This window comes from Oncorhynchus tshawytscha, linkage group LG23 (assembly GCF_018296145.1).
Source record: "Oncorhynchus tshawytscha isolate Ot180627B linkage group LG23, Otsh_v2.0, whole genome shotgun sequence".
Taxonomy (NCBI): domain Eukaryota; kingdom Metazoa; phylum Chordata; class Actinopteri; order Salmoniformes; family Salmonidae; genus Oncorhynchus; species Oncorhynchus tshawytscha.
The window spans coordinates 10,713,614-10,785,702 of record NC_056451.1 but is presented as its reverse complement, the minus strand read 5'-3'; positions in this window follow the sequence as shown (position 1 = coordinate 10,785,702).

Sequence of the window (72,089 nt, the reverse complement as noted above, 5' to 3'; positions counted from 1 at the left end):
TTTGTTTCTGAGAATATGTGCAGGAAATACAAACTTGTAATGTATTCCAGTTTTAAAAAGGCTTCTAAAGTTTGTAATTTCCACTTTAAAATGTCAGACTTGATTTGCACGAATGAAAATTGTATCAATCCCAACACAAAATGTCCATTAACTAGAATCCACATAATAATTCACATTTCCTCTTGCTTCTGGACTATTTTCCTGCTGTAGCAAACTGGCTCAAATTAAGATCCTACATCTGTACATAAAGATCAATCTGTTATTTATTGAAGAAAACAGGGGTATTTACTGTAACATGTCTAGTAATCCCTGATTAACACAAACACTACGAGTGTGACCAGTAGCACTGAGCAAGACTTCCCATCATTCCTGAAGGAGAACGCAGAACAGCTTGAGTGGGCACCAACGTGGGACTGGGACTTTTTGGCAAGTCCAACTTTATCAGCATAAACACACGTTAACGAAAACAAACACAACCCAGACTGCTAATTACCACTTGGTTGGACTGCTGTCCCTATTCCTCATCATCACAGTCAAAATGGCCACTCTCCACCACCCTCTCACCATCCAGGAACCTGTAGGAAACCTGTACCCCGAGATACAACCCTTGTTGCACAGAATAATACGTTGACAGATCTCTACCAGCAGTGATTTTTCAAACCCATTATTTCCCATGCAAAGTTACAAATTACACAAGTGACACCAGGCTGGTATCTTCCGGGCCATGTGTCCTGAACCAACGCCAAATCCGACACCGCTAATTGTACTAATTGCCTAAGCCCGGCCAACACTTTTCATTGGTCCAGAGCCTGCAATGTCACAGGAAGCTAATGAGAGCTAAATAATGTATGTGAACCCCTCTAATTGCACCATTTCTCATTTTGGTTACCAATTCTGGAATCAGAGGTGGGATGCCAAAATATTGTTGGTAATCATTGTTGTGCTAAATATCAACACCAAGGCAAATCTTTCAGGTAGACAAAATATGTATAGAGTTGGAGCTGAATCAGGTCTTGAAGCATTGCCTTTTCTTTCCCTGGACAGTATGATCATCACACTGCATGTTATGGTCTAAAAAAGGTGGATGTTTTACTATCATATGATTAATACAAAATAAAACAATTCCTGTATTGTGAGACTGAAAGCGATCAATTCAGTGAATAATCTCAATTTAAACATGCCCACCATGGGTTAATATAGTATTGCATTTATTCTAGATGTGCCAACTGATGCATACAGTATCATCAGGTAACCAGTCTATTCTGGCATATGCCACCCGGATGGTGGGCGTATGCATGTGTGTGTGTGTGTGTGTGTATGTGTGTGTGTGAGAGAGAGAGAGAGAGAGAGAGAGAGAGAGAGAGAGAGAGAGAGAGAGAGAGAGAGTGTGTGCGCGCGCGTATGTGCGGGTGCCTGCGTGTGTGTGCATTACTTCACTTCTGGCCAGTTTCCCATCCCAGCACACACCGACCACCTCTCCGCCTAGTCCTATCAACAGGGAAGCTGTAATTTAGCAGTGAATTTAATCATCCAAATAGCTGAATATTTAATGGTATTAAAGCACAGCCTAAAAGAGATGTATTATTTATTTACTTCATATAGTGTAACCTCTATTCAGGCAACATCAGGTGGTCTTGTAAATATAGTCCATCTAACACACATGTTAAATTATTGAACAATAATCTATCATAATTCATGTCACCGAAAACATAATAATGCTCACCAGGCCAGCACGGTTCTCTCACCCATGTGACCCAAACCTGCACAGGCGGAGCCCAATGACCTACAGTACCAAAGTGTTGCCAAGGTTGATATACTGGGAAACATATCAAGCCTGAGATCAGTTCTAAAGTACCGTACATACTAAAGGATATGGTGCTGTGTTCATGTGTAGTGTTTACAATAATGTGAGGCTTCACTGTTGCCTCAACGCACAACACCATCAAAGCACATCTGCAGTTTCACCCTCTCACGTTCAGTGGAAGATACGGTCTAAGATATAGCATGTGCATTCAGGAAAATATGTATGTAATCCCCCCCCCCAAGTGATACTTTGCTTCTTGAAAGTACAATATCTTGAAAACTTGACTTCTTAATATCCAAAAACATTTTGGGACTATATCAACAGTGACCTAATGAAAATAAATACCAACAGATCGCTTTTAAGGACACAGTGACACATTTTTCATATGGTTGGCCAGCAACCTTTTGGTTACTAGCACAACGCGCCTACCTTGTGGCTACATTTATATACAGTGTTTTATTCAAGCATCTTGATAAAAGCACTGTACTGTATACATTGGTTTACTGTGTTGCAGTACTATCAAATGGACTGCCCTTGTTGATTGACCTCTCTGTGAGGATATGACCTCATGTACAGTCTGACTTCAGTGTTCTCAAATACTAAATGAATGGGACATTGGATCTACAATATAAATTGGCCTGTACAATGATCACACAATCGTGTTGTATCAATACAATATCAAATCGCATAATCATCTTAATCAAAACAATAGTTGTCAATACAACGCAATAATACCAAATAGGCTAAAGAACGTTACAGACAGAAAACATTTAAGAATTTTAATCACATTATGAGATTTAAGCCATATTGTAATTCGTCAGGGATAAATATTCAGTAGCCTATTTCCAAGACAAATATAGACAAGTACGAGAAAAAAAAAATCACAAAAATATTCAATAGGATTAACAAGAGCATAACCTAAATGCTCTGTGAGGTGTCAATGATAAAAGGATTTGAAATGATTCATCTCCATGAAACAAACATCAAGATTGTCATACCATCACTGTATTATACTGTATCAGCTTTATCTGCACGTCAATCTGACAAAATCAAAATTGGAGCTGTATTTTTCCGTCTTGTTGTATATTAACACACTGTCTGCATTTAGAGTGTAACAACCATATTACTTAGTCCCCCCCAGGTTACTGCTCTTTTAATAACAGCTGCCACTAAAGTGACAAACTTCCATTGTGCTTCAACCAAAGACAATGTCATCTTCAATGAATTCATCTGCAATCAATTGGTTGGATTTGTCACGAAATTAATCGACATGGGATTCATTTTTATTTTCAATCAATAGGCTGATACAATCCCAATAGACTGTCACTGAGCATCTAATAAAAACATACATTAGTTTCATTCTTACATTTATTGTTGGGTATTTTATGTACGGGGAGTTGTAGCATTTCTTTCTCCTCGCATGTTAAACGTTTGAGGGTTGAAGACTATATATGGATCCACATTCTATTTGATGTCATATTTGCCTAAGCCTATCCCAGAGCATCTATGTCATGCAATTTGACAATGTTCTGCACAAGCTACTAGTAGTACATTGTTTCTAGTATGTTTTGTGTCGTATAATATGTGAAACCCTTATCCGAAGGCACTTGCTCTGGCAAACCAAAGTGTTATTACATACATCAGAGGAGGCCGTGGAATTGGCAATACTTAAAGAGAGTTGCTTCCGATACTGTGCCTGCCTTGGATGATCATTGGACATTCACACGGTTTACATCCATATTGTAGTTGAAGATGTTTTACAATCCTTTCCTAATGACTATATTATCTGGAAGTAACTGCTACAGTATGACACAATGGATCTAACAAATCAAATAATTTGACTACAGACAAAAAAGATCACTTAAAGGGAACACTTAAAGGGGAATAAACCCATGCATACACTCATCTGTAAGTGAAACACAGCGAAGTTCTTTGCCGTTGATTGCTAAATCGTACATTAAAACAACAATTTGATCTAAACCCCTGACAAGTGAAATAAATGTTCAGAATAATTTCACCAAAGAAAACATGTCTTGTTAATTTGGGGCTAATTATAGTCATGGTAGTACAGGGAGTTGGTAATTTAAGCTCTTGGGCGCTGCTTGTCACAACGACTCGTTGAAGCTTCAGCGACTGCCACCAATAGTGGCACACTTACTTAATAAAAATTAGCCCACAATCAGCAGAGTTCAAAGGGAATCCTGAGCGCCACTGGATTAAGGAACCTCCGTCATAGTACAATGACTCAGGCTTTTGTGGTAAGAAACTGCAACGTCCCAAATCACATTGGTCAAATTATACTCTTTGTACATTATAAAATCATAACACCAGGGGTTTCCCTGACGATACTCTTGTCGTTTTCCTCTGCAGGCTGAACACTGACAATATTAAGAGCATGAAACTGTGTGTTGAAAGAGCATAAATTACAGACAAGAGTGCAGAACTTAATGAGCCAACACAAAGACCCTCATGGGCACTTACTGTGGCTGAGCTCAACGCTATCGAGAGGATGCAGGTGAGAGCAAGTGGAGGCGAACATAGGAGGGTTGAGAATACGCTGTGTGTGTATATGACCACATGTATCAGCAGGTGAGAAGGTGCGTGTACTATACAGTACCTGAGGTCACACCAGCACCTTTGGAGGCAAAAACAATCACCTTCTCAACCGCTAAATAACTATTTCTTTAGCGGTCCCAAATAGGGAACGGAGCTCTTTACAGCTTTAAGAGAGGATACAAACGCAGTCTCATGAAATGAACAGCTCTTGTAAGAGACCCTAAAGGTAGCACTTTGGCACGCAACAGGCAAACAAATGGAGCTCTTGGGAGCTGTGGAGGGAGAGGTGTACCGTGTTTTGTCTTTCAATCCAACACTACATTGGAGCATCGCATTGAAGGGCTGACAGGGGCAATATGTTCACACACAGAGTGCCATAATACATATAATGCCTTTCAATGCTTCCAAATATATTCCTTTTGGATTCAAAGAGGGCACAACAGTTTGGTGTATCTATACCAACATGCATGAATACTTCTTCATTTGTCCATATTTGAGGTAAAAAGGTAGACTCTTCCACTACGCCAGGCATGGCATATAATTAATGAAATCTGAATTCATTCATTCATTCATTTTTGCAAGTCCAGTCATTTTTCTGGAGCATCTGCTTCAGTAAGAGTAAGTGTGACAGCTGTTTGTCTGATTGGACACTGAGCAAGTGTTCCATTTGCAGTTTGCATGCCATGTTGCGAACATGATTTTGACACATTTCAGTGCTGAAGAATTTCTAGTTAACGGCACATATTGTGCTTTGGCCTTTAAATTCAAGAGCTAAAAAATAAGATAAGAGGAAAACTCCAAACTGACGAGCTTATTCAATGTAGATGTATCAATATGAGTGGGGGGGGGGTATTTTGAACTTTTGCATGAACGTGACACATTTTCTCATCTTTTGACTCAATTTCTGAAAACTGGCGACAAATTCAACTCGTGGTTTAAAACAAAAGATAAACCAGGTCAACTGAAAATTCCTTGCGGCTTTTTATGTGTCTCTGTGTACAGTACGCATGTGTGCGTGCATGTGCTCAATTGCACCAGATGTGGTCATTTTGAGACGGTTTGAATGACCACAGTCCAACTAAATGGAAAATGTGCTTGTCCTGTAGCAGACATACTTTCCACAATGCTCATCCTGTCAGTGGCTTTTCATTTACTTCATGTTCACGTCTGCAGGTAGTGTTTCTGTACAATATTTAAAGGAGTCACACATGCTAACCCCCCCACCCTACTACCCCCCAAGTGGGACCCTGCCTGGTGTTTCAGCTCTGAATAGCATTACCATCAGTCCAGTGTAAATAACATGAAGTGGCAACTCATAAATAGTTAATGATGCAAAAAATCCATGAAGCCGGTCCCTTGGCTTCTGCAAACACTGCACCGCAGACGGTTGCTGCTTTCCTGGAGGGACTTTGTGGGCGCCCACTGTTGGTTTGAATCATGAGTCGAACGGTGACGATTCACAGAGCGATTAGTAACAGGTGGTAAAACGCCACTGCAGGTTATTCAAGGAGGGCTGACATCATAGAGATAAAGATACCATTAAGTGTTTGCACTGAATATCAATAAGACAGCCATAAAGATAAGAGCGTGCAAGTGTAGCACATGGGGATGTGTGAAACATATCCCTCAGCCTGAAGTGTCCCCACTTGCATTGCCACCAAATTGCTAGCTTTTTGTGTGGTGCCAACTGGTAAGACGCTACAGGAGGGTGGTCAAGTGTGCTAGCAAGACAGAGGTCCTGGGTTCAAGCCTCTGTGTTAGCCGAATCAGGAGGAAGTGGTACTCGCTAAGCAGTGGTGTAAAGTAACTAAGTAAAAATACTTTGAAGTACTACTTAAGTCATTTTTGGGGGTTTTGTACTTTAGTTTACTATTTATATTAATATAAACGTTAACTTTTACTCCACTACATTCCTAAAGAAAATGTACTTTTTACTTCCATATATGTCCCCCTTCATCCAAAAGTACTTGTTATATTTTGAATGCTTCACAGAACAGGAAATTGGTCCAATTAACGCACTTATCATGAGAACACATGGTCATCCCTACTGCCTCTTATCTGGCAGACTAACTAAACACAAATGCTTCGTTTGTAAGTTATGTATGAGTGTTGGAGTGTACCCCTGGCTATTCGTAAATTAAAAAACATGAAAATCGTGCCGTCTGGTTTGATTCAAATAAGGAATTTGAAATAATTTATAGCATTTACTTTTACTTTTGATACTGAAGTATATTTTAGCAATTACATTTACTTTTTATACTTAAGTATATTTAAAACCAAATACTTGTAGACTTTTACTCAAGTAGTATTTTACTGGGTGACTCATTTTCTATTAAGGTATCTTTACTTTTACTCATGTTTGACAATTGTGTACTTTTTACACCACTGTAGCTTAGCAAGCAGCGTGACATCCTTTACAATGATGCTGTGACCCGGATCTACAGTTGCACTCAGCTCAATGCTGGGGTCGCTGTGCTAATGGGGTTGTGTGAAACTTACTCCTCAGCCTGAAGTGTCGCCACCGAATTGCTAGCTTTTCACGTGGCACCGTCTGGCAAGAAACTTCAGGAGGTTGGTCACGTGTGCTAGCAAGGCAGAGGTCAAATCAGGAGGAAGAGGTACTCGCTAAGCAAGCATCCTTTACACGAGGACAGGGCTGATGAGCACTTCTTTGGTTTTCAGTGATGTAAGCAAATGCAGTGATTCGCTTTGAAATAATATGTTCCCTACTGTAGGAAGAGTATTCCTTGGTGTTACCCTTATAGAAGTAGACGTTGTTTGACCAACACTATCTCATGAGTTTGTGCATAGTTAAATTATTTTATATGTGTGTATTGAGCATGCTAGCGATTGGTTAGTGTTAGGGGTTACTGTAAGGTTAAGTTTAGCCATGGTAGCGAGTGGTTAAAGTTTGGGTCCAAACAAAAAACATGTTTAGATTCACACCTCTGCCACTCACTGATTACCTGCCAATTCAATTACACAAACAAGAGAAAACTATTCCCCAAAAGTAATGTGAATAAGTGTCTGTATTTCAATATCTCATTTCCATCCAAGGCAATACACTTTAGGGAGTTACAGACTGCCAGGTCTTATTTTGTACACTAAATCAGATTATGGAGTGGAAGGACCAGCAAACTCCGATCAAAGTCCACAAACCATGGCGAACAAGAGGCAACCTGCTTTCCATATTAACCCAGACCACCCCTTGGTCTTCACAAAGACTGGGTTTCAACCCAATGAAGCCTAAGCTGGACCTTCAGCCCATCCTCTAGGACAGCCAGTCAGACACAACATTATTTCCATGGCTCAATTGGATTTCCTCATGCACACAGTCTCCCCATCAGCTGCCTGCCTGTCTGTCAGTGTGAGGAGGGTAATTCGGAAGGGAAGGGGCTGTGGAACAGCTGCTCTCGCAACAGCCAATAGTAATGCAAAAAAAAAGACTAACCTTAAAACTGGGGAGTAAATTGGGAATGTACACAGCTTTGGCGGCCCCTCTCCTGTGAATTGTTTCTCTCCTGACAAGCAGCTCATTGCATTTCATGCATCTGATCGGTCATTCAGAAACACAAAACACTAATAAGTCAAGTCGACCATCTGCTTGTTAGCGGCAACTATAAAAAACTTTATTTTTATTTTTATAAATAATACATTTACTTTGACGGGCAAGAGACCACCTGAATGGAAAATCTAATATTTTATGTTATTTAAGTTGTTTTTCTGCCGGCTATTAAAAAAAGCATCATCTTTAATTTATGACAGCAACACACAATACTCATGTCATCCTCATTTTCTAAATCAATAATCAGCACAGTATGCTTCATTAACAGTGACCAATCACAGACAAGCTGGGGATCTCATTTTACAACATGAGCATTACGAAGACATAAACCATCTGCTACTTGTAGAAACAGAAAAATCAAATTAATCCATTCTTATCATGCATTCAGATTTTAAAGCAATTAAAGATGTTCTCCGTCTAATCGCAGATGCAGAAGTAGCTTGGTAATGAGGAAGGCATACTCTTCGGTGAACTTTCCAGGGTTCTCAACGACGGGTTTTGGAAACTTTACAACACTCGCACACTCCAGTGAGCCGTTAGTCCTACAATACAGATGTTGGCAACAACAATTAATTTTTTATTAAGCATTTAATCATTGTGCAAACCAAGAATTCCCATAATATGGAGCTAAGACACAAAATCCGGAGATGCCAAATCATCCAGTGTAATGTTTTCTTTTTTAATATAAGAAATAAACAGCTGCCACAATAAACACAACTTGTTTTAAAATTATATAAAATAATTGATGAACTGCAATTTAGAATGTACCTTAATTAAGCTTGGGGAGAAATCAACTCCACCAGAATACAAATTTGGCTTTGGTTCTAACCTCTGAGGATATGTATGAAATCCATGGAACAACAGCTTATTGCAAGGTCTGCTCCAGTGTCTGTCTTTATAACATTATACCATGGAGACTGATGTTCCATCCTTGAATGGGATCTCAGGCTCCAACTCCGTCTTGACTTTATCTTGGGAACTGGTCATTGACTGTATCAGATGTTTGTATGATTTTTACGTAACAAACTACAATCTTGTGTCTTTCAACAGACGGATGAGTAAGGAGAGTAGTTGAAGAGCGAGTAGTTCTTTCCCAGCACAGTAGTCGCCATGTGTGCTCACTGCTCACGCTTGTGGCCCCAGTTGAAATTCATGAGGTGCCCCTCTGCCGGGGCTTCTCAGCTGGCGCCCAAACCAGGCCCAGAGAGCAATGAGCTCATTGTTACGCTCCGACTGCTGCTCTCCATTTCAGAGCTATCAACAGCTGTCGATCGAGATGTCCTGGACCTTGTCCATCAATCACAGAACCATCGTCAAGAGACACAACAATAACAGTCAGCCAGATCCAGATATACAGCCCCAGAGTTAAAGCAGATGCAACAACAACAACCAGACACCAACATGATTCAACTCCTGATGCTTTACAGACACAGGTCCCATTCTTATCATACTATTGTCAAACGGTTACTTCCGTCATAGGTAAAGACGTGAATGGTAAAGCACTTGGACAAACTAGATGGAAATCTGAATTCATAATTTGACTGAACAAATGGCTCTATAAAGTAGTTTGTATTTGCATGCACGTTTATCTTTCCTGGAGCAAACTGTAACCTTCAACCTTCATTGAAAGAAAAAAAAAAGATTATCCCATGAACTCAAGGAGGCCTTCATGCATCTAATAGGGATGTCATGTCACATTATGAAGAATGAGGATTGTTAGCAAATAAATTGCTAGGAAGCCATTGTTAAGGGTTCAAAGCTATCCATCCCTCAAGCCCTATTACACTGTCAAGTCAGAGAGAAACATGGACGGGAATAACTGAAGTATAAAGAAAAATGGCATTTACAAAAACATGCAGTTAGTTAAGCCATTCAAATGATCTATGAAATCAATAAAATACATATTTCTCTGAAGGACAAAGTGAGTCAAGAAACTTGATTCAATCACTCAATGCTCCCTATGGCAGGGACAACTAGGTTTATAGAACGCACTTTCAGTAGCCAGACAGATGCGGTTGGTTGCGACTGAAGGCCCACCTCAGAGTAGAGCGGCAGGTTACCTAGAGGTTAGGAGCATTGGGTAAGTAACCGAAAAGGTCGCTTGTTCGAATCCCCGAGCCGACTAGGTGAAAATCTGTTGAACAAGGCACTTAACACTAAATGCTCCAGGGTTGCTGGCTGTGAGCCCACTCTCCGAGGGTGTCTCAAGGCGAGTTGGGATATGCAAAAAAACACATTTCAATTTCACACTTGTACAAGTTACCCACTTGCACATGGAGTGAAAAATGACAAATATAAGCACCCCCTATTTGACCTTTTGAGAGCAAAACAAAGACCAAGGAAATACACTTAGAACGTTGAGATGTCACAAATATAAACATGATTGGAGACTCCTTATTAGTTTTGGAGGCATCGCAATATTATTTTAGACTATATTATATTGATACTTATAAACTGGGTTGTTCGAGCCCTGAATGCTGACTGGCTGACAGCCGTGGTCTATCAGACCGTATACCACGGGTATGACAAAACATTTATATTAGTAAACAGTTTATAATTGCAATAAGGCATCTTGGAGGTTGCGTTGTGCCTTGTTGGCCATATACCTCACCCCCTCGTGCCTTATTGCTTTTTTTGACTCCAAGTTGGTAGAGTCAGTTAACGCTAGTCGGCTGTACCTGCGCCAAAATTCCAGTATTTTTCATATTATACTGTAGCTTGTTCTCTTCATCTTAAAAAAAAATAGGGAGATGTTAAGTCAAAAACTTTTGTCTCCATAAATGTCAAGGTGTCTCAGTTGTGTTCACATTTTACCGATTGTGACATAGCCTAATCCACTTTCCAAGCGTATTGTTTTATAGTGAGGAAGTTGAGATTGGGAGTGGATTAGAGCAGGGATGGCTCTCACTAATAAATTACAGCACATTGCCAGGTCCTAACCTGCTTCTAACCCTTGCTAGCTCTGTGCGCCATCTGTTAGCGTCAAAACTATATGACAAGATATTATATATAATTAATAAGTAAACAACAACCTAATTAAAATGGACAAACTGGATGCTCTCGCCATTAGGGAGCTCTAATTATGGTCCACGTTTTAAGCTAGAATTACCTATTTAAAGAGAAATCTTATCTTTCATTCTCCGGTCTTGAATGCATTAATGTGAAGATGTGAAGTGCCTTTGTGGTGGGACCTCCAAGATGCAATTTGCTTTCATCAAAACAGTTGTGTTACTGTCTCATATTTACACAGTTGCTGTACAGACAGGTCACTGACCATCTCGAATCCCACCGTACCTTCTCCGCTGTGCAATCTGGTTTCCGAGCCGGTCACGGGTGCACCTCAGCCACGCTCAAGGTACTAAACGATATCATAACCGCCATCGATAAAAGACAGTACTGTGCAGCCGTCTTCATCGACCTTGCCAAGGCTTTCGACTCTGTCAATCACCATATTCTTATCGGCAGACTCAGTAGCCTCGGTTTTTCGGATGACTGCCTTGCCTGGTTCACCAATTACTTTGTAGACAGATTTCAGTGTGTCAAATCGGAGGGCATGCTGTCCGGTCCTTGGGCCGACTCTTTTCTCTGTATATATCAATGATGTTGCTCTTGCTGCGGGCGATTCCCTGATCCACCTCTACGCAGACGACACCATTCTATATACTTCCGGCCCGTCCTTGGACACTGTGCTATCTAACCTCCAAACAAGCTTCAATGCCATACAACACTCCTTCCGTGGCATCCAACTGCTCTTAAACGCTAGTAAAACCAAATGCATGCTTTTCAACCGTTCGCTGCCTGCACCCGCACGCCTGACCAGCATCACCACCCTGGATGGTTCCGACCTTGAATATGTGGACATCTATAAGTACCTAGGTGTCTGGCTAGACTGTAAACTCTCCTTCCAGACTCATATCAAACATCTCCAATCGAAAATCAAATCAAGAATCGGCTTTCTATTCCGCAACAAAGTCTCCTTCCCTCACGCCGCCAAACTTACCCTAGTAAAACTGACTATCCTACCGATCCTCGACTTCGGCGATGTCATCTACAAAATTGCTTCCAACACTCTACTCAGCAAACTGGATGCAGTTTATCACAGTGCCATCCGTTTTGTCACTAAAGCACCTTATACCACCCACCACTGCGACTTGTATGCTCTAGTCGGCTGGCCCTCGCTACATATTCGTCGCCAGACCCACTGGCTCCAGGTCATCTACAAGTCCATGCTAGGTAAAGCTCCACCTTATCTCAGTTCACTGGTCACGATGTCAACACCCATCCGTAGCACGCGCTCCAGCAGGTGAATCTCACTGATCATCCCTAAAGCCAACACCTCATTTGGCCGCCTTTCGTTCCAGTTCTCTGCTGCCTGTGACTGGAACGAATTGCAAAAATCTCTGAAGTTGGAGACTTTTATCTCCCTCACCAACTTCAAACATCAGCTATCTGAGCAGCTAACCGATCGCTGCAGCTGTACATAGTCTATCGGTAAATAGCCCACCCAATTTTACCTACCTCATCCCCATACTGTTTTTATTTATTTACTTTTCTGCTCTTTTGCACACCAATATCTCTACCTGTACACGACCATCTGATCATTTATCACTCCAGTGTTATTAATCTGCAAAATTGTAATTATTCGCCTACCTCCTCATGCCTTTTGCACACAATGTATATAGACTCCCCTTTTTTTCCTACTGTGTTATTGACTTGTTAATTGTTTACTCCATGTGTAACTCTGTTGTCTGTTCACACTGCTATGCTTTATCTTGGCCAGGTCACAGTTGCAAATGAGAACTTGTTCTCAACTAGCCTACCTGGTTAAATAAAGGTGAAATAAAAAAATAAAAAAATAAAAGACTGTAAATTAGCCCCTTTGCATTCCTGTCAATAGAATACTTCATCAGATGGGGGTATTTCTCAGGAAAGTCAAAAGTTAGAACAGTCATTGGATCTCTTAGACTGAGACTAAAGGCCTCATTTACTCTGTTATAACACCGGTGATGTTGGTAAGGAACACTTCTGTGGCTGTGGCCCTCTCATCGTCCATTATCCTGCACTGTAGGCTACACATGAAAGCAGCATGGATGACATACAGTACACTACTCCAGCACTCAAGACCCCTGTTCAGGACACACTAAAAGTCTGTACATGTAGTATACTATGTACGTGCACATACCTTCTTGCTCTGTATACAGTATTTTTCAACATCAAACACACACGCACACACGCACACGCACACACACACACACACTCTGTTAGAGTAACATGATGTTTCCCAGCAGACCTAACAATTCCTTTGTGTTGCAACTAGCGATTCCGAGCTGCCATCAAAATCCAAACAAGATCCGTCAGCAATTAAGGGAATACGGGGGGACATTAGGAAGACGAGCTGCAATCCAGCCTACTGCTCCATTCCCTGCACAGTGGGTAGTGGGATGAACCTGGCATGAAGGCACTCATGGAAGACCCACGCATACCCTGGGTCATCTATATTCCACCCATGCTATGGCAATATTGATATTGGCAGGCAGGCAGCTGATATTGGGTATGTAATGATGCAATTAAAACAGGAGCCATTTTACTGTTATTGGCACCCATGTCTATTTCCCACCCCCCATTTTAAGAGGAAAATTTGATTTTGGAAGCTAAGCACAGAGACCCAGAAAGAGGCACACTTGTAATAAAGGAATTTATCTCTTCATATCAGTGTCGTTTTAGATTCGTCTGTCAATGCACTTTATTAAAGGAGTAACTAGCTTTGTGATGTTTGATGTATTTATCCACAGGGTACTATACGATCAGATTTTGTAACATTTAAGTGAAAATGTATTGTACAGTATATTAATTAATCTTAAAACAGATATGGATATGTCTTGTGTTTAACATAACTGCACTCAAGTTGTGAATAAAATATATAATGACGGAGAAGATATGTTTTCTTAATCCACTATTGAAGTCATCGGTGAGGATAGGAGATAGGGGGAAAAAATCCCAGAATTAAAGAAAAATGCAAATCAATAAATGAATGTTGGATTTACACACAGGTTATATACCTTGGGGGGAAAAAGGCCTGACTTCTTTTTGAGCCATATGTTGTTCCTTTGTTTCAAACAGGGGAGATGGCTCCACGTCACTTATGTTTCTGATTAGCAAAATGATTTATGCCACAATCACTAAAAAATTCAGCCAACGAATGCGAAAATGCATTGTGACTCCACCAGATGTGCACAATAAAACAAGATTCCCATTGTAATCTAGGGTACTTCGTTTATATGAAGCTAATATAAGGCACACTTGGATGTGCCAAAGTCACTCTTTTAAAAAAAAAATTGGACTATAAATGATTTGGAAATAAATGGTGTGTTTTATGCCGGATGGCATGAGTGGGTTGATGAATTAGGAACAGTTTTGTACCCTGACTTATCTACAAGACAAACCTGGAGGAGATCACAGGGATTAATTGCTTCCGAGTGTGTGGAATGGTGCTTTCCCATTCTTCCCGGCGCATTCCGCACCTAAACAATGATTAATCACCCTTTAACTATTCTCCAGAGAATCCTGGCGTTTGCCAAGACCGGGCCTTATCCACAGAAATCCGCCTGTGCAGGTTTGGAAGGTACTTGCCAGGTACAGGGAAGGCAACCTGTCCTCATCCGTTATCAGATTAGAGAGGTGTCAGGGAGCAGGCGCACAGGAGCAACGCTGTTGTTCCTCGCAGATCCCAGATAACTGCCTGCCGACCCCCCTCCCTCCCCTTCACCGCCACTCACTCCAAATCATCAGCACATCCAGCTTCCCTGGCAAGCTGTGAAGCGCTGACGTCCTGCGCCAGAGAAGCACTTGCTCAGAATCAGTTCACGTGCTTTTTACTTTTGTGCTTCAGTGTATACATTTATGATAGTGCTGTAACAGGTTTGTTTTCTGTGGGTCTATTATGCACTTTACTATCTGCTCCACTAGGAGCCAACAGGGAACAATATGACAAAAAATTCAATGATTATCAGGGCGTCAGCTATTATCTACCCGTTGGTTGACCCATCTACTTTTGACTCAAAACTCTGTTCAATAATCAAACACGTGACACACTGCCATTGTCAGAACTACACAATTATCTCTTCTATTAGATTGTGTTATGCCTCTAAAAGACAGAATACATGTAGTTTTAGTAGCCCTTCAGAACTCCTCTTTGGGTTGATTGTTCAAAGTACAATTGGGGCTATTCTTAAGGGGGTTTTCACATGTGAAATTCGGTACCCTGGTTCAGTTTCCTGGAGCGTTTCAGGGCGCGATTAGTAAGATGCACATTCTACATGACGTTAGGAGCTAGCTTGTTTACAATGGGCAAAAAAAAGTGTCACACGACTCGCGCCACGATATCTGGTACTCTGGTTCTGGATATTGGACCTCGTACTCACGCAGGTCCAGGATTTGTTTCAGCCAGGGTTCCTTTACACACATACTTTATAGTGCGGATCAGGGTACCAAACGCTCCAGGATCCAGATCATAAGGGGATATGTGAAAGCGTCCTAAATGAGCTTTAAAAAGTGGATGATCCCCCAATGATGTCATAACGTGGGGTGGCAGGTAGCCTAGTGCTTAGAGAGTTGGACTAGTAACCAAGAGGTTGCAAGATCAAATCCCAGAGCTGACAAGGTAAAAATCTGTCGTTCTGAACAAGGCAGTTAACCCACTGTTCCCAGGCTGTCATTGAAAATAAGATTTTGTTTTAACTGACTTGCCTAGTAAAATAAAGGTAAATAATGAAAAAAACAAAACAAGGTCAAAGCTCCAATCTCAGGAAGAGCACAGAGAGGAATGAGAATCAGAGACCTTCACACTGTAAACAGGGGACAGGCACCCCGTTTGTTAAAAAACAACATCAATAAATCATTCACTTTGCCCGACCCAGGACACACACAAGTGGAATGTTTGCTCTGGTCAGTTAGCGAAACGAGGTTACACTTTAATATTTGATGCCACCTGCAGCGAGGCTTGCACTAATGCGGGTGACAGATAAACAGACGGCCGGTCCCTTGTTGATTATTCTCATGTCCGGGGTGCGTAAGCGCGTGTTTTATCTCTATACCAACTCGATATCTCAAATGGATAACTTGTGTTGCCTCTCATTTGCATTGGAGGAGGAGTGAAGCGTGAAAGCTGTGGTGAAGGCAGGGACACCTCTCGCTAATGCTGTTGGAGTCTGCTCCTTTTCCTCTGGGGTTCCCACCACGTTCTGTGTTTCCATCTCCGGCTCAGCCTCACAGATGGACTGCACTGCACTACTGTCTATTTAACGCTCTCCTACTCTCCATCTATCACCTGTCAAACACAATGTTAGCATTGTACATTACAACCAAAGAGACAACATTACTTGACTCATAGGAGTAATGTGGCACACATGATGTGTATTCTGGTCAAACTGTTCCATTATATCAAATAATTGTCTTCATATTTAATTAAATAGCAGATCTTCTTCTATCATCCACAGACAGCAATAATAGTGTTTTGCTTCTGGTACAGTATACTGAAATTAGGTTTGATCGCAAAGGAAAAAACATATTTATAAATCTTATAAAAGAGAATGTAAGAGCTCTACAATGTCTTCTTCAAACATCCAACGATGCAACACAGTGTCTTCCTATAGAAGCACTTTAATTATCCACTTGACATGCTATCCATTGTTTTACATTGTGCATTAGTTTCATTTGAACGTGTGACAAAACATGAGCATTTTTGACACATCTCAGATATGTTAACAATGGCAAAGTGTTGCTGTTGCACAGAATTAACCATATGTTATTACACCTAGACACATTCTCACATTGCTACAAAACGCAATCTGTTGTACTGAAGTAAAGTGAAAATAAATGTGAATGTACAAGTGTTAATCAGTGGGGGGGTGATAGACCTGTTTTTAAGAAGGAATGATTATGAGATTTGGCTTAATAATTTCAGATACATAAGGTATTTTTCTCTCATCAGATAACAGGTTGAAAGAAAATTCTTCAGGGCAACTGCAAACAAAAGAAATTAAGACCAACATAAGATCCATCACAGTACCCGAAAAAATAAATCCAGCTTTCAATTTAGATATATATTCATATTTGAATTTTTAAAAGAATCAGCTACTCAATTCCAGTGGTTCCTTTTGTCCCCTTTCGGAAGAACAACAATCTCAACTTGATTACCTCCTACTCTGCCATTACCTAATAAGATCCCATACACGGCTCCCACACGGATATTTCCCAACCAGAGACCCTTTCCCGGAGTGTTGATTGCACCTGGTGCGGAGGACTGTTTGCGCAACACTTCCCGACTTCAAGGGCCATTCCGCCTCGCTCTAGCACAGGTGGCAAATGCGTCGGAGGTCGCCTTCTTTAAGGACTAGTTCATTAACATTTGAATCACTCTCTCTCTTTATATCTGGAATGTGGAATACTATTCCGTGAGCCACGCTATGGCAAGATGTCCTCCGGGGGACTGAATGCTCCTAGGTTGTCGAGGGCGCTTGAGGGTTCATTATTGTAGGTGGATCATCAAGTGGGAAAAAGTAGAACCTTTCTCAGAAAACTTCACAGTGTCATCCCTGGCTGACTGAATAGGTACATATTTTCCACAAAAAAATGGTACATTTTATATCCCTCAGACATATTAGACTGGCTCAGCAGTTTTCCAAACTGAGTGTGGCATGCAATATGAGTACCCAAATTCATACTACTGTACCAAATGAAGCCGTTTCTAAACTAACTGTAGGAATCGCAGATGACTTATCCTGGATAAGGTGTAACGTGCATCTTTCTTTTGAACAACATTACCAAGCTGACACAAGCTCCTAGAAGTTCAAGAGCAATAGCCTGGGGAGACCTGTGGCAAGGCAAGGGTGCAACGTTTGGGCAAAGTTGTCCCTTTCTGCTCCAAGGGATGGCAGGTCCAGCAGCTGGCAGGTGCGGCAGTTTATCACAAACCCAGAAATAATCGGAAGTGACAACTGGCAGCACCACAAATGATTTATTAGTCTTTTACTCAGCTCCCAACCATCCTCAGGGCTAGAATCAATTATTTACCAACTATGTGCCTTCAAATCATTAATTCTACTGTGTGAAGCCAAACTTCATTCTACTTCACATGGCATTTGGGTGTACCAAAAACTATGAGAACTGTTTCCCCAAGTTCTTTCTGGAAGAGTTTTTGTGACTCTGTCTCTACAGAATGGTTATTGCAGTACCTCATATCTTTGACCCCACACCGATGAGGTGATGACCTTAAGTACTACCAGAACATCAGCCACTTTCTCTACTCTTCTAGGCAAACTGACTCACACTCTCATAAGTACCTGACAGATTACCCACTTTGCCCCATGATCTTACCACTAAAGCTATTGCAGGGATTTCTGTCAAATTTAACATGATTGTACATAGTCTCTTAATCACATTCGGAAATGGAGAACGAACCTTGAAAAGCAGGAAGCAAAGCCAAAACAACACCATTTCCAAAACTAGGCATTTTTTCAGTCAGAATGGTTTAGGTTTTATGTATAATTAACTTGGTATGTTTTTTAAGTTTAGCGAGCAGCATTTTATTTTTTATAGCTAAAGTGTTCTCATCCTTATAAATACAAAGCATATATAATGTTATGCTTCCCTATTATTAATTATGGAAATAACACAACAAAAGCATATCCTAAATCCATTACTGTTGTAAGCTAGACTTGTCTCAATAAATCAGCATCTACAATCAAAATTGAAATAATTTTTTATGCATAATGTATGTGCTTGTTGCCACAACATCTGTTCATTATGCAGAGTAATGCATTCTTGTAGTTTTAAAAAACTTCAGTCCTATAAAATAATCATAATGACTGCTTCATTATAGAGCGCGGGAAGACAGAAGTACATTTTACAATATGTTGCATGATTTACGGTTTCATCTACTTTTTATTGTCAATCTCAAGTTTCAAATGAGAAGAGTTGAGGAATTGTCATTAGGCAGATGTTTTTCAAGACATTTTATTTGTTATTTTGGATATTCTACAGTATTTTACATACCACACCTTAAGTGAACTCGTCAACTCACACAAATACACAGTATGTAGATACTCATTCTATCTTTTGAACATACTGTATAATATATTTCTTTTATATAATATATAAGTATTGATTTCACAATGCTTAACATACTGAACTTAATCAATTCCAGTAATGACTACCAATTTAGATTGAGAAAGAAGAAAAGTTTTTTTTAAACATATTGCGCTCTAGACAAATGAGTGAGCCATTACAGTATATTACAAGGAATTATGTCTCTATAGAGAATTAATCTGTAACACGACAACATATTCAACCAAAAGTAAGCAGTTACAAATGGTTAAGACAGTTTTACGATGTTAACATCAAGTGGCATTTTATACTTCATGTATGCACAACAGTCCCAGCAATGGAGTAGAAGTGATGAACGGGAACATCCTGTTGCTACTGTGTTGTCAGGGGACTCTTATCTCTGCTACACATAAATCAGTCTGGGATGATGCACCTCTTCCCTCTCAATAGAACATGACAGCTCTCTTTCATTTTGTACTTTGCTAGCTAGCTAGTGATGATCCCGCGTGTCATGTACAGAGATGTCAATGGATATGAAGCAAAATGTCATCAGGGAACCTGACAGTTTGGGACTAACATGTCATATTTAGAATCAAGCTCTATGCATCGAGAATTAATGCATGCCCAACATTCTGTCTATCTGACAGCTGTCTTGATCACAAAACTTAGCTTTCGTCGTTTTGTTGTGAGCCATCTAAATGCAGGAAGCAACAGGACACAGGCCTTCAACAAAATGGCACCCAATACCACACGCAACCAGCTGATTATCATATTCATTTTCCTCAGGTGTTTAAAAAGGTAAGCACATTCTGCATTAAAATTACATTCTACACTTCCTGCATTTCTATATTAGATTCACAAACTTTGATTAGTCAGGAAATTAAGAAAATAGTGACCTAAAAGAAGGACATAACAACATGTACATAAGACAAATGTGCCCATTCTTTCCAGTGTGACCACAGATTGTATGTAGTAAATAGCATCCTTACAGGATCATTTCTCTACTTCTCCTCAATTCAAAACAAAATAGCCTCAGAGGTGGATTTAATTTCCTTGTCTGACTTGATGTGAAAAGGCGATCCTACACTACAACAATGTGGCATGTAGATGCAATAATCTCAAATGAAGTCATGAATAATGTAAGGCATGTCATGAAGATGAATGAATAATTCAATAGATAAATAATTTACAAAATAATCAAATAAATAAATAATCACACACCATAAATAACGCATCAGATTAAATCATTCCACCAGGCAACCTCATGCAAGAACCAACACAAACAAATAGCATAGCTATAGTCCTGCTTTTGTATTGTTTAAGAAAGTAGCTTTGTGTTGCAGCAAAGATGTTAAACAGAGAAATTCACAGTTTTTAACTCCCAATATGACCGTTTTTGTCAAGAACTGCAACGCTGCTGGGTTGTTCACGCGGAACATTTTCTTTGTGTATCAAGAATGGTACACCGCCCAAAGGACATCCAGCCAACTTCACACAACTATGGGACAACCATTGGAGTCAATTTGGGCCAGAATCCCTGTGGAACGCTTTCGACACATTGTATGTAGAGTCCATGCCCTGACGAGTTGAGGCTGTACTGAGGGCAGGGGGAGGGGGGTCAATTCAATATTAGGAAGATGTTCTCAGTGTTTTGTACACTTTGTACACCCAGTGTAGACTAGATTATTATTGTGGTACAATGCTCATTATTAACAATGGTGCCAATAATTCTCAATGGTCCCTTTTAACAATGTCTCAAGAAATATTCGGCATTTACTTATGTCACAGTAAATGGAATTTAAAATCTGAAATCTTTTTATACTGTATATACTATCAAATCATACTTTTCCTCATACCTTTGGTCCTTTCAGAACTCCCCTTTGGGTTGCAGTATGTTTTCAGTGTGCATATGCTCTTCACCCTGACCTTTGAGAGGAAGGTCATGGAATGGTTACTGGTGCCAGTGGTAGAGTGGTACCCAAGTCTCTTCCCCTCTTTAGGATGTCCCACTCCCAGTGTCATCTGCCTGTCATCCTTAGTCTATCAAGAAACAGAACTACAATCTACAGAGCCATCAGTGGTTTCAATTTTGTCACCAGTCCATTAATTACATCACCACCACCCTAACCCTACAGCGATTTAACAGCAGTGACAGTGCAGTGTACCATTGGTTCTGTAATTTTTTTTACAAACAAGTGAATTCAAGATGTAAGTAGGTCTCAATGATCTAACAAAATCGATTGATGGAAATTGTAGTTTTCTTAGATAATGGAGATAGGGTGGGGAACAGGATGAATAATTGAGTATATTTAATGTGGGCAATGAGGTGGCGTTAATGTATTAGCCTCAGGCAAAGCTAGTGGTTTGCAGACCAGACTGTCTAGTCCAAAACATTTGTAGGTTTCAATTTTGTAGTTGTAAATGTCACAACTGACATCACACAAGCACTGTGATTATAATAGTTCAGAAATCACATGTTATATTACTCTTGCTTGAACAAGGAATCGACATCATAACAGGTACTGCTTTGAATTTGAACGTTCTTTCAAATTGGTGCAGACAAATCCACCAACTCAACCCATTAAAATCCATTAAAATCCATCCATTCACTCCCGATGATTGCAAACAATGCGGATCCCAAAAAAGGTGCCGGACACAAAGATTAATTTAAAAAACAAACTGTACAATGGACACATGAATTGTTTCATTAGAAGCCAGTGTGCGGATGCAGAAACGCCAAGAAAATATGAATGAGGTCCGGGATGGACAGCGCTTAAGATAAAACAGTCAAAAAATGTGCAACAGACAAAACAGACGATCTGGAATGGAGGAGGCCCCTAATGAAGCCAGCTGGTCCCAGTCCAGACATGTAGAGGAGGGGGAAGGATTGATAGAGGGAGAGACCCAGGGGGGGTGGGTGGAGAGAGAGAAAGCAAGGGGGAGAGAGAGAGGAAGACATGCAGGATGTATGACCGCTGAAGCAGCTCTATTGTATCAGTAGGCACCAGTAGGTGTATTTCTTCCAAACTCAGGAAAAACCTCGAACCATGCCAAATACACCACGTCTGCTAATCGTGCTGCAATTACTAGCCTAATAGATGTTTTTTGGTTCACTTTCTCCCTACACACAGCCGCCATGTTGTGAAAAAAATGGGATAATTATGGGATAGGAAGGCAAATTTCACAGGCCATGGCTACAGCAAAATGTTTTCCCATCTACACAGCCTATTTTAAACATTTATTTCAATGTTAACTTTCTCTAAAATGCGGAATTAGTTTTTATTTTACATTGTGAAACATTAATAACGCGTTAATTAAGTTAATAACCTATATAACGTCTTTCTCAAAAAAACATTCAGAATGTCCTTAGGTTTTAAGTACAGTTGTAAATTGCTAAATGCTTCAAAACCTTAAAATAACTGTCCAGTGTTTCCAGATTTCTATGAAAAATGACCTGTAATTAATTATAATATAAGTGAAATATCTTTCCTTGCAAAAATGTTTTATTAAGTATGTAACATTTTTGACTTTTCTGTATTTGAATGGTGTGGGTGAACCACAATAACAGAACGGTGTGGTGGCCATACACCAGTCATTACAAAAAGTAATGCAAGCAGACAGCTGATGACTTCATGAGGAAATAGCAAGCATTTATGAAATGTCTGTTTGAGATACATTTTGAGGTGGGGTTTTGGAAGTGAGTTTTCTCCAATTTATGATTTGGTCATAAATATGAGTATAGGATGAGTTGACAATATTGTTTTGGTATGAGGTAACAGATTATGAACTTTTAGATATGAGATTTTCACTGGACAGTTACTTTAAAATAATCACTACCTATGTCCTCAGGTAACCTATGTTTCCTCTGTTCCAAGGACAGAATACACACTGAGTTGCAACTCACAGGAAGGTGTGTGTGTGTGTGTGTGTGTGTGTGTGTGTGTGTGTGTGTGTGTGTGTGTGTGTGTGTGTGTGTGTGTGTGTGTGTGTGTGTCTGTGTGTGTGTCTGTGTGTGTGTGCCTGTGTGTGTGTATGACAAAAATAACCAATCTACAGTCCTGTACCTTACTAACATTGCTAACACAAGTTTTATCCTCTCTCTTTGGGACATCTACTGTTGCATACAGTATCCAATTACGAGACATTTAACTTTGTGAGACTGCAGTTAACATAATTGCTGTGTCTAAAAATATCCTAAATTAAACGACTGATCATTACTATCAAACTCTTTTTAGCCTACATCAGCCTGATTGCATTATGATCTAACTGAAGTGCATGATAGACCATTTTTTTAAAGGATGTGCGCATGACTACAAACTTTTCCACGAAAGACAATTTTTCATGCAATAAAACAATAAGCTCAAAAAATGTTAAGCAATAAAATAGTATCACAGGTTATCAAGTACATTGGCAATGTTGGATTGAATAGGACATTCCCTTACATAAATGGTGCCCCGTCTGAGAGTACCTTACAATGGTGTGTTCTTATTCTTTATCAATGTACTTATTTTGTCTGAATAAAATATTTTTGCTGTTAAGACTTAAGTCCAAATTGAAATGGTATTCCCCTCAGCTACAGTATGTCTCTCACTGCACTATTTGAACCATTATGCACTCGCATTTACCCGTACAGTTCAAGGACACAGACGCATTCAATCAGCTCAATAGCAGAAAACAAAAATGTATGTACTGCAATCTAGTACATATCCATTAACCCTTTACTGTGGTTGTAGAAAATGAAGAATGCGTCAAAGATTCAAATTGGTATTCTCTGTGTTTTGAATTTGTGGACAGTCACAGGCTGAATTGTAATTAAACACAAGATACAAAATCATTTCAGCACACCAAGTTTATTTCTTCTTTTTTTTGTTCGAGCCACAGAGCAGCGTATTCACATATGCTGCTTGTTCCAAAGTGGTTCTTACCCAATTTGCTGCAGCAAACCGGATCCTTCATTCTCACATTATTATGTATTTTCGTCTTCAAACAAACCTCCCCCTTTAAACCCCCTGCATTACAAAACATTAACATATGGGCCTATGTTTTTAAAAATGAGTTTGTAAATCATGGGCTGTCTATTACAGAACTATTTTCTAAATGTATGAATGCTTTTATTTAGTAAAGAGCGTTTCCCCTGGGTTTTCCATAGTTAACATTTGGAACTCATTATTAAATGTTCATTTTACATGGATATAAAAACACAAACTTTTATTTTTCCCCTTCATTTCCTCAGGTCACTAACATGCTAAGCAGCTAATTTGAAATCGACAATCTATAGCATAGTAAGGTGACCAATGTGACCAATGTCCTTTCACCATTGTAAGCTACACTCAGACGGGGCACCATTTATGTAAGGGAATGTCCTATTCAATCCAACATGTTCACATTTTTCAACATATGGCATTACGACACATCACTACACTGTCTTCTTAGTCATAGATTCGTGCGAGACCTATGATTACTGGAAGTGGTTTCGAGTTAGGGTCTCTCATGCGTACACACCACAGCATCTTGGACTTTAATGACACTCCGTCTATAGTTGGAACGTTGTAAATTATACAAGACTGACTGACACCCCCTTCATTTAATTCCAAACATTTCTTGACCTCCATGACAACACGTGTGAATTGTTATCCCAGTATCAAGGAGAGACATTTCACCTCTTCAACTATGGCAAATGGCCTATGACAGAGAATGAACACTGGTGAGCCAGGAAGAATTCTTCCTCTTTCCTGTAGGAAACACATTTGACCAAGTTTCATTAATTATAAAATGATGTGGTTACATGCTTGGTTGTAACAACATGGAGTGACCCCTTACAGCTATTACTGAGCTCAAAAACATATTGTTCAGGTGATGGAGAGTGTTTCATGGCAAGAAATTGAGAAGCTTTTCTCTCTCAACAGCAGCCATGAAACGATACTGCTTTGCAAACAAAACTTATGGATGACACCTTTGACACAGAGTTATCATAGGTATAAGTATTTCAGTGATGGAACCTCAAAAGAAACTGTACAAACATTGTAATTATCATCACTACAATTATATTCATTATAACTCATTCCAAAACAACAATATACAGTTGAAGTCGGAGGTTTACATACACCTTAGCCAAATACATTTAAACTCAGTTTATCAACTCCTGACATTTAATCCGAGTAAAAATTCCCTGTCTTAGGTCAGTTAGGACCACCACTTTATTTTAAGAATGTGAAATGTCAGAATAATAATAGAGAGAATGATTTATTTTAGCTTTTACTTCTTTCATCAAATTCCCAGTGGGTCAGAAGTTTACATACACTCAATTTGTATTCGGTAGCATTGCCTTTAAATTGTTTAACTTGGGTCAAACGTTTCAGGTAGCCTTCCACAAGCTTCCCACAATAAGTTGGGTGAATTTTGGCCCATTCCCCCTGACAGAGCTGATGTAACTGAGTTAGATTTGTAGGCCTCCTTGCTAGCACATGCTTTTTCAGTTCTGCCCACAAATGATTGAGGTCAGGCTTTGTGATGGCCACTCCAATACCTTGACTTTGTTGTCCTTAAGCCATTTTGCCATAACTTTGGAAGTATGCTTGGGGTCATTGTCCATTTGGAAGACCCATTTGCGACCAAGCTTTAAGTTTCTGACTGATGTCTTGAGATGTTGCTTCAATATATCCACATAATTTTCCTTCCTCATGTTGCCTTCTATTTTGTCAAGTGCACCAGTTCCTCCTGCAGCAAAGCACCCCCACAGCATGATGTATCAACTGTACCTATTGTATAAACTTGCCACACTAGGGTTGGGCGGTATTCAGATTTTCATATCGTCCTTCTCTAGTCCTGGTATTTATGGTATTACCGACTTAGTATACCACGGGATGCCAAAAAATGCAAAAAATGCCATTGGGTGTCTATTACCAGAATGCTATAAAAAAAATAGCCCAAGTAATAATGAATTTCCATAGAGGCTGCTAGCTAAATATGCTAGCGAGTGCAAGCAAAAATAAACAAATAGCAAATACAAGAAATCCAGCTCATAAAGTTATACATATTGGTAGGAGCTACCGAATGTCATTTTTGGTGAGTTTGGACATTTACAAGCAAATGTGAATGAGACATTGTGCAAATGAACAAAGTTTTGACGCATGCTTGTCTGACGGAAAAACAGTACTGTGTACCCGCTGTGTCTGCGTGGAGTCGCTAAGGCAACGGGCCTGCCTGCTCTGCACAGAGAAGATGGGGAGGAGCAGACGGGCTGAGAACTGAGGAGAAAAAATGCAAGGTAATCAAGCTGCTGTGACAGCTGTACAGATAACTCATCCAAAGTGCTTTGACTTCTCAAACACAGCAGAAAGCTAACACAGTATGATGCACCATCACCTTATTAATTTAGTCACTTACTTAGATAACTAGCAAGTTAAACTTAGAGGTCGCGTTAAAGCCTCATCGCCACCAGATGCATTAAACTCTTTGCATTCTAGCGGAAGTCATTCATTATCAACAGAGCAGTCCGCAACAGCTACATTGGGGGTGCCGCACTAGGCTGCGGTGCGCTCTGTGTACTGCATGCATTCAATATTTTCTTTAAACTTATGCATTGCTTTACCATGCAGTCATACAGACGGAAGTACACACATACGCTAACTAGCTGAAAAGCAAAGCAGGTGTGCATCAAGTATGGAAAACGTGGGCTAGAGTTCTGGTAAAACAAAACACATACCAATCAGGTGGACATCAGGCCTAAGGCAGAAATCTTTGTTCTTCACGCAGGAAAAAAAAGATAAAATGCATAAGAAATATTGCTGCGTTTTGTAAATTCAGATCTAAAATGCTTTTTTATTGTCATTTCTGCTTGGCATCAAACAAATGTTGTGCTTCAGTTGCACTTCTCCACTCACGCCATTCTATCAGCAGACAGCGCTCTGACTGATGTGTAGCTACTTTTCTCAGCAAGCCTACTTTTCTCCAGTAAAATACAAGATTAACTTTAAAAAGAACATTAGGAAATGTAGCTGGATACATTCCTTCAATGGTAAATATTAGAAATAAATATGGACATGCATCATGAAGAACTTCAAAGAAATAGTTTCAATGGTATTGACGGTATTGAAAAAACATTCCATGGCCTATGCCACACCTAACAAAGAGTTATCAAAAATACCATCATCACATCTCCACAAATGTTGTTGATGCTATATTTCCAAGTTTTGGAGAGAATAGCAGAGCTGGGACACTATTATTCAAAGTTACTATTATTCAAATCACAAGCAAGTCACAAGTCACAAGGTCTGAGTCTCAAGTCGAGTCCCAAGTAGAACGGGTCGAGTCTTGAGTGAAGTCCAAGTCGTGCATTCTAAGAGCAAGTCAAGTCGAGTCTCAAGTGCAGTAAAAATATATATATTTATGCAACTGTCACACCCTGATCTGTTTTACCTGTCTTGTGCTTGTCTCCACCCCCACCAGGTGTCTCCCATTTGTCCCCATTATCTCCTGTGTATTTATACCTGCATTTTATGTTTGTCTGTTGCCTCTTAGTCTTGTCCCGTCAAGTCCTACCAGCATGTTCCTGTGTTTCCTATGCTATAATTAGTTTTTTTATAGTCTTCCCAGTTCTGACCTTTCTTCCTGTCCTGACCCAGATCCTGCCTGCCGTCCTGTACCTGCCTGAATCTGATTTGGATTAAGACTCTTTGCCTGCCTTGACTTACCTTTTGTCTGCCCCTTGACCTATAGAAAACTCTAAGACTTGTACTATCAGCATCTGGGTCTTAGCCTGAGCCGTGATAGCAATGACTTGCTAAAGTACAAATATTTGTCTTTTTTTTCTCCCCAATTTCGTGGTATCCAACTGTTTTTAGTAGCTACTATCTTGTCTCATCGCTACAACTCCCGTATTGGCTCGGGAGAGACGAAGGTTGAAAGTCATGCGTCCTCCGATACACAACCCAACCAAGCCGCACTGCTTCTTAATACAGCGCGCATCCAACCCGGAAGCCAGCCGCACCAATGTGTCTGAGGAAACACTTGCGCACCTGGCAACCTTGGTTGGCCTGCACTGCGCCCGGCCCGCCACAGGAGTCATTGGATGAGACAAGGATATCCCTACCGGCCAATCCCTCCCTAACCCGGATGACGCTAGGCTAATTGCGCATCGCCCCACGGACCTCCCGGTCGCGGCCGGTTACGACAGAGCCTGGGCGCAAACCCAGGGTCTCTGGTGGCACAGCTGGCGCTGCAGTACAGCGACCTTAACCACTGCGCCACCGGGGAGGCCATTTGTCAATTTTTTTAAGCTACCTGACAGCCCTTTTGTTTATTTTGTTATGTAATTGTAAAATATGGACCTTGTAGCAGTGGTAAGGGCATGAAATCAGCAGAAAGCAGGTTGATATTCTCAGAGCGTAGATTTATTTACAGGTCTTGGTGATCCAATGGTGAAAGCACCATATCATACAAAACATTTAAGTAGATTTACCAAATATACACGGGCAATAGCCCAAAAGAAATAGCCTCTATCAGGCTTAACCTGTCCTATCTGAACTGACACAGCTAGAGGGCAAAACTGCCCAGCCTCCCCTTAAGAAACCACATTGAATCTGTCTAAACGGAGCTCAAACAGGTAGCCTACAAGCACTTTACCCCTTCCAGGACCATACAACTACCCAATTGGCAAACAGAACCAATAAACTGGTTCTACAATGTAATAGGCAATTTCCACATCCATTGTTACATCCGTCTTAGTCAGACTTAATGATTATTAATGATATTTCATCACCATTCATACATGGAACGATCATTTTCTCTTATTCAACGTACTGGCAGGCCTATTTCTATGTGCACTGTGGCACTCGCACTCCTATCACGCACAATCAGAATGACAGAGACATAGGACACAGACACGCAGAACTCCGACATAGCCCGGGAAAATGAACAAAGGAAACCATACATTGAATGAAATAAACAGAACTTCTACCTTGTGAGTCTTGCAAATGTTCATGTGCACAATAAACATTGCGCCCACTCGGAGGGTAAGAAATGGTAGGCTAAATGAAAATGGATCATATCAAACATGAAACAAGTGTTGCGATAAAGAGTATGGGGATGGAATGATGAAATGCTAGCAATTATTGTAGGATTAGATTGAATATAGATTTACCACATATGCATTTATTAAATGTGTGAAAGCAACATCAAACACTTAAACAAGAGAAAAAAAACCTCTCATCTGCGTCTTTGCCACAATAATCATTTTAAATACAAATTCAAAATGCAAGCTTCATAAATAAATGACCAATTTAAAGCAATTTTGACATACCAAAAGGCCAGTAGGCCTATGCTAGTAATTGTTGCTTGATGCCAAATTTCTGGTGAACTTACAAAGTAAATATTAATCATATTCTTGATCGCCAAACAATTTTTGGAGTTGCATTTTATTTATTATGTCAATCTTCTCTCGCAACAATTTGAGGTTTGCGCTGCACCTGATCCTATAGCTGTGCAGCAAATCAGCAATCTGTTCGCTAGCTCACCCGACCTGTGTTGATTGACAGTTTTCTGGTCCAATTAGAGGGCAGAATGTGCGTTTCACTAGCCAATCTATTGCACTTTTTTTTCTCCAATGGCGATACTGCTGCTACTGTCTCAGGCTGCATGGAGGGTAATCTATGGAGACTCTGTGCCACAAAATGAGTGACAAAATGATACAAAACCTGGCCAGATCATTTCTAGTCATCAGTTTCAAGTCAAAGTCAAGTATCAAGTTATTTTATTTTATATCATGTGGAGTCTCAAGTCAAAGTCAAGTATCAAGTTATTTTATGTTATATCATGTGGAGTCTCAAGTCAAATTTGTGACTTGAGTCAGACTTGAGTCCAAGTCATGTGACTGGAGTCCACAACTGGAGAAGAGAGTGTAAGTAGGAGGCATCATAGTGCTGCTATTGGCCTTGCAAATGTTTGACTAACACCTCAAGCATCCCATTTACTCCCTGGGTTCCTCCATCCCATCAAAGCTTTGGAGCCTAAGTGATCATTAGGTTAAATGAGGAGCCCCTCTCGCCACGCTGTTCGTCTGGATGGTAATGGCACTGTAATTCTCTGCAGGATTGTCATAGGAGGCAGAGTATGGGAGGCTACTGGGCTTTCAGCACACCATGCCCCCGACTCATATACTTCCTTCTATCATCCCATTACTCTATTGAATGCTGATATTAAAACAGTAGCTAACAATGTGTGTTCCAGATGCTGTGAGATAGATGCACGTCCCCGGCTTGTTAAGCATGCATTTAGTAGTTATCCTTGCGCTTAATTATTCAGATACTACACTGTTGTAAATGACTGGGAACATGACAGAAGTAAATATCAGGGGCTACAGTAACAATGGGTTTTAATGTAGCATTCGTGTCACTGTCTGCGATGACACTGCTAATTAGACTGTGAAGAACCCTGTCAGATATTATGAGCCAGGGCAGATATCAAAACAGGAGATCCTTTAGGGGAAATTGAGCGGTTTATGGTTGACTGTAAACTATAGTACAGAAAAAATAATGTGTCATACAGTATCTCAAGTACATGCTTTATAGTTATCTTCTTATGTAATATAGCTACCAAATATCTCTGGACTTCAACTACTACTTGGGCTCCAAAAATCAACAAAAGAAGTCAGAGTCTCTGGCCTGGAACTATAAGTTGAAGACCCTGAAGTTCAACTGTTGGTGTGCTTGTGCAGCAAATCAAATCAAATTGTATTTGTCACATGCGCCGAATACAACAGGTATTCGACCTCACAGTGAAATTCTTACTTACAAGCCCTTAACCAACAATGCAGTTTTACGAAAAATACCACACAAAAAAGAAATAATAGCAACAAATAATTAAAGAGCAGCAGTAAAATAACAATAGCGAGGCTATATACAGGGGGTACCGGTACAGATTCAATGTGCGGGGGCACCGGTTAGTCAAGGTAATATGTACATGTAGGTAGAGTTATTAAAGTAGATAATAACAGAGAGTAGCAGCAACGTAAAAGAGGGGGGGCAATGCAAACAGTCTGGGTAGCCATTTGATTAGCTGTTCAGGAGTCTTATGGCTTAAGGGTAGAAGCTGTTCAGAAACCTCTTGGACCTAGACTCTGGTACCGCTTGCCGTGCGGTAGCAGAGAGAACAGTCTATGACTGGAGTGGCTGGAGTCTTGGACAATTTTTAGGGCCTTCCTCTGACACCGTCTGGTATAGAGGTCCTGGATGGCAGGAAACTTGGCCCCAGTGATGTACTGGGCCGTACACACTACCCTCTGTAGTGCCTTCTGGTTGGAGGCTGAGCAGTTGCCATACCAGGCAGAGGTGCAACCCGTCAGGATGCTCTCAATGGTGCAACTGTAGAACCTTTTGAGGATCTGAGGACCCATGCCAAATCTTTTCAGTCTCCTGAGGGGGAATAGGTTTTGTCGTGCCCTCTTCATGACAGGACCATGTTAGTTTGTTGGTGATGTGGACACCAAGGAACTTGAAGCTCTCAACCTGCTCCACTACAACCCCGTCGATGAGAATGGGGGCGTGCTCTGTCCTTCTTTTTCTGTAGTACACAATAATCTTCTTTGTCTTGATCACGTTGAGGGAGAGGATGTTGTCCTTGAACCACACGGTCAGATCCCTGACCTCCTCCACATAGGCTGTCTTGTCGTTGTCGGTATGCAAATTGGAGTGGGTTTAGTGTTTCTGGGATAATGGTGTTGATGTGAGCCTTGACCAGCCTTTCAAAGCACTTCATGGCTACAGAAGTGAGTGCTACAGGTCGGTAGTCCTTTAGGCATGTTACCTTAGTGTTCTTCGGCACAGGCTCCACTCCTTGAAAGTGGCAGCTCTACCCTTTAGCTCAGTGTGGATGTTGCCTGTAATCCATGGCTTCTGGTTGGGGTATGTACGTAAAGTCACTGTGGGGATAACGTCATCGATACACTTATTGATGAAGCCAGTGACTGGATGTGGTGTACTGCTCAATGCCATCGGGAGAATCACGGAACATATTCCAGTCTGTGCTAGCAAAACAGTCCTGTAGCTTAGCATCTGCTTCATCTGACCACTGATCACTGGTGCTTCCTGCTTTAATTTTTGCTTGTAAGCAGGAATCAGAAGGATAGAATTATGGTCAGATTTGTCAAATGGAGGGTGAGGGAGAGCTTTGTATGCGTCTCTGTGTGTGGAGTAAAGGTGGTCTAGAGTTTTTTTTCCTTCTGGTTGCACATTTAACATGCTGGTAGAAATTAGGTAAAACGGATTTACGCTTCCCTGCATTAAAGTCCCCAGCCACTAGGAGCGCCGCCTCTGGATGAGCGTTTTCCTGTTTGCTTATGGCCGTATACAGCTCATTGAGTGCGGTCTTTGTGCCAGCATTGGTTTGTGGTGGTAAATAGACAGCTACGAAAAATATAGATGAAAACTCTCTAGGTAGATCGTGTACAGCTTACCATGAGATACTTTACCTCAGGCGATCAAAACCTTGAGACTTCCTTAGATATTGTGCACCAGCTGTTGTTTACAAATATACAAAGACAGACCTTGTCTTACCAGAAGCTGCTGTTCTATCCTGCCGATACTATGCTATTCATGTCATTGTTCAGCCACGACTTGGTGAAATATAAGATAATACAGTTTTCAATGTCCCATTGGTAGGATATACGTGCTTTTAGTTCGTCCACTTCATTATCCAGCGATTGCGATCAGTACTATTGGCCAACGTACAAAGGCAGATTAGCCACTCGTCGCCAGATCCTCACAAGACACCCCGATCTCCTTCCGCGAAAACCTCCGTCTCTTTCTCCTGCGAAATGACAGGGATGTGGGCCTGGTCGGGTGTCTGGAGTAAATCCCTCTCGTCCGACTCATTCAAGAAAAATAATTTGTCCAATTCAAGGAGAGTAATCACTGAGAGTAATCTGATGTCCAGAAGCTCTTTTCAGTCATAAGAGACGGAAGCAGCAACATTATGTACAAAATAAGTTACGAACAATGCAAAAAACTAACAAAATAGCACGGTTGGTTAAGAGCCCATAAAAGGGCAGCCATCCCCTCCAGCGCCATTCTCTTCATTGACCATCATTACCATAGTGAGAGCACTGGGATGTCTACAAAGCCCAAGAGGACACAGTTGATGTCACTCTTCTCACCAGAATGTAGACCGTCTTTCTCAGAGTGAAGTATGTAGCGAACGATAGAGCAGCGGAATAATTCAGTTTGAGTCGTCAGGCAACTCTGGTGTAACATACTCTCTAAGTAAGTTTTTCTTGTCCTCCTAGGAGTCGCCCCATACAGAACTGTGTAACGTGAGTATAGTGCACAAGAGCAGCAAACCCTTGCAACTGTACTGTTAGTACAACAAATCTAAATATAAGCCTACAGTAAACAATAAATACATTGTATATGCTGACATTATATTACGATATGCTGACATAATTTCTAACTCATTTCTTGGTTTGGAATATTTTCAAGGACCATGTTTGTTTAGTGCGCATTTGTTTTTAAATCATTTAAATCTCATGAAACAAAGCGGCTTTTCTGTGATTTTTTTTTTTAAACACTAGCAAAGAATGCATAGTTTCATAATGTTCCATTTTTGAAATTGCAGGAAACAAAACAGACAACAATGCATTGTGTCTTAAGAATGTTGCAGACAGAGGCAAAGCAAGGCAATAACAGGGGATGGCATTGTCTGAGGATCATACAAGACCGTGTGCAGTAAGTGTGTGTTTCTGCGTGTAAGTACATTGTTAAGACATCAGCAACAGAATATCATTTGTTTGGGGGGTGAGGAGGGAGAAAGCTGTCCTCTGGGGAGAACAGGAGTCAAGAGTGCTGTGTCTGCACTGAGCTGGTGTGTGTTGCCCCGGTGAGAGAACCTTGACTCAGTGGCGTTTCCAGGGGGTACAGAGAGGTTGTGTTTTTGGGCAGGATGCCAAGTGGGGCCTTTGAGGCCTCTGTGAGGGCATAGTCTACAGAGACCATACTGTACCACAGAGACTGTCTCAACTGTCAATATGACCAGAGCCAAAAAATAGTCCAGTTTCACTTTCAGTCTGTAGAAATGAACATTTGATACCTCATTGCTAATGGAACAAAAAATCTCAATATGATATTCATTAAATCGAGAAGAAAACATTCACAGAGCAAATGTATCGTACACTGACAATGAATAAGACTTTGCGGTCTCCTTATTGATACTCAATTCATTTCATTTTCATTCCATTTTATGGCAATATGTTCTAAAAATCAAACCAAAATGAATCCAGAGAACATTGCAACATCTCATGTTAAAAAAAAACATGTTAAATAACATGAAATGAAGCAGCCTGTATCCCTTGGGTGTAGTAACATCTCTATTTACCGTCCCCACGGACCTGCACTTGTCAGCGAGCAGCTCTAGAGAGTTAGATCCTTCCACTGACTCGCAGAGAAATCACCTCGTTTGTTTTATGTTAATCGACTCCATTCGCTCCCTGCTATTGTTCCTTTACTTTCTCTGCACCTGTCCTTGTGAATACATTAAAGATATCTAACCTCGTTTAGAAAAAGAGACCCAAACGGTCAACCTCACTGAATCAGATGCGTGATCAAATAAACTTACAACAAATAGCATGAAGAGAGAATTATGAATGATTCTATATTCTAAAGGAATGACAAACTTTGTACAAAAGTTAACACATCATACCTAATAATAGTAAAGAAATATTAACTTAGTCATATCGTCTTTAACTTTTAACTGCATAGGTTTATATCTCGTAATCATTCAGTAGAATAATTAAGGAAGAATGGTCTAATTTCCTGGAACATCAATTTGCATTGCATTACTTAAGTACACACTATTATTTGTCTTCTATGTGCATGTCATGTAGGCTGATGGGGCAAAGAGAAACATCAGGAGGTCTAACTGTTAATCACAGTTGATTCATGTTGATGTTCCTTGCTTTGCTTGCTTCCTCAGCAACATAAGCCATGCTGTGTGAGAGACTTTCCTACCACCTTCTCTATTAGGGAAAACATTCCCAACCTGTTGGAGGCGACAGAGTTAAAGCTGTACACACAAGTAGCTCCAACAGAAATAAGAACTATTGTTGAGCAGAATACCAGAGCAGGTGCAGACACCCCCACTCTTCCCTCCCTCCACCCCACCGAGCCCCCCGTCGCACACAGATGTGTCCCATCAAAGGCTACCCACAAGCCTCTCCACCGTGGAACGCAAACCAAGATAAGGACTTATTCAAATGGAGGGATCACTTTACACCATGCACCTTGCAGCATGTCTTTCCTTTCTCTTCACAATGCACACTTTTAGCCATGGAACAGTTTATTTTTTATTTTTTAGGTCACATATGGTTGAGTGCTGTGAGCAAAACATTCACGCTTTACCCCCGTGATAGGCGTTTGTACATTGACAAGAAAAGCTGATAATGCCAGAGCAGTGTTTCGGCATGGAGGAAAAAAGCGAATGATTGAATAACAGTAATTAAAGCAGTTATTCGTTCGGCGAGCACCTGCATGAGGGATGATATTGCGCCTTAATTCAGCTCAGTTTAACTTCTCTCAGCCGGTGGTTCCAGCATCGCCTCATTAATCGCTGATTGGCATCGAGCTGTTCACAGGAACAAACTGTTTACTCTGTCATCGCCTGTTAAAGGCCTGCTTTAAATACTGCACTTTACTGTGTACTGTAGGCCTCTATATGCTTTTGAATGTAGACTCAAACAGTAAAAAGTATATTTATTTTGAGTTTAAAGTTACGGTACCTGGCTGTTTCACTGTCAAGTTTCTTGGGGCAACGTGAAGACAGACGTTTCACTCTCACAGTCTCTAAGGACATCCTCCAGTCATGTGTCTAAGTGGGGTCAAATCCCAGAGGGCATTGTGTTACAATACTTTAACCAAATAAGCTCTGTTTGACTGGAGGATGGAAATAAGTCCTAGAGTTGTTATGTAGTTGTTTCTACGTGAAGTAATCTACCATAGTGTGGCATATTAATGGTAAATATATTAGGACACTGTCCTCGATATTTAGAAGAGAGATGTGCGTCAACAGTCAAACAAGGTAGAAAACAAAGTCACCTTAAGTTCTTTTTCAAATCACTTTTTTTTTCAACAATGAATGTGATGGTATGGTTAAATACTATAATGATCTTTATCTTTCAGTTACAATTGATGATGTTATAACCACGTTTATTGATAATCATTAACTATGATAGTATTACGTTACACTTGGTAACTTGGAGGATTACAAGTTTAGCCAATTTACAGCTTAGAGATATGCTCACTATTACAAGTGGTGCAACACTTCAGATATCAGTGACACATTTGAACTGAAGCAACATACATAAACACACACACACACTCACATTTCTCACATCAATATGTGTTGTTGTTCCATTATTGTTATGGTTTAGAGAGCACGTGAAAGAGAGAGAGAGAGAGAAAGAGAATGAAGTGAATGAGCAGCTGTAGCTGTCTTCCCAATATTGACTCTGCTCCACAGAGTGCTATTGCACAGCCCTTTGAGGAGCTATCAAACACCCAGAGATGGTCGCAAGATTCCTCCCTGTAAGCCACAAGGTTTTATTTGGGAGCGAATACCTTCTGTCTATAGGATTTGCAGCCATTTCATTTAGTTCCGTCTGTTTTTAAGTTAAAAAATGAGAGGGAAAATAAACGTCTATTGAACAGAGCATGTTTGTGCATCATATTGTGCTTGACGTAATGTAGGTCGGTGTTCTGCAGAGCACCAGATAAGACACGGGGAACAAGTGTTGTGTGTACTTACAAGCAAATATCTGTCAAAATAGCAATTGACAGATCTACAAAAGCAGTTTTGGCTGGAGAAGTGTTCCTTCGTCATTAGCATTTTACAAAAAAAGGCCAGAGATTTGGGCCTATCTGCCTCCACTTGCTGCAAAGCCAGTCTGGCCCAGGTTGTTATCTGTTCAGTACAGAGGTGCAGCTGTTGAGCAAATGGATTTGCAGATTTTTAAAAGGAGATGAGAAAAAAAGAGGGAGAAGAATCAGGTACTCGCAACCCTCCCCAAACCGCCATTCAGTGCATGTGTGTGTGTGTGTGTGTGTTTGTGTGTTTTTGTGTTTTCTTATAAACCATACCTTCTGTTTCTGGGGCCCACATTATTTTTGGAAACGGCATTAGACAAAAAAGCATGAAAAATGCTTATTCTCTCTTTCACCATTTTCTTTATTCACTTTCCAGTCTCCTGAGGGCCCTTTTCCTGAGCAGCCGCCATCATCGCTGCCTGAGTGGACTGAGGGAGCCGGTGAGAGGATGGGGAACAAATGGGGTGCTTTAGGTGGGGTAGGGATGTTGTTGCCTTTGCTGCGGCTTCTGGCAAGTGCCTCTCCTTTGTCTAAAGCAATCCCGCCATGGCTAACACAGACACACACACATACAGACACACGTGATGGAATTCTGGCCCTAGTCAAGGGCCCCCACGGGAAAGAAAAAAAAGGCCCCAAGCCATCAGCACAGACACAGAGGGTGGTTGGCTTTGCTGAGCAGGAGTGTTAACGTGTATGCACACACACACACAGACTCAGACATACACAAACACAGACACACACCATCTCACTGCTGTAGCTGCACACACACACACACACACTCACACAGTCCCAGGCTTCACCAGGAGGGGTCGTATTAACAGAACGGTGGATAGAATGAGTCTACTGCTAAACAGATTGAGGTAAACTCCCACCGGGGGAGACCTAATCCTGAAGACAAGCGTTCTAACCATTTCAATGTTTCTCTAACTATTATACAAGTTCTACCACTGCTAACTAGTCAAATCATACAAATACCATTTTTTGTTGTTGTAACAGTTTCATAGAAACGTATTCTTGTTAAGATGAACTGTTGTCAAAGTTATGGCAGAAAATGTATATTAGGGTACTTCGCATTTCTTATTGATACTGTATATTGAATAATCCATTGTGTTGTTAAATGTTTTCACAATTTTTGGGGCTAGAGCTAATGTAGGTAATGACTGAACGTGTAGCTTTGAAGAACAGTTAACAAAGAAATCTATTCAATTAGAAGCGAGCCGCATGCAGGTGTTCCTTAATTTTATTCATCAGTTTCTTTTCAGAGCCATTACTGCTTTTTGTCTTGTACATCTATTAAGTGGGCGGCTAAAGCAACAATGAAACTATTGTTAAGACAATTGGAAACTCAAAGTTGTATTTAGAGAAGATAACATGAAAAAAATCACCTGACTATAATGGCTATTAAAGTGCTTAACCCCAAAATATTCTCAACAGGGACCTAATGAAACAAAAAAAAGTCAACCAACAAGCTTTGACTTGTATATAATTTCAAAATGCTATATCAAATTTGGGGAAACAAATGGAGTTGTATTCAAAAAGGCTGAAATCAGGATATATCAATTAAGCTCTTTAGAAATCATATTCAAATGTGCACAAACATCTAAGAGTTAAAAGAACGTAGTTAATCATGTAGCTTCAGCTTGAGGTAGGCTAGCATTAGCAATTGCAATGTTGGATGCTAACAAAGGTGAATGCACACCAGTAATCCTTTCCTCAGAAAGTGAAAAAAGAATTGGCCTTCATGGGGGTCTAACAGATGCTGACTGTCCGCATGTTCCTCCTCTCTGCCAGAAATATCAGGCTGGGAATTAGTGGAAGCTATCTATTATTTAACGTTACAAGTGACAGTTCATATGGTACTGCAGTAAAGACCTACAACAGGAGTGCATCTTGATGTTAGGGATCCAGGCAAGCCCGAAGCCATCGCCTCTTCCCTCAAAGTGGAGGAGGAGGGAAGGGAGAGAAAGAAAAACGACAAACACCAACAAATGTAGCCTAGTCCCTAGTACTTAGCGCTCTTGGTTTCTGCCGAAGAAAAACTCCAGTGCAGTATAATGACTTTGCATCGAAACAATAAGAAATAAATACCTTGGAGCTCCTCTATTAGTCAACACTTAAAATCTTTTTTCTCCTGTCTTAATGAGCCTCTCATTGGAGGGAGCTTGAGCGGTAACGAGGGCCGCCGTTTTGCTCTGCGGCGTTTGTGAGGAGAGTGTTCCCTATAATCACGCGGCGGCTTGAGATGGAGGGAGACTGGATTAGCTCCTTTGCCGTATGTGGAGTGTTTAACATGGCACACGCGACAGGCTCTTCCCTTCTTCACTAGACAAACACTCGCTGTCATTAATTTCATTTGCTTATCACAATCAGCCCCCATTCCCTCCCTCCCCAAAAAAACCTCAATTTGGTTGTTTCCTCCTTCTCGTTTCAGGCGTCAACGCAAATTATTGTTACCCGCTGCTAAGAATTAGCAGGTAAAGAAGCTAAATGAAGATGAAGAATTGGAAAATGTTTCCAGTTGGAAGAATGTTGATTACCAGGCCGTGGTCCTGGAGGATTCCTCACTATTTCTTCTCATATTTTGGGCTGCCTCACCCTTCCCATTCCCCCCTCGACTCTCAAGGGGCCCGGAGAAGCAGCTTGCACTCAGCACTGCCAAAAGAATGTATTAGAGCAAATGGTATTGTAAGCCCTATGGAAAGCATACCTTATGTGGAGATTTAAAAGATATTAGGAGGATGGTGCGGCCGGGAACCCAGGTGTGCCTGGTAATAGCCATTGTCTTGTGTGTGTGTGTGTGTGTGTGTGTGTGTGTGTGTGTGTGTGTGTGTGTGTGTGTGTGTGTGTGTGTGTGTGTGTGTGTGTGTGTGTGTGTGCGTGCGTGCGTGCGTGCGTGCGTGCGGTGGGCTCATCATGCCAGGAAGGAGAGGCGAAGGGGGAGCAGAGTGCACCCAAGGCAACGTGAAAGACTCAGCCTGGCAGGGAATGTTTCTATGTAGCTACCGCACTGCACTGCACTGTGGTGGAAGCTGCACCAATTCACAGCTTTAGCACCATCAACACAGCACAATGCAAAATGATCCTGTGGACTATTTTTACGTAGGATGGGCATGTTTTTAAATTGGGTAATGGTACTTATAGTATGGTATGCTGAAAGAAAAGACTGATATGAGCCAGGCCTTTTGATCACATGACATGGTTCTACAGTCAATAAAACAACAACAACAACTATGAGCACATGATAAAAAGTATGTCTCATGACTGCCTTTTTAATTCGAAGGATCCCGGTGACCTAGAACACTGTTAAAGTCGATGGAATTCAAACCCTGTGAAGACATTACACCCGCAATAACAACAGCTAAACACGTGTATGCGACCAATCAGATTTGTTTTGACGGCCTCTTCAAAAGCCTCACATGGTGATGAGAAGTTCTAACTGCAACGATATCCAAGTGAAAACTGTGATAAGCATCGTTTCATAATGGCCAAAACTTTCCCCTAGCCAATTCCACCTGTCTCACAAACCACACTTTTACTTTCAAATTGAATAATGATTTAAGCTTTTTTACTGATTGGAACTGTTTTTGGTTCCTGAAATGCATAACAGTTAAGTATAGTATGGTATCAACACCTTATCCACATTATGCAGCTCAATTATTCCATGTGCAACACCTGCAAAACAAATTTGGCATTCAAATTTGCTAAGGATGATCAAACAACACCGAAACACTGTCATTATTTCTCCCTCAAATACAGCAGTGAAAAATGACTTGTTTTCCCTAGATTTACCAAATTAGCTATTCAGCTGGAAGTAAACTCCATTTTATAGGTTTCATTTACTTCATTTCCCAAAAGTGTATTCAACTGTCATAGCAAAAACACAGACATAAATGTGTTTGGACCCACAAAAATCACACCTGCCACAAAATTTCACTCTGGGAAAAAAACTCCAAATGGAAGTTTTCAAATGTGTCAAAGTGTTAGCCTCAACATTTAGCGAAGATGACTAAATTCAACTCATTAAAGCAGATAACTCCACAAGAGTGGCAACTGTCCTCCCCCTACATACTGCATTCTAACCCAAACCAATAGGTTTCTCAACCAAGATTCAAATCTTTCTGAAGACACAACTGCCTCCTATCTGGTTGGGGGGAAAATAACATTTATCTAGCACTGCACCGCTAAGCTAGCCTTGCCCTCCAATGTTAGATAAAGAGAAATGAGGGCTAATGAATTGCACCTCCCCGGATATAATTCTGTAATAGCTATAATCAGGCTGTTCCGAGTCCATGAATACACATGGATAACATCAGCTGCAATCCTGTTGGTGGTCAATATTCTTGAAGCCCTGCCAGTTTGGGAATATTCTCGCCTTCCTCTTTCCCTTAATGTTATCAGGTAACGCACACTGGCATTAAATCCCACAACATAATAAAATCTTCTTTCTGGAAGCCTTCACAGCAGACAATGTGGCTCTCGCCGAAAGCCCTTTAAGTGTTCGTGTTTTAATGTCATTACGGCACCACGAAGCACGCAGGCCGGGCAGAAAAGGCGCAGCTTGAAAAGAGAAACCCTACACAAGACCTCAAGGTACATTTGCTCAGAGGAGAGACAAAAAGGCTTCAGCAATGGCAGAAACAAACGGACGGGTTTATTACGTTTGTGCGGTGAATGGCAGAACAACAGTTCCAGCCATCCTCACTGACAGCTTCTAAAGCTGCAGATTTGTGCCCATTAGTCACACATTTTAGGGAGAAGGTGGTTTGTAAAGTGCATTGATAGGGATTACAGTTCTATCCTTTCCTGTCTTTCTTTCACTGCTGAAACATGTGGTTGATTTCAGAGCCGCCAGGAGGTTCCTCCAAAGGAAAGAGTGGGGGGACTATTGTATTTGTTTCTAAAACAGAAATCCATTGGATATTAAGGGGCTTAATCTGTGATTAATATTTTAATGATTCAAATAAGCACAGCATTTTTTAAGTTTCATCGTCCTACACTGTAGCATTACCCTTATTTACATTTTTCTGGAAGAAAAAAATAACTAATTTGATTTAGATTACATGGTGGCACTTTGGTATTATGATTACACCAAGATTTGAATAATCTGGAGTCTATCGAGTTCAAGATATTTTGTAATCGTAGATTAGTTTGAACAGAACATGTTCATGTTCTGGCAGCTTCATTAAATAGTACCCGCAAAACACCAGTCTCAACATCAACAGTGAAGAGGCGACTCCGGGATGCTGGCCTTCTACGCAGAGTTGCAAAGAAAAAGCCATATCTCAGACTGGCCAATAAAAATAAAATTTTAATATGGGCAAAAGAACACAGACACTGGACATAGGAACTCTGCCTAGAAGGCCAGCATCCCGGAGTCGCCTCTTCACTGTTGACGTTGAGACTGGTGTTTTGCGGGTACTATTTAATGAAGCTGCCAGTTGAGTACTTATGAGGCATCTGTTTCTCAAACTAGACACTCTAATGTACTTGTCCTCTTGCCCAGTTGTGCACCGGGGCCTCCCACTCCACTTTCTATTCTGGTTAGAGACAGTTTGCTCTGTTCAGTGAAGGGAGTAGTAGACAGTGTTGTACGAGATCTTCAGCTTCATTTCCCAGAACAAGAATAGACTGACGAGTTTCAGAAGAAAGTTCTTTGTTTCTGGACATTTTGAGCCTGTAATCCAACCCACAAAGGCTGATGCTCCAGATACTCAACAAGTCTAATAAAGGCCAGTTTTATTGCTTCTTTAATCAGCACAACATCTTTCAGCTGTGCTAACATAATTGCAAAAGGGTTTTCTAATGATCAATTATCCTTTTAAAATGATAAACTTGGATTAGCTAACACAACGTGCCAGTGGAACACAGGAGTGATGGTTGCTGATAATGGGCCTCTGTAAGCCTATGTAGATAGTCCATAAAAAAATCTGCCATTACCAGCTACAATAGTAATTTACAACATTAACAATGTCTACAATGTATTTCTGATCAATTGGATGTTATTTTAAAATGGACAAAAAAAGTGCTATTCTTTCAAATACACAGACATTTCTAAGTGACCCCAAACTTTTGAACAGTAGTGTACCTATATGAGAGTGGATTCTCTGCCCTCACTAGCATGAAAACTAAATACAGGCACAGACTGTGTGTGGGAAATGATTTAAGACTGAGACTCTCTCAAATACAACCCAACATTGCAGAGTTATGTGCATCCTTTCAAGCACACCCTTCACATTAACCTGTGTTGAGTTATTCACAATTTTCGATGAACAAATAAGGTTTTATATGTAAGATGGTTAAATAAAGGGCAACATTATTGATTATTATATTATTATTTATGCCCTGGTCCTACAAGAGCTCTTTGTCACTTCCCATGAGCCGGGTTGTGAGAAAAACATGTTTAATAAATGTATCATATAGTGTTGTGTGGCAGGCTTACAATGATGGCAAAAAACAACATTTGAGAGTATGCTGACCCTGGTGCTAGAGGGGGTACGCAGCTGGAGGGTTAATGTTTGAAGGGGTACGGGACTATAAAAAGTCTGGAACCACTGCTCTAGGATGATTAACACTGACAGTGTTAACCAATGAACTCCTGGCCTCTAAGAATCAGTCTCTTCTTGAGGATTACTCTTGTGTTTTTGATGTTGTCCAGCAGATGTTTAACGGTGAGCGAGCAGGGTTGGATAGGTTACTTTCTAAAAGTAATCCATTAAAGTTACCTGGTTACTTTCAGTTACTTTTGGATTACCTTCCCCTTAAGAGACATAAGAAGAAGACAAAAAGGAAGACACTGAATTGAATGTCATTGAGAAAACAGAAAGGTGGCATAATGTTTTTTTTTTTTACAAACATCCTTTCTGAATTTAAAAGTAATGCAAGAAGTAATCCTCTAGTTTTTCAAACGTATCTGTAATCTGATTACAATATTTTTGCTGGTAATGTAACCGATTACAGATTGTTTTTTTAATCAGATTACATCTAATCAGCTACTCCCCAACCCTGTGAGCAAGGTAGGCATTGGTAGTACCTGGGTAAGCCAAACCATCAGCATATCAAATTATATTAATTCCACAAACAGTTTTCTACTATAACCAGGTTGTCATGACAGAATTTGAGGCAGTGTGCTGTAGGGTCAATATCACTGTCTTTCTTATGAAATCCACCCCCTATAGGATTTCCATGATGGATGAAACATATGTACATAAAATAACAATCCAAATGACATATTTATTTAAGAATTAAGACATAATCCTCTTTGTTAATTCCTTTTTTTGAAGAGGAAGTTACAGGTACATAAAAACTATATTCCTCTTCCTTTTTGACTCCCCTTTGATGGCAGTGCTATAAAAGACAAGCTTAAATATCAATATCAATAGTCATCCCCACGTCTATGGTTCCCATTTACACTCCCCTTGCCAAAATACTAATATTAGTATCTTCAGAAAATAATCTCTCTTTATTCTGTAACTTCCCTGCGAAGGCATTCATATTCACATCTATCAGAGGATTTAAATGCGGATGAAATAGTATATAAGCTGGATCCCCTCAGGAGAGGTTCTCATTCTCTTGTATTCTTTCAGATGGGAGAGAAAGAGGGAGGATGCTGCACCTTGGCGGAGAAAGGGAGGAGGAGGACGAGGAGGAGGAATTAATTTTTCCCCTCTGGGAAGAAACACATGCTGAATCTCAAGAGTTAGCAGTGAATCTACCTATCTTACTCTGATTGGCATTAAGAGGGAGGAAGAGAGATAGACAGAAATAAAATAAGAGATGATGTGGTTGTTGTTAATGGTTTGCTGTTAAAAGCAATGTGACAAGTGTGGTTGTGGTATATGGAGACAGTCAATTCTATGTCATTGACAAATGCCATAACAAGTTAAGATCATCTGTTCTCAACATCAGACAAATAGCTAAATACAGACATACCCTATGATGAATGGATGAACATTTCCCCCTATACTCAGAATGGAGAGCGGAGGACAGACAGAAGGTTGAGGAGCTGCACATAGATCATGCATGTATTGACAAATTAATTTAAGGGCTAAGTCCTTCTGTGCAAGTTGTGGATTTAAGTGCCACTACAGTTCATTCCACTTAGTCCCAACACTCACAGTGCATATCTTACTCGTAATCCCACAGCATGGGCAGTCAAGCTGTGAATTCTCCTGTTAATTATTATAAAATAATATCATGGGATATAATAATATAATGCTCTTGTGATTCCTTCTGAAAAATGACCTGACAGACTTGTGTTATTCAAAATAAATAGGCCTAACCTTGTTCTTATTAGGAACTTGCAACACTAAAATGAATCCTGCGATGCTGATATAAGTACTATGCAAATAATGAGCAATTAAGAATTGTAAAATAACATTTGTAGATATGAAATTGAAAGATAACAAACAAAACATAAGGTTTATTTTCCTCCAAGATTTGAGTCTACAGACAACATTATAAAGCAATTAAACATAACTATTACATTACAAAAGAAAGGAATTCACTTTCAGTAACTACACAGTCAGTAATGCATGTTTTCTTCACACACATGTTGGAAATTAAACTCTTCATTAAGGATTTTTAAAAAATAACAAAGGAAATTAGTCAGGAAAATGAGCCTTTAAATGTTCATTATTATTTGTACTGTTGTAATGTGCACTCCGAGACATTGTGAAAAAGCAACCACAAACTTAATGAAATAATAACTTTATCTAGTTTTAAAGTTAATATTGGAAAAAGTAAAACAAGTCATGAGCTGAAATCAGGCAGTAGTTTTTCTGCAGCATTTCTTATACAAAGACACAGCAGGTGTTGGCTCAGGAGAAGAAGTTTGGGTAAATATTGATCCTCTAAATATATGCGCTTTTCACCCCCACCCCTTTCCCCCTCCTCTGCCTCCCCTCCACACAAAAACATGCTCCCTCCCTGGAGCCAATGGGGTGCTAGTTAAGTGAGGTATCATCTTCGGCCCGCAACTAGCCCAGATACTCCCACAAGGGCATTGTGGGTAGGGTACAACTGTTGCGAGTGGGTGGCACGTCTGTTCCCCGAGACAGGTGAAGCCCTGGGGGTCACCCCTTGCCTCGGATAGCATTTCAGACAACACTGCTAATAATTGCTCTGATATCCCTGTTTAGCCCCAGACAAAGGGCCTTCGCAGGTCTACTTGGCGTCAGATCCGAGCCATGACATTTCTAATAGAGGGAGCATTTAAAAGTCATGCTTGTCTTATTCTCCTGCGTCTTTCCATCTGGCATACCATTCACACTTAGCGGCCTAAGTATATTCAAAGTGTACACCTCTGAAATTGAATAAATTCACAATAGATGGCACAGCCACTCGATTGTAGCACCATATGTACAGTTCACCATTAACATATACTTGCCAGGCTACAAATGGTAGCTGCTGAAATATGTTAAAAGAACAATGTGGATTACCAATTTATGCATGAAAAGAGCATCACGTAATACCTCCATTCACCACAAGACGTTCGCTATCAAAATAAGACTTTTGAATCTAAGATTTGTCTAAGTAACTAGTGCTCAAAACACACAATAGCCAAGAATACACCCCCGCATTAAACTAACAAGTTTCAAATCCAACTGTGGCTCTGCTGTGATGTCGCTGTGTGTGGTTGGCTGAGCCAAGGGGGAAGAAGAGAGTGGGGGAGAAAGAGGCAGGTGCGTTTGTGTTTTTGTAATGGAGGTGGAGGAAGAAGAGGGTGAGTGTGTGTGTCCATGGGGATGGTTCACTAGCGCATGGGAAGCAGCGATGGCTCTGGTAGTAGAGGGCGAGAAGAGAGCGTGGAGGATGAAAGATGGAGTCTAATCCTCCACATGTGGCCAACTGGAGCCATTCTTTGGACTGTAGGCCAAGGGCTCCGGGAAAACATTGCCTGAAGCCAAAGCACATAGTGTGAAATGAGAAGCTAAAGCTTGAATGTGCTTTTGTTTATCGGAAAAATGCACTCTAAGTGGGATTGGCAGTAGAGGGCCCAAACTCCATAAGTCATATAGACTGGCGCAGGCCGGAGTGGGGATGGCACGGGGATGTTTCAGGCATGAGCGGCCCAGGAAAGGCATCTCGACAGTCAGGCGTTTGGCAGTCTCCCTCCCCTGCATCGTCTGTTCCTATAATCTTGGTGCGAGCACAAAGGAGGATCAGAGGGGTCAATCTAAAGTAAGAAATGTGGTCACAAGTTGAGAACGGGAGAGGAAACAGTAAATATCCGCCGGTCTGGTTGGAGCAACTGGAGCTGTGTAGGCTAAGGAAGCTGCAAAGGCCAACCTAAGCCTAGGGAATTGGGGATGCAGATTTCTGGGCAAGTTGTGGCCAGCGGGTGCCAAAGACTGATCAATCTTCCACAATAGTGCTATTCTGTTCCACGTTCCTCCGCCGGTGGGTGAGATGGATTGCCAGTGGGATCTGTCTTGGTCACGTGCCTTCGGCTTCGGAGTCGAAGAAAGACAACTCAAATGTCGGCACAAAGGTTAGAGGAGCTAGAGGCTTTGGAGAAGTTTCTGAGGAGGTAGTGGTGTCAGTATAGCGGCAACTAGAATAGAAGACAATTGATCATGGATATTTTCCTCCACAGAAAACTTTGTGGTGTGTGGTGTCTGTTGTATGAAAATACAAATACAAATATCAGAGCTAAAGGTCAGAGTGATTGGCTGACTGTTCACTATGACATTCTCTGATTGGCCCTTTTTGCACATGGCTTATTGCCAGGGCAATTTGTAGAATTGCCGGCATGGCATTTGACAGTGTTCTCTCTTGTTTTAGTGCTGGCTAGAAGTCCAAATGAGTAACGCATCAGTGGGTCACTCAACCTCATGCAGGTGATATTCTGCAACACATCATGGTAAATTAAAGCCTTAAATCTCCCAAACATTGCATCATGTAAAACCAACCAACTAAGTTCACTGGCGGTAGATACTTCCTGATGTCGTCCCTGTTGAAATTTTTTTGGGGAAAAACACACCACATCATACGATCATACTGTATTTACCCTAGCTAGTACAACAGCCCTGCTTTACTCCTTCATTTAAAGCCTACCATTTTTCAGTCACACGAGGAGAGACACAAAGAACAGCCGCTTCTAAAGGCCCTATAGTGGAGCCCAGTGAAATTATTCAATTAGTGAATTTAGCACCTGATCTGGTTAACAGCCCTGAGGACGCCACAGCTTGCAGTGCAGTGCAGTGCGAGAGAGAGAGAGAGACACAGAGAGAGAGAGAGAGAGAGTGCGAGACAGAGAGAGAGAGAAGGTGAGAGAGAAAGAGAAAGATGGAATTAGAAAGACTGGTCAGAGCAGGTTTGGGATTTATTACCTCCTATACCATCCTTTGTTTTAGAAGGGGGAGAGCCAGATGAGCCAGAAAACCTCTGAAATATATATATTAGTACTACTTTACCGTCATTCATTCTGTAAATATCCTGTGCTTTATGTTTGTACTTAGTAAGTTTTCACTGAAACATTTGCCTTAAATTGGAAATAAAATTATGACGAATTTGAAAGGCTAATCCCAACAACAAGCAGAGCGAGCAGCAATTAGACAGATAAGCGACATTAATTTGAGAAAGAGAGGAGAAAGCGAGACGGAGAACAACCACATACACTTGTAAAGTTCTTGCTTATCAAGTCACATAGACTGCACTTGTGTAGGAACAGTATTGTCTGTTTGGTAACTGTGAGAGAGGGGAGAACTCAAACCCCATTGTATTTCATAGATTGCATGAGGGGCACATTTTAACAGATTATTGATTTGTTATTCATATTGCTACATTTCCTGAGGGTTCCCTCTAAAACAAATCGTCAGAAATGGGGAGACGATATCTCCCGGTACCACTGTGTGGCAAGTGAGGGGCACCAAAAAATACGTACTTCGGCACTGCATGAGAGAGGAGGCAGGAAAGTGCTACAAATGCTGAAGTCTTCCAGCTGCTTGTTCAAATTGCCGTGTTTCCCTAATTTCTTAGTTAACTTTCATTCACAGACAAACCGCATTTATGAAGCTCCGTTCTCAGTTCCTTTAGTATACAATGTACCAAAGTGGGAAAATGTCAGGGGCTTTCTTAAGATAAAAAAACAAAAAAATGTATGTACAGCACTTTGCGATACTTTGTTATTAATGTTTTCTTTTTATGTTTTCAACACAGCCTTGCAGTACAGTTGAAGTCGGAAGTTTACATACACCTTAGCCAAATATATTTAAACTCAGTTTTCCACAATTCCTGACATTTAATCAGTGTAAAAATTATCTTTCTTAGGTCAGTTAGGATCACCACTTTATTTTAAGAATGTGAAATGTCAGAATAATAGTAGAGAGAATTATTTATTTCAGCTTTTATTTCTTCCATCACATTCCCAGTAGGTCAGAAGTCAACATACACTCAATTAGTATTTGGTAGCATTGCCTTTAAATTGTTTAACTTGGGTCAAATGTTTTGGGTAGCCTTCCACAAGCTTCCCACAATAAGTTGGGTGAATTTTGGCCAATTCCTCCTGACGGCACTGGTGTAAATGAGTCAGGTTTGTAGGCCTTCTTGCTCGCACACACTTTTTCAGTTCTGCCCAAACATTTTCTATGGGATTGAGGTCAGGGCTTTGTGATGGCCACTCCAATACCTTGACTTTGTTGTCCTGAAGCCATTTTGCCACAATTTTGGAAGTATGCTTGGGGTCATTGTCCATTTGGATGACCCATTTGCAACCAAGCTTTAACTTCCTGACTGAGGTCTTGAGATGTTGCTTCAATATATCCACATCATTTTCCTCCCTCACGATGTCATCTATTTTGTGAAGTGCACCAGTCCCTCCTGCAGCAAAGCACCCCCACAACATGCTGCCACCCCTGTGCTTCACAGTTAGGATGGTGTTCTTCGGCTTGCAAGCCTCCCCCTTAATCCTCCAAACATAACGATGGTGATTATGGCCAAACAGTTCTATTTTTCTTTCATCAGATCAGAGGACATTTCTCCAAAAAGTACGATCTTTGTCCCTATGTGCAGTTGCAAACCCTAGTCTGGCTTCTTTATGGCGGTTTTGGAGCAGTGGCTTCTTCCTTGCTGAGCGGCCTTTCAGGTTATGTCGATATAGGACTCGTTTTACTGTGGATATAGATACTTGTGCACCTGTTTCCTCCAGCATCTTCACAAGGTCCTTTGCTGTTGTTCTGGGATTGATTTGCACTTTTTGCACCAAAGTACATTCATCTCTAGGAGACAGAATGCGTCTCCTTCCTGAGAGGTATGATGGCTGCGTGGTCCCATGGTGTTTATACTTGTGTACTATTGTTTGTACAGATGAACGTGATACCTTCAGGCGTTTGGAAATTGCCCCCAAGGATGAACCAGGCTTGTGTAGGTCTACAAGTCTTGGCTGATTTCTTTTGATTTTCCCATGATGTCAAGCAAAGAAGCACTGAGTTTGAAGGTAGGCCTTGAAATACATCCACAGGTACACCTCCAATTGACTCAAATTATGTCAATTAGCCTATCAGAAGCTTCTAAAGCCATGACCTAATTTTCTGGAATTTTCCAAGCTGTTTAAAGGTACAGTCAATTTAGTGTATGTAAACTTCTAACACACTGGGATTGTGATACAGTGAATTATAAGTGAAATAATCTGTCTGTAAACAATTGTTGGAAATTTTACTTGTGTCATGCACAAAGTAGATTTCCTAACCGACTTGCCAAAACTATAATTTGTTAACAAGAAATTTGTGGAGTGATTGAAAAACGAGTTTTAATGACTCCAACCTAAGTGTACGGAAACTTCCGCCTTCAACTGTACTTGTGAAATGAATAAACACAAACAAAAAGGGGGAAGAAATAGTTGGTTGCTCTAATATGAGAGGATGACGCTTTGATAACTGTAATTAATGAGGCAATTATAGACAACTGATGAAAGAAGTTTCATGAGTTGAGAAGAGATGGAATAATTGTGAACAGCTATGGGTTGGATAACACTAAAAACACTAAAAACAGTTTAAGGTTGGGTATCTACACTGAACAAAAATATAAAAATGCAAGTTGGTCCCATGAAATAAAAGATCACTGAATTTTTCCAGTTGCACAAAAACATATTATTTCACTCAAATGTACATCCCCGTTAGTGAGCATTTCTCCTTTGCCAAGATAACCCATCCACCTGACAGGTGTGGCATATCAAGAAGCTGATTAAACGGAATGATCATTACACAGGTGCACTTTGTGCTGGGGACAATAAAAGGACACTCTAAAATATGCCGTTTTGTACATACAATGGCACAGATGTCTCAAGTTTTGAGGGGGCGTGCAATTGGCATGCTGACTGCAGGAATGTCTACCAGAGCTGTTGCCAGATAATTTAATGCTCATTTCTCTACAATAAGTCGCCTCCAAAGTTGTATTAGAGAACGGTTCACATCCACAGACCACGTGTATGGTATCGTGTTGGCGAACGTGTTGCTGATGTCAACGTTGTGAACAGAGTGCCCAATGGTGGCGGTGGGGATATGGTATAAGCTACGGACCACGAACATAACTGCATTTTATCGATGGTAATTTGAATGAACACAGATACCATGACGAGATCCTGAGGCCCATTGTCATACCATTCATCAGCCACCATCACCTCATGTTTCAGCATGGTAATGCACTGCCCTAAGTCACAAGGATCTGTACAGAATTCCTGGAAGCTGAAAATGTCCTAGTTCTTCCATGGCCTGCTTACTCACCAGACATGTCACCCATTGAGCATGTTTGGTATGCTCTGGATCGACGTGTACGACATTGTGTTCCAATTCCCACCAATAACCAGCAACTTCGCACAGCCATTGAAGAGGAGTGGGACAACATTCCACAGGACCACAATCACCAGCCTGATCAACTCTATGCAGAAGGAGATGTGTCGCGCTGCATGAAGCAAATGGTAGTCACACCAGATACTGACTGGTTTTCTGATCCACGACCCTACCTTTTTTGGTAAGGTATCTGTGACCAACAGATGCATATCTGTATTCCCAGTCATATGGAATCCATAGATTAGGGCCGAATGAATGTATTTCAATTGACAGATGTATTTATATGAACTGTAACTCAGTAAAATCTTTTAAATTGTTGCATGTCGAGTTCTGATTTTTGTTCGGTATAATTTGCGCTTGCAGCAGTATAGCAGATGCTTTTACTGCTTCGTCGGGTACACAGTTGTTGCTTGATCCCTATTCTGACAGACCTTTCAGACATGCCGAACAGACCAGCTGGGTTCTGACAGTGGAAGAGATGTTTTCTAGACTGTTCCAGCGCTGACAAAGGATTTTCCAAAAGTTTAAAAGTTACAGTGGCCCTAACAACGCTGGCAACAATCACCAAGATACCATGGCTATGTCAACATCAAAGTTATGAACATGTATGAAAATATTCCAGAAAGAAATAGGACATTTTCCTTTGGCTAAGAATTCTCTCCTTGAGAATGGATTTCCACCTCTGGAGTAACTGTACAACACATTGGAAAACTAAAGGCCAGAGACGTTATGCTTTCATAGCACCAACAGTGGCTGAGAGGGCGACAACACCCTTCATAAGAGATGAGAGTCACCTGACGCTGACATCACATAAACAGGATGGGCTCTCTGGCCCGGTGGCCGGTTCCGTTCCCAGTGTGTGTCTGGGGCTTTATACGTGTGCACCGTGTGCCAGCTCTCTCAGCGGAGAGGGTGGCCGAGGAGAAAGCCGGGGCCTGGGGGCAGACTCTGTGTCAGCAGATAGTGCAGGGGGTGGGCAGGACCAGGGGGAGGGAAGCATGCCTGGGCGACAGAGGCTAGCCAAGACCCACACTCTTTTGGCATTTTGGCAAGGGCGAGCGGCGCAATGAAATGATCCAATTTAATCTGGTTAAGGAGCGCCGGAGAATATTCAAATATTTATTTTTGCAGGGCATTTGGGAAGCTGTGCTGCTCTGACTGCAGATCACCAAAGCCCAAGTTCTCCTCTCTAAGCTCCGACTGATGCCATTTTGATAGCCAGTTGGCCTCCAGTGGTGGAAAATGGATCCGACGATGGTGGCGGGTGAATTCCGCGTTTTTGCCGTCTCCTCATTCCTCCATATCTCTCTTCATCCTTGCTCTCTCTCTCTTCCTTTTACATTCTGCCTGTCTTCCTCTCTGACTGCCTGGGTATCCCCTTGTCAGGTTCCCTCTCTATCCTTCCTCCTCCTCTCTGCACCACTAGAGCTCACCATTGTTTTTCTGACCAGTACTTCAGAAGTGTTTGTGACTAATACTGTTTTAATATTGTCACAAATATATTCACAAATTCCAATTTTAAGAAGTAATATAAAGAAAGTCAATATTTGATAAAACACCAATACAACATAACCAGAATAAGAAGACATGAACAATATAAATTATGAGACTTCTCCAATATGTCTACTGTAACCGCCGTATGTAAATCAGCTTCGTACATCATGTAATTTATTTTAAACTAAAATGATTTGGCTCCATCTTCCTCAATGTCCAGTGCCAATCAGTCACCAAGTGCTGTAGGTCTGTAACGTTGACATTGATGCCTGAGAGGGGAAACTTTGTAATGATCGCATTTAATGTCATTATTGTTATTATCATTATTATTACGGCTAATGAAGGAAATGCAGCCCTGGTTTTCCTCAGCAGAAATTTCACCATGGAAATAAATTTGTAAAAAAAAAGCCTTTATTGAATTACGCTAAAAGCAATCTCAAATAAATGGGTCTTGAATATGTCTCCATATGAGCTAAAGCTTAGCATCCTGTAATGTCATTGTGCAGAGAGAGGCTAGGAACAGGGAGGGCAAAAACAGAGCCATGATACTGAGACAACAGTTCAGTCTTATCTAGGCTTAGCAAAAGCATTGAACATTACATTCTTTAGTTTTTGACTGCGATGATGAATATATCAACTATTTACTTATGTAACCTTTTAGCCTGTATGTTTTTTTTTTCTTCCAAGCTTGCTAGGCCAACACATTGTACATTATTTCCAACAAAAACAGTTACAAGTGATTCAGACTCATACCGTATGTTTCCATTATATGCATATCAATTGACCTCAACAATGATGTCAACACCACACAGACTTTTATATATCTGTCCACTCTATAAATAAATGTCAACAATACTGAGAGTTAACAACATACTCATTCTATACAATGGACTGCCAACTCATGTACATGAGACACATCTTGACATCTTTGACTGAACTGTGTTCAATGATCTCACTGTAAAAATTGCTAAGGGCTAATAGAAATAAGTCACGTTACCATTAATGCCCCTGAGACCTCAGTGTCAACCAGAGATGTGGAACAGCATAAACTAGTTGATGACAAGACCCTTTACCTGACTGCCACATAACAAGGAGATGATTGTGGACTACAGGAAAAAGAGGACCGAGCACGCCCCCATTCTCATCGACGGGGCTGCAGTGGAGCAGGTTGAGAGCTTCAAGTTCCTTGGTGTCCACATCACCAACAAACTAACATGGTCCAAGCACACCAAGCCAGTCGTGAAGAGGGCACGACAAAAGGTATTCTCCCTCAGGAGACTGAAAAGATTTGGCATGGGTCCTCGGATCCTCAAAAGGTTCTACAGCTGCACCATCGAGAGCATCACTGGTTGCATCACTGCCTGGTATGGCAACTGCTCAGCCTCCGACCGCAAGGCACTACAGCGGGTCGTGCGAACGGCCCAGTACATCACTGGGGCCAAGCTTCCTGCCATCCAGGACCTCTATACCAGGCAGTGTCAGAGGAAGGCCCTTGAAATTGTCAAAGACTACAGACACTCTAGTCATAGACTGTTCTCTCTGCTACCGCACGGCAATCGATACCGGAGCGCCAAGTCTAGGTCCAAGAGGCTTCTAAACAGCTTCTACCCCCAAGCCATAAGACTCCTGAACATCTAATCAAATGGCTACCCAGACAATTTGCATTGCTCATAAGTAAGCATTTCACTGTAAGGTATTCAGAGCAAGTGACTAATAACATTTGATTTGATTTGAATTATACTGATACTGTATGGAGTTGCTTGTCATTCTTGTCAGACTTCTCATGTTTATTAAAAAGCATGAGCACGACCCACATTTTTTTGTAAAGGTGCTGACTAACGAGTAGTCACACACTCCATATATGCGCCAAACAATTTAATTGTTATGTCTGTGAGTGAGTGAGTGAGTGAGTGAGTGAGTGAGTGAGTGAGTGAGTGAGTGAGTGAGTGAGTGAGTGAGTGAGTGAGTGAGTGAGTGAGTGTGTGTGTGTGTGTGTGTGTGTGTGTGTGTGTGTGTGTGTGTGTGTGTGTGTGTAAGACGCAGAGGTAATACACACACAGGTCATGTCTAATCATGAGTAAATTTGGGAAATTCACACGCAATCTTAATTAACATACAACAGCTTACTATAATAAACTGTTTCCCATTTTCCCACACAGTATAACCCAAAGACTTTAGTCTTCAACAATGAATTGAAAATGATCTGAGACTTAATAACAGAGTGAGTAGAGACAGAAGAAAGCTCACACCAGGGGGCCTAAAAATAGTAGAAAAGTGCTCAAAGCTCCCAATGAGAAGGGAATTATCATTTGTTGAGGCACGTAACAAATCAACCCATTTATCCACTACTGACTCCAGGACCCCAGAGCATGCATCAATTCATTTATTACACGAAAAATACAGTGAAATTAATATTTACACTTATGTTGCCATGTCTTGTCTCAGTGCTGAGTGCGTTTTACTCATCAACATCCAAGTTAACTGAGCCATACTTTTACTGCACACAGACTGTCACCGCTGTATCTATAGGTCTTCAGCTAATGATTTATTAAAATAACATTGTTGAGTGCTGTAACGTATAAAAACATTATTTTGTAAAATTTTACTGCGTTGTTAGGAGCCACTAACCTAAGTATTTACTGCACCCACTATAACATCAGCTAAACTGTGTATGCGACCAATAAACTTTGATTTGATTTGATCCCAAGTTAACGTTTATTGTATGATTTCAAGAGAAGCAGGTGATGAAATGGGTGGGTCCATTCAGCCAAACTAGCCACAAATGCAGCAATACCAGTAAATACCCACTGGGCACAGACGCCAACTAAAGTGTCTATTCCACAGTGATTATGCGTAATTTCCTTGAAATGATGTGGAAACAACATTGATTCAACCAGTGTGTCCCCAGTGGGAATATTGTATTGGTCAAAATCAAATCAAATCAAATCAAATTTTATTTGTCACATACACATGGTTAGCAGATGTTAATGCGAGTGTAGCGAAATGCTTGTGCTTCTAGTTCCGACAATGCAGTAATAACGAGCAAGTAATCTAACTAACAATTCCAAAAAAAACTACTATCATACACAGTGTAAGGGGATAAAGAATATGTACATAAGGATATATGAATGAGTGATGGTACAGAGCAGCATAGGCAAGATACAGTAGATGATATCGAGTACAGTATATACATATGAGATAAGTATGTAAACCAAGTGGCATAGTTAAAGTGGCTAGTGATACATGTATTACATAAGGATGCAGTCGATGATATAGAGTACAGTATCAACGTATGCATATGAGATGAACAATGTAGGGTAAGTAACATTATATAAGGTAGCATTGTTTAAAGTGGCTAGCGATACATTTACATAATTTCCCATCAATTCCCATGATTAAAGTGGCTGGAGTAGAGTCAGTGTCATTGACAGTGTGTTGGCAGTAGCCACTCAATGTTAGTGGTGGCTGTTTAACAGTCTGATGGCCTTGAGATAGAAGCTGTTTTTCAGTCTCTCGGTCCCAGCTTTGATGCACCTGTACTGACCTCGCCTTCTGGATGGCAGCGGGGTGAACAGGCAGTGGCTCGGGTGGTTGATGTCCTTGATGATCTTTATGGCCTTCCTGTAGCATCGGGTGGTGTAGGTGTCCTGGAGGGCAGGTAGTTTGCCCCGGTGATGCGTTGTGCAGACCTCACTACCCTCTGGAGAGCCTTACGGTTGAGGGCGGTGCAGTTGCCATACCAGGCGGTGATACAGCCCGCCAGGATGCTCTCGATTGTGCATCTGTAGAAGTTTGTGAGTGCTTTTGGTGACAAGCCGAATTTCTTCAGCCTCCTGAGGTTGAAGAGGCGCTGCTGCGCCTTCCTCACGATGCTGTCTGTGTGAGTGGACCAATTCAGTTTGTCTGTGATGTGTATGCCGAGGAACTTAAAACTTGCTACCCTCTCCACTACTGTTCCATCGATGTGGATGGGGGTGTTCCCTCTGCTGTTTCCTGAAGTCCACAATCATCTCCTTAGTTTTGTTGACGTTGAGTGTGAGGTTATTTTCCTGACACCACACTCCGAGGGCCCTCACCTCCTCCCTGTAGGCCGTCTCGTCGTTGTTGGTAATCAAGCCTACCACTGTTGTGTCGTCCGCAAACTTGATGATTGAGTTGGAGGCGTGCATGGCCACGCAGTCGTGGGTGAACAGGGAGTACAGGAGAGGGCTCAGAACGCACCCTTGTGGGGCCCCAGTGTTGAGGATCAGCGGGGAGGAGATGTTGTTGCCTACCCTCACCACCTGGGGGCGGCCCGTCAGGAAGTCCAGTACCCAGTTGCACAGGGGCGGGGTCGAGACCCAGGGTCTCGAGCTTGATGACGAGCTTGGAGGGTACTATGGTGTTGAATGCCGAGCTGTAGTCGATGAACAGCATTCTCACATAGGTATTCCTCTTGTCCAGATGGGTTAGGGCAGTGTGCAGTGTGGTTGAGATTGCATCGTCTGTGGACCTATTTGGGCGGTAAGCAAATTGGAGTGGGTCAAGGGTGTCAGGTAGGGTGGAGGTGATATGGTCCTTGACTAGTCTCTCAAAGCACTTCATGATGACGGATGTGAGTGCTACGGGCGGTAGTCGTTTAGCTCAGTTACCTTAGCTTTCTTGGGAACAGGAACAATGGTGGCCCTCTTGAAGCATGTGGGAACAGCAGACTGGTATAGGGATTGATTGAATATGTCCGTAAACACACCGGCCAGCTGGTCTGCGCATGCTCTGAGGGCGCGGCTGGGGATGCCGTCTGGGCCTGCAGCCTTGCGAGGGTTAACACGTTTAAATGTCTTACTCACTTCGGCTGCAGTGAAGGAGAGACCGCATGTTTCCGTTGCAGGCCGTGTCAGTGGCACTGTATTGTCCTCAAAGCGGGCAAAAAGTTATTTAGTCTGCCTGGGAGCAAGACATCCTGGTCCGTGACTGGGCTGGGTTTCTTCCTGTAGTCCGTGATTGACTGTAGACCCTGCCACATACCTCTTGTGTCTGAGCCGTTGAATTGAGATTCTACTTTGTCTCTGTACTGGCGCTTAGCTTGTTTGATAGCCTTGCGGAGGGAATAGCTGCACTGTTTGTATTCAGTCATGTTACCAGACACCTTGCCCTGATTAAAAGCAGTGGTTCGTGCCTTCAGTTTCACACGAATGCTGCCATCAATCCACGGTTTCTGGTTAGGAATGTTTTAATCGTTGCTATGGGAACGACATCTTCAACGCACGTTCTAATGAACTCGCACACCGTATCAGCGTATTCGTCAATGTTGTTGTCTGACGCAATACGAAACATCTCCCAGTCCACGTGATGGAAGCAGTCTTGGAGTGTGGAGTCAGCTTGGTCGGACCAGCGTTGGACAGACCTCAGCGTGGGAGCTTCTTGTTTTAGTTTCTGTCTGTAGGCAGGGATCAACAAAATGGAGTCGTGGTCAGCTTTTCCGAAAGGGGGCGGGGCAGGGCCTTATATGCGTCGCGGAAGTTAGAGTAACAATGATCCAGGGTCTTTCCACCCCTGGTTGCGCAATCGATATGCTGATAAAATTTAGGGAGTCTTGTTTTCAGATTAGCCTTGTTAAAATCCCCAGCTACAATGAATGCAGCCTCCGGATAAATCATTTCCAGTTTGCAGAGAGTTAAATAAAGTTCGTTCAGAGCCATCGATGTGTCTGCTTGGGGGGGATATATACGGCTGTGATTATAATCGAAGAGAATTCTCTTGGTAGATAATGCGGTCTACATTTGATTGTGAGGAATTCTAAATCAGGTGAACAGAAGGATTTGAGTTCCTGTATGTTTCTTTCATCACACCATGTCACGTTGGCCATAAGACATACGCCCCCGCCCGTCTTCTTACCAGAAAGATGTTTGTTTCTGTCGGCGCGATGCGTGGAGAAACCCGCTGGCTGCACCGCTTCGGATTGCGTCTCTCCAGTTAGCCATGTTTCCGTGAAGCAAAGAACGTTACAGTCTCTGATGTCCCTCTGGAATGCTACCCTTGCTCGGATTTCATCAACCTTGTTGTCAAGAGACTGGACATTGGCAAGAAGAATGCTAGGGAGTGGTGCACGATGTGCCCGTCTCCGGAGTCTGACCAGAAGACCGCTTCGTTTCCCTCAAGTACAGCATATAGTGACACTGCCTCCAAACCATGATGGGACTACAGTAGAATAGTTATAATATCAGTTACTTACAGTAATACATTGTTGATGTTGTAAAGTTTCTATGTCATAGCAGGGTATGGTGGACCAATGCATTGAGGATAAGAGCTTGCATAATGTTGCCCTCACAAACAACTTAACTTCGTAAGATTTGATATAGGATTAACCTCTGTTGACACAAAATATGATCAAAATGGACGGGATTATGTTAGGCTGTCACTCAATGACTAATTTAATCCAAGGAGAGCTTTAAATTTTAAATTAGAGAGGAGGTACTAACTAGGAACCAGGACGTTGTTGATTAAAGGGGAAATATATACATACAAATTAATGAATATAGTATAGAATATAGTATAGCCCTTGGTTCACTCCAGACCTGTCTGCCCTTGACCAGCACAAAAACATCCTGTGGCGTTCTGCATTAGCATCAAATAGCCCCCGTGATATGCAACTTTTCAGGGAAGTTCGGAACCAATAAACACAGGCAGTTAGGAAAGCTAAGGCTAGCTTTTTTAAACAGAAATTTGCATCCTGCAGTACAAACTCAAAAAAATCTGGGACACTGTAAAGTCCATGGAGAATAAGAGCACCTCATCCCAGCTACCCACTGCTCTGAGGCTAGGAAACATTGTTACAACCGACAACTACACTATAATTGAGAATTTCAATAAGCATTTCTCTACGGCTGGCCATGCTTTCCACCTGGCTACCCCTACCCCAGTCAAACGCCTGACACCCTCCACAGCAACCCGCCCAAGCCCCCACCATTTCTCCTTCACCCATATCCAGATAGCTGATGTTCTGAAAGAGCTGCAAAATCTGGACCCCTACAAATCAGCCGGGCTAGACAATCTGGACCCTCTCTTTCTTAAATTATCTGCCGAAATTGTTGCAACCCCTATTACTAGCCTGTTCAACCTCTCTTTCATATCGTCTGAGATTCCCAAAGATTGGAAAGCTGCCGCGGTCATCCCCCTCTTCAAAGGGGGAGACACTCTAGACCCAAACTGCTACAGACCTATATCTATCATACCCTGCATCTCTAAGGTCTTCGAAAGCCAAGTTAACAAACAGATTACTGACCATTTTGAATCACATTGTACCTTCTCCGCTATGCAATCTGGTTTCCAAGCTGGTCATGGGTGCAGCTCAGCCACGAAGGTCCTTAACGATATCATAACCGCCATCGATAAGAGACATTACTGTGCAGCTGTATTCATCGACCTGGCCAAGGCTTTCGACTCTGTCAATCACCACATTCTTATTGGCACACTCAACAGCCTTGGTTTTTCAAATGATTGCCTCGCCTGGTTCACCAACTACTTCTCTGATAGAGCTCAGTGTGTCAAATCGGAGGGCCTGTTGTCCGGACCTCTGGCAGTCTCTATGGGGGTGCCACAGGGTTCAATTCTTGGGCTGACTCTCTTCTCTGTATACATCAATGATGTTGCTCTTGCTGCTGGTGATTCTCTAATCGACCTCTACGCAGACGACACCATTCTGTATACTTCTGGCCCTTTTTTGGACACTGTGTTAACTAACCTCCAGACTAGCTTCAATGCCATACAACTCTCCTTCCATGGCCTCCAACTGCTCTTAAATGCAGCATCACTACTCTGGACGGCTCTGACTTAGAATATGTGGATAACTACAAATACCTAGGTGTCTGGCTAGACTGTAAACTCTCCTTCCAGACTCACATCAAGCATCTCCAATCAAAAATTAAATCTAGAATCGGCTTCCTATCTCGCAAAAACAAAGCTTCCTTCACTCATGCTGCCAAACATACCCTCGTAAAACTGACCATCCTACCGATCCTTGACTTCGGCGATGTCATCTATAAAATAGCCTCCAACACTCTACTCAGCAAACTGGATGTAGTCTATCACAGTGCCATCTGTTTTGTCACCAAAGCCCCATATACTACCCACCACTGCGACCTGTACGCTCTCGTTGGCTGGCCCTCGCTTCATACTCGTCGCCAAACCCACTGGCTACAGGTTATCTACAAGTCTCTGCTAGGTAAAGCCCCGCCCTATCTCAGCTCGCTAGTCACCATAGCAGCACCCACTCGTAGCACACGCTCCAGCAGGTATATCTCACTGGTCATCCCAAAAGCCAATTCCTCCTTTGGTCGTCTTTCCTTCCAGTTCTCTGCTGCCAATGACTGGAACGAACTGCAAAAATCACTTAAGCTGGAGATTCCCATCTCCCTCACTAGCTTTAAGAACCAGCTGTCAGAGCAGCTCACAGATCACTGCACCTGTTCATAGCCCCTCTGTATACAGCCCATCTATCTACCTCATTCCCATACTGTATTTATTTATTTTGCTCCTTTTGCACCACAGTATCTCTACTTGCACACCTACCATTCCAGTGTTTAATTGCCATATTGTAATTACTTCGCCACCATGGCCTATTTATTGCCTTAACTCCCTTATTTGACCTTATTTGCACTCACTGTATATAGACTTTGTTTTCTTTTTTTCTACTGTATTATTGACTGTATGTTTTGTTCATTCCATGTGTAACTCTGTGTTGTTGTATGTGTCGAACTGCTATGCTTTATCTTGGCCAGGTCGCAGTTGCAAATGAGAATTTGTTCTCAACTAGCTTACCTGGTTAAATAAAGGTGAAATAAAATAAAATAAAAAATGTACCCATTGATAATTCAAGAATATAATGTATAAATGCTTCATGATCTTAGATCAACTGTGGTACGCTAAAATTGAAGCTTTGTTTACTCCAATGTTTGTAAACAAAGTAAATGTAAACAAACACTATATAGCCTGAAAACAGATAAAACTATAAGTTTGATATCATGGATGATCAGTCCTTGCATCCATAGCTCTGCGTATGAATTTGAGAGTGGCTACATTTCTCCAGCCCCATCCCTCACACTTGGTTTTTGTTTCAACTGCTGATTACCACTTTAAGTAGAAGTAGAAAATGCTTGAATATTAGGACAACAGCACCATGATGATGCACTTGATGGAGTAAACTGATTGAAACGGTTTGTGTTGATAGCTCTACTAATAGCAAAGTAAGTAGTGACGTTGGAGCAGGCATGTGCACAGATAGGGTTCTAACTGTTCCCTCCCACATGCCCCTTTGCCCTCCCACTTGCCAAGAGCCCTTTTGGTGGTGGTATAATAACAACATTTTGTATACAGTTTTTGGCATTGTTGTTCTGAACCCACTGCCCGCAAGTCGTCGTGACGTCCTCAAATATCCACATAAGCCACTAGCCAGCCAGCCATATATCATGATTCTGTATGATATATTATGAAGTTATTATTTAAGAGCATTAAATATAAATCACAAACAGTAGGGAAAAAATTGAGCTAGCTAACTAGCAGATTTAGTTCAATCATCAACAAGAATGATCAGCTGATAGCCCACCAACTTTTCCCAATGTCAATCATGTCTTTAGGAAGCACTGTAACTAGCCTGCTTACAATTTGTGATAAGTGAGTGATTTGTTTCAGAAATATATAGGCCTATGCAGGGGAAAAAAATAATATAATAATCACTACAGATGCAGTTAGTATGTTATGAATTTCGAGATATGAATAACAACAAAATTACGGTCTGTGCACGGCCATGCGTAGTAATGATATATTTACAAAATAATTGTAAAAACTGTGTCAAATAAATACCAGAATAAGATAAACAGACATGTAAGACACATGATATACTAAGAACAGTGACATGCTTATTGCCTGGGGGAGAAGCTGTGAAGAAAACATCAGTTTTCTCTTTCAGAGTGTCTTCATAAACACCCAGGCAGAAAAGAAAAGCCTTTACGTCTCCATTAATGGTGCTCTTAGCACACATTTGCTACCTGCAAAATGTGGCACATTGAGACACCTGCGCGTTACCGAAACGAGAAGCCTCCTCGCCCCCCTACCATTTACCCTGGCAAAGATAACAGCAAGTAGTGAGTCTGCGGCGAATTGCGAGGGGACTGTTAACTATGAGGGATGATGCCGATTTATCATGATATTACAGCTCTGACAGGGAAACACACCTGTACTTTTTGATGTAATTTATTGACTGGTTGTGGATGCTGAGCGAGAGAGGGAAAAAATTAGCGCGGCTTTAATTACTGCTGCTGCTGGTTAAAATATTAATGGGGCACAGAGTGTTGCATGCTCATTTCTGTTGATTTTTAATTAGCAGTAATTCATTTCGCACAAAGCATGTTGATGCCTGTGCCGCAGACATTAGTGAAGAAGCTGAATAAAGATGTTTTTCAGAGGCGAGAGCGTGCATACTGAGAGTGGTGGGCACGCTCGAGACGCTCTCGGGCCAAAGAAGAGGCAAGGACAGCCGTCTCCAAAGAAACCCCCTCCATCATATCTGACAAGACCAAATCAGTGCCTCAACTACTGCTTTGAGGAAATGGGGAGATGGGTTGAAGTGAAAGAAGATTCCAAGTGAATACAACCTGGCTCTCTCTCTCAGTCTCTGAGCAGACTCTTGGTTGAATCGCAGCCATTTTGTCACAGCATAATCATGACACAGTTTAATACACATTGTCTCAAAATTTGTTGAACAGAAGTGAATTGAGTTGTGATGACTTCCAAGTCTGCATCCATCCCTGTGTTAGTTTTTATGTGAAATTGGATCAATTCCATTTTTTCTTTAAACGAAGCAATTTGTTTCTTAGTGACAGATGTGCACACGCAGGCCTATTAGAACACAGACAATTAAAGAATCCTTGGACAAAAACAGCTATCTAAGACGTTGATTTGTGTTGGGCACGGTGCCAGGGCTTCTTTAACTGTTGTGTCACGCTGTACCCACGTTCCGCACCCTGACCCCATGTCCCTTTGACTGGAGAGATGCTCTCCCCTAGCCCTGCTCTATTACCCAGAGTTCCCTACTTCCCCCAGTGTGCGTGCCACGCCAGAGTCCGGGTGGCATCTGGGAGGCTGTGATTGAGAAGTGTAAATAAATAATAATCCCTGGAAAGGAGACCGGCACATCAGCATCTGTCTACTCCCCAGCTAATAGTTTTATTGTGGTGCCATCAATTTAGCACTCTTTGTTTCCATGAATCCCTCCATTCGGGGAGAGATAGCTCCGGTTTTTAATTGAACTGAACAGCTTTTGTTTAAGGATCTTTCCTTCCGGTCCTTAGCATTTTGGAGTAAAAAACAGAGATAAACTGTTGATACTTATTTGAGAGCACTGAAAACAATGAATAAAAAGCTTTTAACCATGCTGATACTATGCTATCACATTTAGAATGCAGAGAAATTAGACCATCAGCTCATTTCTGTTCAGTGTACAGTATGTGTGTGTGTGTGTTCAGTGGTACAGGGATGTGTGAAGGGATGCATGCACACGCATATACAGTTACTAGAGCATGTGTGCATGTGCAGTATTTGGGTCATTGAGGTTGGAACGGCTGTTGCAGATAGAAACTGAATGGTGTTAGTGGAGAGGAATATAGGGCAGTTTACAGGTTCTAGACGCGATAACGGTGCCCTTTTGTAACCAAAAACCATATAGACATACTGTATACGATCATCTCAATGTCCTTATCTTTCCACAAATAGTGAAATAGTCGCTATGATTGACAGCTACAGACCCAAGTCATAACTTGAAATGTCAGCTAATTGACCAAATTGTACCTGTTCCACGATTCCAAATGAAAGACAGGAGCACATTTACACACAAAATCACAAAAAAGTGGCACCCTTGCAGAAGGTAGGTGCTATGCTGTATGTGTGAGTTTAAAAGGAAAATATATGCTGGTGTTTTGTGGACATGGGAAGCTGGCTGATGGGTGCATAAATAAGGCATGTTGGAACATCTGGTCTTTGTTGTGCGTTCAGCTTTTTCATGTCTTCAAAGAGCAACTCTGACGCATCGCTGACTACCACTCCTTGCTCCCGCTTCATTTTAGCACAGAATAATAAACCATCTTCAGGGAATTGCAGCGGCTCTCCCCTCTCCTTCTTCATTTGGATACACCACTGCCATGTTCCCCCCCCATTTACGGCAACTTTCTTTTTTACTTAGTTCATTTTAAATGTTTATACCTCAGGGAACACCAGTGTGTCACTGTAGTTGGTGGCCGTGTAGCTGCGAGCACAATTAAAATTCACACACACTTCCGTCCTCATTCCCTGTATGCTCCCGCGCTGCTACAGTGGATGGCACCAAGACGGAAAGTTGTACATTTCTGATTATATGATGATTATATTTAGTCTGGAGGGGCCCTCTCAACACAATTAAGCACCCAGAACCCATAAATTAAACACATATAGGATTTCAAATAAGAATGATAAAAAATGAATCCACTTGACCAAGAGGGCCCTGTTCAACTTGTATATTCATTATGGCTGCCTGTAGGCCTAGTTAGTGCTGTGTTAAAACAGCACTGTCTTTTCTAAAGTCAAATGAAGTAGCTACGCGACACATTAGGCTGTTTTCCATCTTGCCACAGAAAAGTTGCTCCATTGTGGCAGTGGCACTCTGCGAGATGGCGACATACACGGTAATGTGTAATGTTATTATTTTAAGAATTCATTCACTTTCACACAAGGTAATTGAAAGACGACGACAGGCCTCTATTCCCTTGGAGAATGATAATTCAGTAATGGTTCAATGGTAGGAAATGTCGAGGCACAAAAGGCCTTTTTATGGATTTACTGAAATCAGGTTGGGGAAGTAAATGCTGTGAATGTGAATGTGTGTGTGTGTGTGTGTGTGTGTGTGTGTGTGTGTGTGTGTGTGTGTGTGTGTGTGTGTGTGTGTGTGTGTGTGTGTGTGTGTGTGTGTGTGTGTGTGTGTGTGTGTGTGTGTGTGTGTGTGTGTGTGTGTGTGTGTGTGTGTGTGATGAGATCAGGTCTGTATTGTTAGACCATGTCCTGTCCAGGATGATGGCAATGCTATTTTGTGTGCAGAGAGTATACATTTTTTTGTTTGGGTTCAAGCAGAGGTGTGAATTGCCAGGATATGGCATGTCTGTAAATGGTTGCCTCATCAGTAAAAATAAATAAATGGCCTACTGTACTTTACCTTCCGCATCTAATACTGTCAGGTTAGTGTAATTAAATGTTTACTGTTGACACTATTTTGCATAAAAGAAAGATGCAGAACAACTAGATGACTTTCATTCCCTTATTTAAAATATTGTTCTAACTATGTATTCATCTATATACCACAATGATACAAACAAGCCCCCACTCCCTTTCTCTGTGAAGAAAACAAACAAAAAGTAGGTTTCCTTTCCACTCTCTAACCTACTGCAAAGCAAATCTCCATTGCAGACCACAAATAATCAAAGTCAAATATACTTTGGCTAATGCAGTCCCCCCAAAATATGACAAAATCAACCAATAGACCATGAATAATAGGCCTTTCTCTGATTACTGTTGATATTGATAGACTTTACAAACAACCTCTAATTGATTAGGTGTCACGAAATATATTTACAACACATTTCAAAAAGAGGCTTTAGAAAAACATTGAAATCACCAAAACACGGTTACAACTAATAGTATGCACCCACAACACTTTACTAAACTATACTGCAATACTTAACTGGCCACAAGAGGCTCTGCTGCTAACTTTAAGACAATTGCATTCCCTCAGTTGAGTGCAATATTGTAGGCTTCAAATGGTTGCAGCTTTGACACAGGAAAATGAATTAAAGTGGAAGACTCTAAATAACTATGATACTGTGTTGGTGTTACCTGGTGAGCTGATTTCAAGTCCGTGGATATGATTCTCTTTCTTCCATCTCACTAGGCATTGGCTTACTGCATGAGTAGCACATCCCCATTCCCCTGAAAAATCCAAATGGAGCTGGTGTAAACATTTTTTTTGCATTATGTGTAAAGGATGACAGCACGACTTCTGTCTACATGAATCTGAATATCAATTTGCTGCCTGCAGTGCAGTTTGAGAAAACAACAGACATAAGTGCAATGTCTCAACTGCATCTGTGCCACACCATAATATAATACAATACACAAATAAAACCATTTGTAATTCTCAAATACTGAAAATGTTACCATACTTGCATAGTTATATAGAAAATGAAAGCAACAGGCACCAGTTCTCAACTGCATCCACACCTATTGAATATTTTATTGATTTATTTAAGCTTTATTTAACCAGGTAGGCCAGCTGAGAGCAAGTTCTCATTTACAACTGCGACCTGGCCAAGATAAAGCAAAGCAGTGCGACAAAAACAACAACGTACAGTCAATAACACAAAAGAAAAGACTAATTGAAAAATATATGTAACGTTAGAAGAGTAGGGAGGTAGGCAATAAATAGGCCCTAGAGGAGAAAATAATTACAATTTAGCATTAATAGCAAATCAATATAACCCTTAGTGCCTGACCAGTGAAAATACAATTCATGTGTTTTGTTTTACCACAGCCTAGCAAAAATGCTTAACATGCTAAGCTGCATAGTTGGCGATATACTAAAAACAACAAGTGCTAACGTTAACTTAGCTCCTGTTCAAAATTTAGGCTACTAGTATTATGATAAACAATCCATTAAGTTAATGTACAAATATAACTTTCTAAACAAACAGAATTCCATCTTGATTTACAAATTACGTTCACAAGGAACATATTAGGCCTACACTACTTTTAAGTAGCCTAGAAACAGAACAATATTTACATACTTTTAATGTCAGAAGCCGATCAGAAAAACACACCTTCTTCAAATGGGAAATAGGCGGGAAAATAATGTTAAATGTGACGTAACAGTTCACGGAAAATGGACTGAACCATTCTACAATTCTTGGTCGTCATATTTTCTTATACCAGTTCTGCTCAACTCAGATGACTTGCATTGATTTTTAGAAATGAATGATACACCCGCATAGTCATGGTAAATTAATAAAGCAATAACACAATAGAAGATGAATTCAGAAATACAGCAACCCAAAGTGAACTAGCTCATTGGCCCATTCCAATATATACAAGATCACTCTGTTGAATCAAAATAAAAGCAGCAGTCTAGGTGTCATACCTGTTCCTGTTGTTCATAATAATTAGGCCAGGGAAACAGCATTACCACATTGGAATTTATCTTTAAAATATACACTTTGGTTATTCAGTCAAAGCAAAATCATACCCAAAACGTACCAATCAATAACACAGCACAGTTCCAGGACATAGTGTAAATGTGCTTCAAGTGGGTGAATTTATACCAAATTTTAATGTTTTTCTATACTATCTGTTTTCCTTCTTACGTCTTCCCTACTAATTGAGGCACCCTGAGAAACACTGACACAAACATTTGTTCGTACTACTTTAAAGTGGGGATGGAGAAATAGCGGCGGTCCTTGCACTAACCGTACATTCCTTGTTCGCTGTATTGTACATTTCTCACCAATACACATTTTTAAATGGTTATTAGCAGAGTATACATGATCCCAATTTTAATTCCAAGACGCTAGCAATTTTTTCAACAGAAAAAGTAGATTGTGCTGTTTTATTGTCACATTAAACTATATCGCACACCGTAGTTTTAAAACTAAGTGGATAGTGCTAAAACAATGACATCATATCTGAATCCTGCCATATTTATGTACATTCCATTGACTACTACTTGCCTCACAAAAGTTACCATTGTCAAGACTTCCGCCGAAATCGGTTCCTCTCCTTGTTCGGGCGGCGTTCGGCGGTCGACGTCACCGGTCTTCTAGCCATCGCCGATCCATCTTTCCCTTTCCATTTGTTTTGTCTTGTTTTCCCACACACCTGGTTTACATTTCCCTCATTACTTGTCGTGTATTTAACCCCCTGTTCCCCCCCATGTCTGTGTGTGAAATGGTTTGTTGTAAATGCTTGTGCACATTTTGACTTGTGCGCGACGGGTCTTGTACCCATATTTTGTTATTTCTGGATGCCGTTGGTTTTGATAATTAAACTGCTCCTGTTATTACCCAATTCTGCTCTCCTGCATCTGACTTCCCTGCCACCAGTTACGCACCCCTTACAACCATATAAAGTGTCAGTGCTTTTGCCTTCAACTCGACAACAGAAAATGGATTGCATCATATGCATGAGTCCAAAACCCCTGGTTTCATAGAATTACCTTGATTTAACTTTTCTGAACATCCAACCAACATATAAAGCCTTCATAACCAATTCATTGTAGGTGTAAACTACAGATTCCCGATAACAGTAATAAAGAGGGCTATACTGTACCTGCACCTTACACTTTTTCCCTTGAAATCAACCATTAATTAGCTATAAACATTTCTCCTTTATTTCTAATTGGCTCGTATTTGTCAAGATACAGTTAAAGAGAATGCTTAATTAATTAAACATGAAAGTAACACCTTCCGTGAATGTTTAAGAATACAGATGCCCCTCTGAAATCCTGCGCTTCCATCAGATTTGTTCTCTTTATCACGTTAATTAGCACCTCACTCCTGTCCCCTTTGCAAATGAGGAGGAGGTGAGGAGGTGAGGGATTTGATGACTTAAAATGCACAGAGCTAACGAGTTGTTCATCCCCTCCACAGCTGTTAAGACAATTTAAGCACTATGCTCCTCTCCGCACTATGCGTCTACTCCGAAGGAGAGGAGCATAGTGCTGAAGGCCGCACAACTGTTATAACATCTTGGGAACCTGAGGAAGGCCTCGGGTAAGTCCAGAAATGGGCACAGTCTAATATCCACCTGTAAATTATATTCATCGATACCTTACAATTCCGGAATTAGATCCAAAAATGTGTGCTTTTTTATAACTTATATGTCACTCTAGGAAAATTGTGAAAAAGCAATAATGAGTGAAGGCGGGTGTTTGTTTACCTTTATTTAACCAGGCAAGTCAGTTAAGAACAAATTCTTATTTTCAATGACAGCCTAGGAACAGTGGGTTAATTGCCTGTTCAGGGGCAGAACAACAGATTTGTACCTTGTCAGCTCAGGGGTTTGAAGTTGCAACCTTCCGGTTACTAGTCCAACACTCTAACCACTAGGCTACCCTGCCGTGTTAAGACCATTTACAAGCTTGATTATTTTCATGAGCTCTGTTAGACCCTGGTGCATGTTATAAGGCTGTATACCTGTGCATTGCAGCATTTCCCATCTGTCTCTGTGTAAAGATGGTCAGAGAAGAGGAGTATCACACCTTCAGACCTCCTGCTATGTGGGTTGCCTGGTCCAGAGAAGAGCAGGTCAGAACACCTGGAATGGCAGATCCCTGTCGTAACATTGGCAGTAAATTATAATAGTAATACACAGTCATTAATTGAAACCTACAGTATCTCAGGTGTGTCATATCTAGGCCTACTTAGTCCCCTATACTCTGCCACATCTAGGCCTACCTTGTCCCCTATACTCTGTCATATCTAGGTCTACTCTGTCACATCTAGGCATGCTCTGTCAAATCTAGGTCTACTCTGTCACCTATACTCTGCCACATCTAGGCCTACTCTGTCCCCTATACTCTGTCATATCTAGCTCTACTCTGTCACATCTAAGCCTACTCTGCCCCCGCGGAAATCTAATTAGCATAACTTAAAAATCCCCATCAAAAATCCATCTGTTTAAGATAGAGGTATCTGTTTTTTGAATTGGCTACAGCTCAACTCACCTCATCCGCCGATGTCAGTCATTTACATCTGCGGTGGAAGGTGGCAGAGATACAGCAGTGTTTGTCAGACCATGAGACATCCCGAAAATCGGTCTTCTACCGAAAACTTCTGTAGCTTCTGAACGGTTTGGGCTACAAACTAAATTAACCCCTCTATGGAAAGACGAGACTTTCTATGACCCCCCACAAGTGTCACAGGACTCGTCTGAAGTCGATACCGTCGATATGCCAACTTCTGTCTGTAGCGTCCGAACAGTTTGGGCTACTAATATGACCCCACCATTAGAACACATTTGGCTCTACAACACTAAACTTTCTTATATCGCTCAGATATAGGACAGACACTTCAAAACATATTTCCTTTTGATCATTTTTTTGCCATGTATGAATATGTTATTCAATATGTTTCTATGGGCTAATAGCAGTAAGGACAAATTCAATTTCATCAACTAAGTTTTACAGGGGTCCTAAAAGACAAAGAGAAATAGCTAAATGATCCTTAGCATGACCATCTTCAAACAATTCCATATGTTAGCTTAGTAGAAACCTGTGAACTCAATGTAAAATCAAAAAACATTCATTTATGTTCATTAAAAGTTGGGCGAAAGACAAAACGCCCATATGTTGATGATTTTTGCAAATCTTATACATTTGTACACGTTCATTCAACGACATGACATAGATTATTTGGGTTGAAATGACATGGAAACAATGTTGATTCAAGCAGTTTTGGCCCAGTGGGTCATCACTCATTCCCCTGAAAAATAAAATCCCCAGTACAACACACCATGCCAATGTTGGTTTACAAAATATCCTCAACTTTGAATATATTAACTGTAATTCATTGAACAAGTGGTGACACACTACAGTTAGATAAAGAAGCGATGGCGGTGAATTGTGAGGTGACTTTTTGCGTGGAGTCTGTTTTGGTCACTGCCTAAGTGGAGCCATCGAAACGAGTGGTTACTGTCGAGTGGTGTTGTTCATCGATGAGTTATTGCTTTAAAATGAAAGCGGGGAGGCAGGTTTAGAAAAGGAAAATGGGTTCAACGAGTACTTCAAACAACAAGAGGCCACTTGAGCTAAATTCCTAAAATATGAACAACAGGCCACAGACTCTGTAAATAGGGATGATTTTGTTGTTCAGTGTAATGGTCTCCCTCCC